General features: G+C 38.3%; 1 protein-coding gene across 5 annotated transcripts; it reads left to right on the forward strand.

Annotated features, from left to right (window-relative positions):
- The first annotated feature begins 14,952 nt into the window (after nt 1–14,952).
- LOC149823129 (pre-mRNA-processing protein 40A-like) lies at nt 14,953–56,851 on the forward strand. Of its 5 annotated transcripts, XM_090018663.1 has the most exons (31): nt 14,953–15,152; nt 15,240–15,305; nt 16,177–16,234; nt 16,702–16,786; nt 16,876–16,944; nt 17,035–17,373; nt 17,494–17,691; nt 17,844–17,920; nt 18,289–18,358; nt 31,213–31,265; nt 31,369–31,426; nt 32,366–32,754; nt 32,862–32,931; nt 34,050–34,151; nt 34,245–34,313; nt 34,394–34,471; nt 34,644–34,730; nt 34,857–34,891; nt 35,307–35,412; nt 37,126–37,206; nt 37,303–37,395; nt 37,537–37,590; nt 38,362–38,478; nt 38,816–38,914; nt 43,753–43,800; nt 43,873–43,965; nt 55,117–55,224; nt 55,379–55,443; nt 55,527–55,629; nt 56,100–56,390; nt 56,464–56,851. In XM_090018663.1, exons 4-31 carry the CDS (start codon nt 16,754–16,756, stop codon nt 56,599–56,601), a joined length of 3,123 nt encoding a protein of 1,040 aa, XP_089874789.1. In that variant the 5' UTR covers nt 14,953–15,152; nt 15,240–15,305; nt 16,177–16,234; nt 16,702–16,753; the 3' UTR covers nt 56,602–56,851. The 5 variants fall into 5 exon arrangements, with proteins under 5 accessions (XP_089874789.1, XP_089874788.1, XP_089874785.1 ...); XM_090018662.1 differs by lacking the exon at nt 16,177–16,234 and having other exon boundaries at nt 14,983–15,105; XM_090018659.1 differs by lacking the exon at nt 16,177–16,234 and having other exon boundaries at nt 14,995–15,152; nt 16,716–16,786.
- The last annotated feature ends 15,238 nt before the right edge of the window (nt 56,852–72,089 follow it).

Below are 72,089 nucleotides of genomic sequence, written 5' to 3' on the forward strand. Positions count from 1 at the left end.
CGTTTCTGGCACGACAGGGGGTTAAACCCCCTGCCTTTCCAGCAGGGGGTCGACCCCCCATGCGGGAAAGGCAGGGGGTTTAACCTCTGCTAGAAACGCAGGGGTTAAACCCCCTGCCGAAAACGATGAACGACGGGCGAACCTGTCTCCGGGCCGGGGAATGCGTCTGTCGGCGGGGCGACGACTCGGGCGGAACGCGGGGCGACAGGCGGCGAAGGAAGGCGTCGGGCTGCGTAGGGAGGGCGGGAGAGAGGAAACGGGAAAAGAGGGAAAAGGGCTTCTGATCAGATTTACGCAAAAATTAGCGACAGATTGGGCGACGGAATAATTTTGTCGCTAAGCCGGCGTAAATATATACAACTCCTTAGCGACGGAATATGTCCGTCGCTAACGGCGTTGCTACGTAGCGACGGAAAAATGTCGTCGCCCAATCCGTCGCTAACCGCAGCGTGTTGTTGCGACAAAAATGGTCCGTCGCTAAGCCGTCGCAACGTAGCGACAGCTTAGCGTCGAAATATTTTCCATCGCTACATCTGTGAACATCACGAAACTTCGCGACGGATTTGTGACGCTCGCTAAGCCGTCGCTAATTGGCGACGGAAAAATGTCGTCGCTACTATCCGTCGCTAATTGACATTTTTTTTGTGGTGCCCCAACCCGAATAAAACAATGAGGCAGGGGGGTCGCCCGCCCTGCCGAAAAAAACAAACGAGGCAAGGGGGGCGACCCCCTGCCGGAAAAAATAAAAGGGGCAGGCGCCGCCCCTGCCAGAAAAAAAAGAAGAGGGATTTACCTGAGAGACGTCGGGCGTCGGGCGGCGGGCGGCGGACCGGTGGGGCGACGGGCCGGGCGGCAGACCGGGGAGCGTCGGGCGGTGGGGAGTGCGTCGGGGGGGCAAAGGAGTGCATCGGGTGAGAGGGAGAGACGAAATAGGAAAGAGAAAAAAGGGCTCTGATTAGGGATTTACGGGAAAATTAGCGACGGATTTGGCAACGACCTCATTCCATCACAACGTCATCATAAATTTACATGACTAGTTAGTGACAAAATATTTTCGTCACTAACGTTATCGCTACGTAGCGACGAAAAAACTTTCATCGCCAAATCCGTTGTGTGTATTGTGACTTAGCGACAGATTAGTTTCTCTCGCTAATCCGTCGCAACGTTGCGACAGAAAAGATTTGTTCCCAATATCCGTCGCTAATTGTCAATTTTCTTGTTGTGAATGTTGAGCTGCCAAGAGACATCATATTCAAAAAATGAGTGTAGCTGAGATGCGTATGCTTAGATGGATATGTGGAAATACAATAAAAGATAAGATTCAGAACGAGGAGATACGTAAGAAGGTAGGCGTTGCACCCATTGGAAATAAGATGAGAGAGAATCATTTACGGTGGTTTGGACATATTCGGCGAAGGCCTAATGATGCTCCAGTTAGAAGGATGGAGAAATGGGAAAATATATTAGTTAAAAGAGGTCGGGGTAGGCCTAGGAAGGTTTTGATGAAGATGATAGGAAAGGATATGAATGCTTTGAACCTCACCGAGGACATGGCATTGGATAGAAGTGATTGGAGGAAAAGGATTCATGTGGAAGACCCAGAATGATTTTCTTTGTTGGTTCATATCGCTGACCCCAATTGTTTTATGATGAAGGCGTAGTTGTTATTGTTGTAGGGTGAGTTGAAAGTTTATGCTTCAATAAGTGATTGCTATGTCCACAAGTAGCAGCTTCAGAAGCAACAAAAAAGGACCTATGGCTTAAGAGGTTGGCCAATGAACTTGAAATTGAGCAAATTTACTTGCAAAAAAAATCTGATAAGTCATCACAGGTAGAAGGGCATTGATGTGAAGTATCATAGGATTCGAAAGATGATAAAAGATGAGGAGTCACACAAAGGAACGAGAATCTAGTTCTGCAGTGGGTGCTTTTAGAGGATACTTTGCTCCCTAGATCAACATCTGAATCAGTGTCAACTGTAAGTGCAGTGACATGCGAGTAAGGGGGTTGCGATCTGCAATGAAAGGTAGATCCACAATAATAACAACAAACGGGGCCATCATAGATGACCTCTTGAGAAAATTTAAGCCCCCGACTCAATCAACACTTCAATGAAAGGCCCGGGGCAAAGTTTAGAGGAACCTGTAGTCAAATTCTCGCAAAGGATATGGGTTGCATGGTGCCAGTGTAAATATCCACATCACAAAGAGGTTCATCGAGGTAATTCACAACTCCAAAAAATTCAGAATTCCAATGTTCAGGAGACAAACCTCAGAGTCTTATCCAAAGTGGAATGGTGTTTGTTAGGTCCAGCTTAATTAGCTCCATTCGGGGAAACCAACTATTCGCTAAAAGAGTTTTACCAGTGACAGACCATGCCCCACACTTCATGACCAGCTGCATGTCTTCTTCCTTAGACAATTTGATGAGGAAAAGCCCATTATTGTAGAAGGATATGCACAGGTCTTTGATAGAGGGCCAAATGGAACTAAGCCTTTCAAAGATGAAGTCAAAATCTAAGCTTCTACCATCGAATCCCCCGGTAAACCCAGCCAGTAGTGTCCATTGGTAAGAAGAAAGCATTCTGTCATAGTTGGACGCAAGTATAACTAGTGGCATATCACCAGCCTTATCGATACGTATAGGAGAAACTTCAGATGCCTATATCAGCCCATGAATGAGTGGCTGATCAATAGCGCTTCCGGCAAAGATTAACCCACTTCAATACCCCATCTTAGCACAAATTATGACTATTACAACCTATAACTGATATTATCCTCTTGATGGAACATTTCACCTCAATGTTGTCACAAGTGTTGAGGCGAGCCCCCATGGCACCCATGATGCTTGGAGGTGGTGAAGCGTAAATACTCACAAACAAATATTTAAATTAATATCTAGGGAAATAAGACTACAAAGACAATAACACATTATGTATGAATGTCGCAATGAAAGAAAACGAAATTTGTGAGCTGTCAAGGTACAGCAAAATCATATTTCTCGTCACTAGCATTAAGAACATACAGGTACTTTTAAGATCTTGACAAGCTATCCAACCCTTTGCTGCATTACTTTAAGTTGATCTTAGAGAGAGAGAGAATCACTCACCAAGTGCCCTCTTTGCCCTGCTGTTTACCAAAGACATTAGGGGCTTATAAGAGAGTTAATTGATGATTGGTTCTCTCTACAAAAAACAAAAGAATTAATGATTGGTTCAAGCAGTCACAGGAGCCCCATGACACGAGCCAAGGGACACGGTTACTGACACATGCAACCAATATTTTAATATTATTTTAATGTACTACAAGAAATAAGAGTTTTACTTGGGTGGTAGCGCCATTGTAAAACGTCTATTACTGGCGTAGAAAAGAGTTTCGCCAGAAAAAAAGTTTCTCTGGTACAGTTCTTCTCTGTGCCAGAAAAAAGGTTTTCTCTGGGCCGCTATTCTCTGCGCCAGAAAAACTATATGTTTTTTTTTTGTGTAGATCCTACTTGCGTCAGTAAAGGTTTTAATGACGTAAAACTTTCCATGGGTAGGATTTGCCTTTTGGTTCCCTCCCGAACGAAAACTCATTTTCCTTTTCCCTCCACTCCCATCTCTCTCTCTCTCTCTCTCTCTGCATATGTTCGCTGCTCGCCAATGCTGCCCCTTGTCGGAGATACCCAACCTATCACCCTCGTTTCTATCTATGCCCTGCCAGAGGTACTCTTGTTGCTCGCTGCCTTTTGTCTACGAAACCGATTTTAGTATTAGGGTTTGCAAATAATCGATTTTTTTCCCTTAGATTTTTAGGGTTTTGTTTTTTTATCCATGTTTTTTCAATTTATTGCTAAATCCTTGTTTTTGCTTTAGATTTTAGAGGTTTTATATTTTAATCCCAATTTGTTGGATGAATGTATGTTAAAATCCTTTTTTCCTTTTGCAAGCATGTTTACACTTTAGGGGTTTTGCATTTGAATGCCTATTTGTACAATGAGATGGATGCATGCTAAATCCAATTTTTCAAAGCTATTGTTTATGCTAAATCCAATTTTTGAGATGGATGCATGCTTAGACTTTAGGGGTTTCAACTTGATGGTTTCTACCAATTGGGTGTGGCTATAAAAGATACTGTTTATGGCTAGGGCATGCCACTTCAAGCTTTAGAGAGGAAAGATTGGAAATGCAGAAGTTTGATTGGAGAAAAACTAGTAATTTCAAAATTATGTATTACTGTTAAAATTATCATTAATTTTATTATTATTTACAACACCTGTATATAGTGTTCAACAGAGAGATCCGGCGGAGCCTTTCCCATATCACCGAATGCTATAAATATAAGATCATCATTGGAACCTCCAGCAGGTGGAGTATGGAACTCTGCCTGTGTGCTCCACCCAGAAGTCACTGATATTTCATGTGAAATAAAAATGGTTAGTACAAAAAACACTTATTGAAACACAAACAAGTTTTCACTTATTGGTGGTATAAAAAAAATGTAAAAAAGGAAAATAAATGAAGGATTATATTTTAAAACATGAGCACACCAAATAATATGATAATTTCTGCCTTAAAATGATGGATTATGTGGGAACTTGCAACTTGTGGACTGTAATTGCGCTATATGTTTTTTCTGCTATATTCTTTATATTAGAATCACATGAAGGTAGCTATAAGCATATTTTATGAGTAGGAAAATTTACATCCTACAAATCGGACATGGCTCAATGATGACAATGCTAAGAGAGATTAGGAGCAAAAATGAAATATGCTAGCTACTTAATCAAGACAATATTGACAACACCATCATCATCGTTATGGCAATAGTAGTAGTAACAGTGACAAATGAAAGTCATTACCTCAGAGTTATAAGGATAATGTGTGGCATTTGGTGCTGGTAAGTTTTCTACATTTTCTTAGATTTTGTACAATATTTAAACATGAACGTAATATCGATTTAATTATTTCACTTCATCTGCAGTAAAAGCATGATATTCCTTACTTCACGAGAGATTAGGTAATGATGGAATATTCACAGAGTATTAGAAATTATAGATGTGAGATGAGAAAAATCTATAAAAATTACAACACACTTGATGAGCGATTGAACAACCGTCCTGCAAATATTCTTGAATCCCAATGGTCTGCCCTTATGAAACATTTTGATTCTCGTCTGTCAAAGGTATGGTTGTTAAATCTCCACAAAAAACAAGTTAAAGATTGTAATTGATGTATTTATAGTTATTTATGTTAACTTATTTTGCAATGGAAGGCACAAAGTACAATGAATAGTGCCAATTGTGCTCAGCAAATTTTTTCGCATACTACTGGTACCAAAAGCTTTGCACGATATCGATAAGAAAACATAATCATAATGCCTGTAAGGGTTTTGTGTCATTGTTCATGCCAATAGTACCATATAATAACCTCAACTTCAAGATGAGCTACCGTACATCCTAGTCTACTTTCCATTAATATAGATTGGGTTGCAAAATATTGCTTGGCTTTGTAACTCTTTTTTGAGAAAATAGCAAACAAAAATCTTGAATGGGTGCAGAAGAGAAACAATAGAAGCATTGTGCATCCTCGATCCATCTCATTGATATTTCGGGTGTCACCCAAGAATCCAACCTTGTACTTCATCCTCCCCCCATTCGTCATGATCTTTCTCATGTGCTCCAACACCTTCGTCAGCGAACTGGAACTGATGGGTTTACGTGCTCGCTTAAAGTTGTTGCAGTGGTGTAGTAATGGTTTGGAGGTTGGTTTTGAAACCATCCATACACGGTTCAACACCGCCTAGAGTTGCATGAGTGTCTTCAACGAACTTTTGAATGAAGTCAGGGTTTATCACTGGTAGATTTTATGTACTCTTCTTAAGAGGCATGAGAACTGACAAGGGTTTGCTTTTATACCAAGTTGTTACATTCCTAATGGGCCCACAGTAAGTCTGGGTTTGATTGGGTAGGTCAAATAGGGTCAAGTTTTGAGAGAAAAATGTTTTCTCTCAAATGGTTAAACAAAAATCAATGATTTTTTAGGACCGACTTCTATACACCTGGGGAAAGGTTGTAACACCCCGAATTTCCAAAACAAAGTTAAGTTGAAAATCTCATGATTTTTTTTCTCTTTACAACAGAACTTAGAAAAAGTTTTAGCAGTGGAAATGGACGATAATAAGTTATCGGTTTTAGAAAACTATGGGCAAGTCACAGGTATGTGGCCAAGCACTCATTGACCACAAATGTATTTCATTTATCAAAACAACTTGTTAATTACAAATATCACTGCTTGAAAAAACAATATTTAGTTTTATAAAGGAAGCAATACAACACTGTCTGGAGAAACCCTAGAACTCGATGTTGCCTTGCTTCACATATTTCATCGCAGGTTCAACACCTGTAATCCCCATTAAACAGAGTCAGAATCACTATTGGTATGGTAAGCAAGCTGTAAGACCCGCAATTTTTCAGTATCTTTCTGAAGAAATTCATGAGGCATTTCCAAGTAAAAATAGCATCTGAACCTGAAATACGAATCAAATCGATTTGTACGAACTAAATATCTTTAGGATATTCGTCGCTTCATGAATATATGCTCAAACACACTGGAAGTCATAACTTTCCACCTGAACGAAATCAAGAGATTTCCTCGAGCCAACTTTCTTAGTTACGTCAATACGAAGGGAATGGCGTACTCAAAATTTTTTAGAAAAAAATTATCGAAAACCTAAGATTTTTGCAGGACCCACAAAAATATTTCTCAGAAAATATTCGGTGGGACCCACAAAATATCCCATGCAAATATCTAGTGGGGCTCACTGGATAAGATCAATGACTCATCTGGATAAGATCAGTGACTCATCTGGATAAGATCAACATAGAATTTTTGAAAAAGCTAAGGACTAAAAAGGAAATTTTGAAACTTGGGGCTCAAGTTTCAGAATCTATAAATAGAGAAGCCCCCTCCTTTGAAAAATTGTCTAGCCCTCTCTCTCTCCTCCTTTTCCAAACCTCCTCTACCTAGCCTCGCCCATTTGAGCCTGCCTGACCTAGTCTAGCCTGCCTGACTTGGACTTAGCTCACCTGACCTGGTCTGAACCCACTTGACCTGGTCTAAACCTAGTTGACTTTACTTGAACCTAGTTGGGTTTGAAGTCAAAGTCAAGGTCTTTTTTGGTCCCAGATTCTGGTTTAGATTTTTCTAAACCCAAACCTAATCTGACCTCTCAACGAAAGGATCGAACCTCGTTCGAAGCGTTGAAAAGTTCGAGAGTCATTTCTTCTGTAATTTGAAGTAAGTTTGCTTCATTGATCCATCTCTCTCAAGTATTTGCTTGTTTGTATATAGCATATACTTTCTGAAGTAGTATCTGATCTTAGTTCTGGTTTGAGCCTTTTGGGACACTTCGGTGTTCAACCGCTTGCCTCGTAATTATCATCGGATATATATGTAGAATACGCAGTATATGCGTTCTTAAAAATGGTATCTCACCCTAGTTCATGGTTGAGCTCTTTAGAACACTTCGGTGTTCACTCGCTCACCTCGTAACTATTGTTGGATACAGATCTTAGTGTATATCATCTGAAAATGGGTCATCGTGTCTTATATCGCCAAGGTCGTGTACTTTGTTATTCATCGTCGCGTCGTACGATGCCAAGGCTCCCTACTTTCTGTAATTTTCGATTAATGCACTTCCGATTATGCATTTATATTATGCCATCGTGTTGAAAGACGCCAAGGCTTCTGCTTTCTGCAAATATATATGTAGAATATTTCGTTCAGTTACATACCCTGAACAATTTGTATATGCAATTCTTTTACGCCGCCGCTGTATAAAGCACAGGTTCTGCTTATACTAAATATATGGTGCGTAAGTGAGCATTCCAAATAGAGATCAACTCCAAATCGCCAATGAGATCCTCTTACCGCTCCTTGTTTGAGATTCTGCTTGACGAATGAAGCCCCTATTGGAAAGGCTTCACTTTTCGGCAAAATGCACTTTTCGTAAATACTAAGTCATTTACGTATGACCTGATTATGACCCAAGGTTCCAAACAACCTTGATGGATGTAAGGTACGCACAAAAGTGCACATTCATTTCTCGAGTTAAGTGTAGTGATTTTCCGCCAAAGAGGAAAGATGTCGCTGAAATGGATAAAAGAAACACACGCTTTTTTATCAAAAAGAGGAAGTGCTACTGAAATTTCTGATGAAGTTAAGAATAGCTCAAAAAGAACGTAGCAGGATACTCTGTCATATAGCGGAGTGCTACCCAGTTTATGGAATACTTTCTACAACATAGAAAGGATCGTCACATCACTGCTGATAGAGCAGGGGAGGTGCTGACAAAATGGTTGACAGAAGAGCTGCCAGAACCGGTTAAACGACATAATGATGTCCGTTGTTGGAACGATGTCAGAATGGCTCATCTCCCAAATACCTGTGAGGGTACCTTGCTCATAAGGGCCGCTGAGCCAGAGTAGAGGTTGCGCCTTAACAAGGTTTGGACTCATTGCGTAAAAATACGCCGAGCAGCTGATCTATTTAGATGGAGTCATATGCATGCTCGTTGAGAACGGTTACACAACCAGACTCGTAAGGGCCGCAGAGCCAGAGTGTGTTGTTTACACCTGAAAGAGGTGTGATATTCGTGATAGCCGCAGTGCCGAGAGCGGTATTCAGCATGCATATGAATAAGACTTAAGATCACATATAACCCGCGGTTGAAAATCATATTAGAAGTATCCCCCTCAGTTAATGACTGTGTTGGAACATACTAAATGGGGTCGGGTATATACTCCCGTAGTGCTGAGGCACGGGCTGCCTAAATGGCATGCAATATCTGACCAAGTAATCGTAAGACTGGCAGACCCCTTCAGGAATTATACTCACTGTGGAATGACAGTGATGATACAACTTTGAGTGACACATATTTTACTTTGGACCTGATAGAGTCCACGATGGCCTCAGTCACTCATGGGTTTTGGGGTCGTGGTTATCCTTAAGATCTAAGGATTGAACTCAACTACTGCAAGTAGAGGATGCATCCGAATATGTCCCTAGTAGAATTCTCCTGGTTGAAACACACCTCCCTACTATGGACAGGGTCAACAGGCCTCTGGGGTATCTAAAATACATAGAATAATCAACCCCGAGAATATCGAGTTGATGCTCGGACAATGCTTCTGCCGCGTACCAAGGGTGAAAGAGGTTAAATATTGAAACAATGCTTTAGCTTAGGTTCAAGGATGCTTGAATGTATAAGTGGATGGACGTTATTGAGTCAGTCATGCATAACCTTTGTAAAGGTGTCATGATCGGTATATGACTGAACCGACTGGGCAAAGACCTCTGTTGTATCCGCACAACTAAGTGAAGCTCAAGGAGTTGTCCCTAGATGCGTGGAATACGGATGTGCCAAGTATGAAGACTTGAGTATAATATTTCTACCCAGAAGAGGTCAATGCTAAGTTATGAAGGCTTGAGCAGTTATTTAAAACACAACCCTGAAGAGGCTTGTGCTAAGTCATTAAGACTTGTGCAGATGTTCAACTTATAACCCTGAGGAGGCTCTTGCGATGTATTCTAAGTCTTGGAGGCTTGAGCATCGTTATTGCGAACTGTGACCCTGAGTGGTCAACGCATTGCTTGAGTTAAATGTATGTGTGATTGCTTGCTTACCAGACCATCAGTGGTTCTGACCCCATTTCATGGGGATTTCAGGTGTTAAACCTGCGTTGCGATATGCGGAGCAAGGCGGCATCGAGTTCCAGGGTTTCTCTAGACAGCGTTGTACTGCTTCCTTTTATTGAACCTACACTGCTTTTCCAAGCAGTATTGTTGTAATAAACATATGGTTTTCGATAAAATGAAACACTTTGATGATCAATGAGTTGCTTGGCCACATACTTGTAATGTGCTCAGAGTTTTTTAAAACTGACGACTCATTATCGTCTGATTCTGCTGCTAAAAGCTTTTTAAAGTTTCGCTGCAAAGAAAAAAAAAAGAAATTCATGAAAAATTTAACTTAGCTTTGTTTTGAAAATTCGGGGTGTTACACAAGCATTCATTCACATATTCAATCAAGTATCAACTCATAGAAATACACAGACAACTCAGGATCACAATTCACAACAATGATGCTCAAGTCTCCATGACTTAACGTATATCGTGATAGCCTCCTCAGGGCTACGAGTTGAACATTTTGCTTAAGTTTTCATGACTTAGCGTGCACCTCTTCAAGGCCTCAATTAAACTCTTTCGGGTCTCAATTGGAACATTAAGCTCAAGTCTCCAAGACTTAGCGTAGACCTCTTCAAGGCCTCATTTAGGATGTCAAACTCAAGTCTTCAAGACTTGGTACATCCATATCTCACATATTTAAGCGTGAGCTCATCGAGCTTAACTTACTCGTGCGGATACAACATGGTTCTTTACTGTATCGGTTAAGTAGTATATCGATCATGACACATTTCTCAAGGTTATGCAGGACTTGATAGAACAATGTTCATTCACTCATATATTTGTACATCGTTGAACCTAAATCTAATCCATTATTTCGATATTAACCGTTCACCCCCTGATACACGGGAGAAGCTAAAACTTCAGCATCAACGCGACGATCTGGGGGTTGGTTATTGTATGTATTTTAGATACCTCAGAAGCTTGTTGACCTTATTTATGATAGGACGGTATAACTCATATCGGGATAACTCTAACAGGCTGGTTCAGATGCATCATCTACTACAGTAGTTGGGTTTAATCCTTAGATATTTAAGGATAATCATGACCTCCAAACCACTTGAGTGATAGAAGGTCTCTTGAACTCTTTGGTTCATGATCAAATATATGTCACTCACGGTTGTACCATCACCGTCTATTACAATGAGCAATAGTCCTGAAGGGTCCAACGGTCTAACCATTACTTATCGAATATTTGAATGCCATTCAGGCAAGGCAGTGCACCACGCACTGAGAAAATATATACTCGATCCCATTTAGTATTCCTCAATATGGTCAAACTGTGGGGTTTCTGCGACATTAAGTTTTATTCATATGCATGCTTGACTCTACTCTCAGCATCTATGGCCATCACAAGCACCTCACCTCTTTCGGGTAAACATAAAACTCTGGCTCTTCGGCATTTATGAGTCTAGTTATGCAACAATATTTCCATGAGCATGCGTATAACACAATCTCAATTGATCGACTGCTAGATTGCCTAACGTATATCACCGCGATGAGCAATTAGCCTAGTCAAGGCACAAAAACTACTTTGGCTCTTCAGCCCTTACAAGTAAAGTACCCTTACAAGTGAACATGAAAATGAGTCATTCTGGCAACATTCTGACAACAGGAAACCCTTGTGCCATTTAACCGGTTCAGACAATTCTTTTGCCAACCATTTCGATAACACTTTTCCTACTTTGACAACATAAGTGTGATGACCCATTCTACTTTGTAGAAAGTACTTGGTAGAATTTTGGCAACACTTTCTCTGTATGACGGAGTAACATGTTATGTTCTTTTTGAGCTTTATTGAGCTTCTTCAAAAAATTTGTCAGCAGTTTCCCTCTTTGATGAAAAAAGCGTGTGTTTCTTTTAAGCTTAGTGATCATCTTTTAAAAAAATTCAGTAGTATTTCTCTTTTTTGATGGAGAAATCACTACACTTAACTTGTAAATGAATGTGCACTGTTGTACGTGCTTCACATTCACCGAGGTTCATTGGAACCTTAGGCCTTAGCTATACCATGTGCAAGTGACTTAGGTTTTTATGAAAAAACGATTTTGTGCAGAAATAAAGTCTTTCTAATAGAGGCTTCTTTCGTCAAACAAAATCTTGATTGAGGAGTGCCAATGGAATTGTATTGGTGATTTGTAGTTGATCTCCGTTTCAATGCTTATTTATGTGCAACTATATATAATATAAGCAGAAGTCTGTGCTTTATAGTGCGACAACGTAAATAAAGACATATTTAATGTTTGGTGGGAGAAATCGAACTAAATAACTTGTAGAAAGCAAATACATATATATTTATAGAAAGCATAAGCCTTGGCATCGTTTGACGCGATGACAATCTTAAAAAGTATAAGCAAATTTGCAGAAAGCAAGAGCATTGACATCGTTCGACACGATGACAAACTTAAATGCATAATTTAAATTATAGAAAGCAAGAGCCTTAGCATCGTTCAATGCAACAATAGTCTTAAAAGTATAAGAAAATACATATATATGTAATATGTAGAAAGCAAGAACCTTGACATCGTTCGACGCGACAATAATCTCAAATACATATATACTACCTTAAGCATGAACTTTTATCATAAAATATCCAATGATAGTCACAAAAAGATGCGCGTGAACACCAAAGTATTATAAAGGACGTAAACTAATGACTAAGGTCACATACTACTTCAAAACATATATAATATATATCACAATACAAATCATTAAATACTTGAGAGAGAGAGTGATCAATGAATAAAACTTACTTTTTGATCGGCGAGGAACCGCTTATGCTGCTTAACTTGCTTTAAAATGGATTCGAACCTCCTTTCAAAATGCTAAACTAGGTCATATGAGTTCGACCTAGTTAAGAAAGAGTAAGAGTAGGTCAAGCTGCTAAACCTAAGTGGTTTGAACCAAACTGGTTCAGTCAAAGTCAACTGGGTCAAGTGAGTTCATACTTGGTCCAAGTAGGCTAGGTATAGGGCAAATAAATCAAACCTGAGTTTAAGATCAAAAGGGACTTTGACTTTGATTAGACCCAACTGAGCTCAAGCCAAGTCAAGTGAGTTTAGACTAGGTCAGGTAGGTTTAGACCAAGTTAGGCAAGGTAATACCAGGTTAGGCAGACTCAGACTAAGTATGATAGGTAAGAGAGGTTTTAGAGAGAAAAGGAGAGCAAGAGAGAGAGAGGGGGGATAAAAAATATGAGAAGAGAGAGAGAGGGGAGGGCTATTTATAGCTCAATCCCATATTCTTTCTAGAAAAAATCAGAAAATTCTTTTCAAAAAAGCCCCTTGGCTTTCTAGATAATGATTGGCGGTTCCTTTGATGTGGGGCTCACATGGAATATTCTCTAAAATATTTTGTGGGTCCCACAAGATATTTTTTAAAATTATTTTTGTGGGTTCCACAAACATTTTTGTGGGTTCCACAAAATTTTTGGGTTTTTGATGATTTTTTTTTCAAAAGATTTTGAGTACGCCATTCTCTTCCTATCGACGAAACTAAGAAAGATAACTTGTACAAACCTCTTAATTTTACTCAAGGAAGAAGTTATGTCTCCTTGACTGTTTGAGCATATATTTGCGAAGATACAAATATCCTAAGTATAACTGGTTCATTAAAACCGATTTGATTCACATTTCGGGTTTATATGTTATTTTTACATAAAAATGCCTCATGAATTTATTCAGAACTTTTGCTAAAAAAATGTGGGTCTTACAAAGGTCCTGTTAAAATCTCAAAGCCTAACTCCATTAGGTTCGAGAGTTATGAGCTCGGGAACATGCTGCAAAGTACTAGGTTCAAACTTGGACTGGATTGGGTTTTGGGTCAGGTAGGGTTTGTTAGAAAACATGATTCTTTCTACTAGGGTATGTTCTGAGGTTGTTTTTTTCAGGGTTGAATGGGGACATGTGGGAGCTCCTATGGTTGAAATTTGGGGCTTAGATAAGGTCGAGTTAGGGAGACTTGACTCAGGAAAATTAAGTAAAATTCTGTAATTCACATGCATAATAAGTTAGGATTTTTGGAACCAGTTTGAGTATAAGGAGTGCAAATGTTAGACTTAGGTTATGGATGGTTTGACTCGTTGAGACTGAGAGAAGACTCTTGAGAGGGTCTACTACTGGTCTGGGCACATAATGATGCACCAAGGGTTCAACCACCACCAAACTCGAGTCCACCGTTCAACTTAGCTTGGGCCAAGATACCAAGGGTCAGACCAAATAGGGTTGCAACGGCTTACAAGATGAGTGAAACATGAGAGAGAGAAGAGTAAGCAATAGTTAAATTCTAACAAGGATACATATAAGGATACATATAGAGGGTAGAGGGACAATAAAAAGTTTACAGAAGTTTCAAGTTTTCTCATAATTGAAATCTAAAAGTAGAAGAATAGGTAAGGTCTTTCCGCACCTAGGTATTACTTTGTTGACTTAACAAAAAATAGGGACACCAATTCCCAGCCCCCTTTTACTCTATCACTCTTCCATCTAGCAGCTCCCAAGGGTCGTTCTTGATCCGCTTCGTCCAATGCTACTATGGATCCGAGTCCTTTAGAGCATCTTCCAAACTTTGCCAATATGAGTCGGAAATGTTTGCCAATGTGGATGTAGGTTCAATTGGATCCGTATCATGGTCCATGGCAGCTGGAAGATATCATGATTGTTTTTGCGGATGTGTTCAATTTGGACTGCTTCCTTAATAATGAACTCAATGTTTGAAGTTTGAAGGATATAGTGAAGGCAATTAAGCTTCAATAAGATAAGAATGAGATCATAACCAAAAGTTTTCACACATGGATTCGATTCAGTACTTGGAGACCAACTGATGTTTACATGGCGTGAAATTGATTCAATACTTTTAGTTTACTTGAGACTAAGAAAATGAAAAGGTTTGAAGTTTAAGCATGGTTGGATTTCTAGGCGAGTCAACTCGTGTCTCCGACGAGTCAACTTGGGATCGGAACACATCGATTCAAAAAACCAGGTGACTCGGCATACACCGAAACTCGCCCGATTTAACCTTAAAAATCGTTTGACTCGTCCGAGTCACGAGTGATTGTGCGGAGTCATTCGCGACTCGTCAGAGTTATGATCATTTTGCACTATCGAGACTCGGCCGATTAGTGGGGTTTCAATTAGGGGATATCGCGGAGTCGCGATACTGATACGTATCGGCAGAGTCGAAACAAAAAGAAAAGCGACTTTTGTAACAAAAATCAATTATCATTTTTTGTTTTGTTTTGTCAAATTGAAACCCTAAGCCCTCGAGTAGTAACCAAGAAAAAAAAAATCTCGCCTCTCGCTGCTGCGAATCACGACCTCTCCTCCGGCGTTGGCGACTGACAATCACGGCGACTGTGGTCCGTCTGTCTCTCACTCTCTCAGGTTCTCGGCCATGAACCAGCTGGCCCTAAGCTCGCAGCTTCAGCCTGGTGGCCTGCTCTCTCTCTGGCTCTCTCTCATTGTGGGAAGAAATCGCTTCCTTTTATTATTTACCCAATGTTTTGTTTTTTTCTCAGATTTTTTGGGAATAACAACCCTAAGACCGAAGATTGCAGGGTTCCTTGCCCAATCGATCCTTCTCAGTACGTTCTTCCCTTTCTTTGTTGCTTGCCGTTTTTCTCATTCTCCTTATGCTACTTTTGCGATAGTGATGGACTCTTTTATTCTCTTAGTTTTTTTTGTTCCTTCAATTGGAGGCAGTTCTGCTGCTGCTTTTGTAATTTGTGTAATTAGCATTTCGCTTTACTTTGAAAGCAGTTTGCTTCTCGCCTTTTGTTTATGCATTTTTTTATGCCTTCAGAAAGTCCGTTTAGTGTCAACCTGTGGTAATCGTGTAGCGTTTATTGTGATCATATTCGGTTGTTTCATCGTTGTGATTAATGGTTGAAATTCAGAGAAATCAGCTGCCTGTTTTTTCTTTCTTTTTCCCCTTTACTTGTGTGCTTAGAAATTGTTGTTTCAGAATGTTTAAATTGTATAGTGTTAATGACTTTGAAAGTTAATAAATTTGTTATATTTTTTAATAAAAAAACCTTGACTCGTCCGAGTCACCGAGTCGACTCGTGATTCACTGATTTGCTATCTGGCTATCCAATACCGAGTTCCGAGAAAGCCATCCATGAGTTTAGCCTTTAAACTCTGTCAAGATTCAGTTGACTGAGGTCTAAACCTTTCTATTCTGAGCTGATCCAATTATTTGACAACTTTTTTTTTGAAGCGGTCAAAGAGAGACCTAATTGATATTTGTGGGTCATAATGAAATCTCATAGTTTCCATTGTCTTATGGGTCATTTGAGTTCAGTCCTTCGATTTGTGATTCTCTTTGAGTCATGAATTCGTGTAACCTTTCAGACATAGTATTGCTGTTATTAGCAGTTGCAATCGTAACCATTACAAATGGGATACAGAGAGATATAGTATATCTCTGATTTTGTTTAGTGTATTATTGTGCAGGTGCTCTTGCTCTCATTGAATTTTCGACTGCTGTTGCTGAATTTATCATATGATGCTGGTGAATCCCTTTGTTTATTAATTTTTTCCCTGAAATTTGTGATTGAGGTGTCTGGTTTTAGATCTGACAATGAAATCTCATGGATCCATCAAGTCTCATATGAGTCATCTAAATTTGTTAATTAAAGCTCCTTTGGAAGTTGGCACCCAGTTTCTTTTCGAGTCACTCAAATTAACATATAAATCTATTAGAGTGGTTCTAAGAATTGCAACCACGACTGCCCAAAATGGTTTAAACAGAGATATTTGATATTTGTTTGATGCTATAAGTGTAGTATTTATTTGATGCGCTTTCCTGAATTTCAAGGAAATATTGAAATTTCTTTTAATTAATTCATCATAAAATCATGATTCCCTCTTTTATACTTGTATTTACATATTTATTTGTATCTACATATATATACACATGCGAATGCATACATTCACTGAGTTTTGACTGAACTCACTTTTTGTGGATCTGATCCCCAGTGGGATTGCATTAGGGATAAATTTCATTGCGTATATTGTTGAGGAAGAGGAAATGGCCAATAACCCACAATTATCTGCGTCACAGGTATATTAAACTCGTGCCATTCTTGTGACTTGGTATTATCATCTTGACAAGGTTATGGTGCTTATCATGTTTGTTTGTGTTTGTGAAAGCCACCTAGGCCTTCCATGGTGGGATCAACAGGTCCACCTCAGAATTTTGGTTCACCAATGTCCTTGCAAGTAATAATTTTGATCAGAATTGTTTTGTACGCACACTATTCACTCTTTCCCTAGTCAATGTCGTTATTTGACATGAATGATATTTTGCAGTTTAGGCCAATCATTGCATCACAAACTCAACAGTTTATTCCATCAGCACCTCAGCAGTTTAGACCTGTAGGTCAAGGATTTCCAGCACCCAACAGTATGATGCCTTCTCCTGTACAAACACAGCAAAACCAGTATGCACAATCGATGCAGCAGTTCCTTCCTAGGCCGGGCCAACCAGGCCAAGTTGCACCTTCTTCACAAGGAGTTTCAGGGCCCTATGCTTCACACAGTATGCCTGTTGCAGCTGGATTGTCTCTGCCTCAGCAAACTCCTCAGGCTATGAGTAGTCATCCTGCCAGTTTTGGAGGCCCTGGAGTGCCGTTATCTTCATCTTATACTGTGAGACATGGCTTGCTGTTTCTTAGTGTTTTTTAGTTTCCTTTTCCCTCCTCATTCATACGACCAGTACAAGGATCCAAGGTAACAGGATTGTTTATATATGGCAAATTGTATTTGCAGTTTGCAACATCATCTTCTATTAGCCAGCCTCAAAGCAATATTAATATGCCCTCCCAATATCAGCAGCCTGTTTCACAAATACATACACCACCTATTTCAGGAGGACAACCATGGTTGCCATCAGGGGTCCAGAGTGGGCCACTTGTTACACCATCACTGCGAGCTAGCCAGCAGTCTGTAGCATCTTCCACTGTTACGGTAACATATGGATGCAACCTTTTCTCTTTTAGTTAATGCCATTGTTCTTTAGAAAATTTCTCTCTTGATTTTTTTCAATTGCAAACTTCTCTAATTGCTGCTTTTGTTTTGCTGACCTATGTGATTCTAATTTTCTCTCATTTGGAATTCAGGCAGCAACTACTCAAGCTAATTCTAATATTCAGTCTTCCTCAGATTGGCAAGAGCACTCTTCTGCTGATGGAAAGAGGTATTTTTGCTTACATTATGCTACTTGCAGTTGCTTGTTTCTGGTTCAGCCATCAACTGGTGGTAGATATAAAATATGGGTCAGATTTTGGTACATAAATGGCCAATGTCGTTGGATTTGGGTCCGAGAAGCACATATATGTGAACAAATTTATTTATTGTCATCAAATCTGGAATTAAATCCAGATCCTTGATTCCAATATGAGATATGAATTACCATAAGAACCTGATTTAAAAAAAAAATTCCAGTAGTGTGGTTCAAGCATGACTGGACCCATATCCAACTGTTTGCTTCCTGTCTGAGTTTTAGAAGGTGGTTTACTATTTAATTCATTCTTTGGGATCTCATATTTGTCTCATGGTGCATAGGTATTATTACAATAAAAAGACTAAGCAGTCCAGTTGGGAGAAACCTTTAGAGTTGATGACCCCTATTGAGGTGAGTAATCAGAAAAGTTTACGCGTTATGTTACTCTGGGAAAATTCTCCTTTATTGGTTGTATTATCACTGGATGAATTTGGTTTTAAGGCTGTGGAATTTGGTTACCTTTTGATGTTCTTTACAATTGATGTCTGTACTTAAAATCACAAAATTGTTTTATGCGGACTCTCTGTTTCTTTGCATGTCCTGCCACTGGTTTGTAGATATCTTTTGGAAAGTCAGGAGGAAAATACAACTGCTCTATATGCTTACTTATGAAGGAAGGGCTTCTCTTTTCTCAAGGAAGGCACTCATTGCTATTCACCTTTTCTTTTAACTTGAAGGGACAATATACAAATTGGTGGCTCTCTTCTTCCTAAAAAAAATTCTTATGTTGTGTTTTTGTGTGTTATATGTTCTAACATTTTTATCTTTTTTTCGGTCTGAATTCATCTTAAATATTTGACGAGTAATAGCTAGATCTGAGTCAGTCAAGAACTAGTGTTGTGAACTGATGTATATGATATTGCTAGCACATGCATGTGTGGAGCTTTGAAGTGGCTGCAAATTTTTTTGCTCACTGTAGAGTTAAGTATGATGATGCTATTTTTTCTTGATATTAGGTTCATGTTATGCTGGATATTATAGCATTCTGTATTTTTCTCCTCGAATTTTGCATTTTTTATCATTCCTTTCTATTATCATATGCCTCTTCCATTGCTCAGTGAGACTTTAAGCTTTCTATTTTAGATGTTACTCTCATAGCTTTCTTTCACACTGAGTTTATCCAATATGATCTGCTCGATTTTGATGGCTTCAAAAAGGGTTTTTTTGTGCATGATTTACTACTTCAATGAGAGGTATGAATTGGCATGAGTTCGTTTTTCATCTTGCAACAACCTGCTTGTACATTACTGAATTCGTGATGGTCATATTAAGTTTGCTGGGAGTTCTACTGAATGGTTTCCTAGCCACCTGCTTTTTGCTGTGTGAGGGAAGATATGCGGTTATTCTATTGGTCAAATTGTACACTTGCCTTATTTTGCTTGGTGTATGTTTTCACTGTTGTGTTTAAATATTAATACTTTTGGCTGATATTGCTTAGCTCACCTGCCTGGTTTCATAGTATCCAATCTAATTTTGGCTTAAAAAATTATGTATTTTGAGTTTAAATGCCAAAATTTATTTGCACTTTATTTCAACCACCGGCAACCCAAATAGGAAAATTAGTTTCATATGATTCTGTCACCTTATTGCAAGGCCAATTTTGGAAATTCAGCACCTTATTATTTCAAGTCAACTGCAGGTGGAATGCAGATTATTTCTTGTTCAGAACCATGACGGTTTTGTTTGCTTTTTTCTTTTTCCTTATTGGTTATGATTCCCAATATCTGCAAGCATATGGGTAAAAATATTATATGGGAATCATGCAGCTTGCATACAACAACAACAACAACAACTATGCCTTCATCCCAAAATATTATATGGGGTCAGCGATATGAACCAACAAAGAAAATCATTCTGGGTCTTCCACATGAATCCTTCTCCTCCAATCACTTCTATCCAATGCCATGTCCTCGGTGAGGTTCAAAGCATTCATATCCTTTCCTATCACCTCTATCCATGTCTTCCTAGGCCTACCCCAACCTCTTTTAACTAATATATTTTCCCATTTCTCCATTCTTCTAACTGGAGCATCATTAGGCCTTCGCCGAATATGTCCAAACCACCGTAAACGATTCTCTCTCATCTTATTTTCAATGGGTGCAACACCTACCTTCTGTATTATCTGGAGGACTAATATATCTTTCTACAATCTTTGGATGTCATGGAGTCATGGACAATTCATGAGCATATGCCTCAAGAGAGACACTTCTATCTTTCCATTTATTGATGACTTGTTTTACATTAAGCATTTCGTTTCCATCAAATTTGTAAATTTGATGTTGTGCATTTCGTTTCCATCAAATTTGTAAATTTGATGTTGTCTAACTTTCAAACTGTAGAGAAAGGTTAGTTTGCAGCCCAGATGAAAAATTTGTTATGTGGGGTATCTAGCCCACCACATTCGGCTTTGACCCGTAATATGATTTCGCTCACCTTAAAAAAGAAAAATCCTTGTGTTGAAAGAGAAGGAAGCCTTCCCTTCTCTATGTTGGCAGTTCTATAAACTTTAAAATGTCACTCTGCATGTTCTCTTGTGACTTACATTGTAAAGTTGCGTCTAGAGTTTGTTTTGCTTTCTGATGTAAGCTGCCCAGTTCAGGTTAATCAATACCCCGAATGGGCAACCCGTATACTTGAACTGTATGAGGCCTACAAGCTAAATTGTGAATGAATCAAATGCGTTGAGCTTTCTTTTGTTCACCCTCGTTGTGATTGCTTCTTATGATTCAATTCTTCTCCCTTTATTCTCTCTTGTTTTCTAATCACAAGTTTCCGTGACTGGCAAGCGAGCAATAAGTAGACTTACGGCGGTGAGGAAGGATCGTCGCGCCACGCTAGCCTATTGAAGGAAATAGGACCATGACAAGTGGTACCAAAGCACGTTCTCGTGCTGGAGAAGGGACTCTGGAGTCGGTGTCGACCGACGCGTCGACATGCTATGATTTGTGAGCAAGACATCGTGGTGCCCTATCAAAACTTGCGTAATACCAAAGGCAAGACAGTTGCCGAAGCTGAGGAGATGGGTTCACCTCGGGGCCAAGAGCAAATGGCTGCAACTATCAACAAGCTGGTGGAAGATGTGACTTCGCATGAAGAAGCAATTTTATGCGCAGTTGAATCATTCAACAGACTTAATGATATGGTGACGAGCCTGCAAGAGCAGGTGATCTTACTGGTGGAACATGTCACTTCGCTGACGACAACAGTGGCCGACTTATAGACCGAAGTAGGGTAGCTTCAGTTGAAGAACTGCATATTGCAGCGGACAGTAACCCTAAATGGGGGAAAGGGTGAGAGAACATCAAGGATTGATGTGCCAAGACTAGCAAAGTTCAATGGTTCTCGCGACAGCAAGGCCATTGAGAAGTTCTTGTTCCAAGTAGAAGACTACTCGGATATTCAGAATGTGATAGTTGAAGATCTCATGATTAAGGCTACATCAAACCTACTGGATGGAGATGCTATCGCTTGGTGGAGGCGGAAGCGCAGTGATATGGAGAGGGGTCAATGCGTGATAGATACCTTTGACGACTTCAAAATGGAACTGCGCAACTACTTCATTCTGAAGAATGCGCAAAGACCGACTTACATGATGATGACGGATCAACATACTGGTTCGTTGCAAGACTATGTTAGAACGTTTTAGAAGCTTATGCTTGAGGTGCCTAACATGACAGATGAGGACAAACTCAATTGATTCATTATGGGACTTCAGCCATGGGAAAAGTGGAAAGGAGCAACCCCAATATTTTGGAAGATGCATATGTAACAACCAAGCGTTTAGCTGACACTCAGCGCAAGCTCTTCACTCCATCAATCAAGGTCGAAAAGAAGCTTGACTACAAAGGCAAGAAGGATGAGCGACACGATAACAAAGGTGAGGCGTAGACATCCCACCAATTTGATAAGAACCAGAATTTCAAGAACTATAACAAGGGAACAATTGTTACTTGCTGGTTCTGTGGCGATAGGCATATCGCCAGGCGGTGTCCGAAACGTCTTGTAAAGGACGATGGGCAAGCCAATGCAGTGCAGGCATAATGTAGTGATACTGAGACCATGCAACCAAGATGGGGGCCATGCGATCGATTAACGCAGCTAGAAGTTGCGCGGCTGAAAACATGCATGTCAGTAAGGAACTCATGTACCTGAAAATCATTACGAATGGAAAGTTTACTTCAGCAATGGTAGACTCCAGGGCCACACACAATTTCGTCTCGCGGGAAGAGGCGGAGCGGTTAGGCATGAAGCCTTGGCCAAAACAGAGGACCATCAAAACGGTGAACTCTGAGGCCAAGACCATCTTTAGTGAAGCAAAGTATGTGGCTATCCAAATTGGGAGTTGCGCCGACAAAGTCAACTTCTCTGTGGTGCTCCCAGACGATTTTGGGTATGGAGTTTCTGCGCAACCAGAATGTGATGCTGCTGCCAAAATTTAACTTGTTGACGATTATGGGGTTAAACCTGTCACACACAATTCAATGCCTTATTCGGAAAGGCAAGACTTCAGTGTTATCGGCAATGTAATTGAAGAAGGGTGTCAAGCGTGTGAAGCAGATATTCTTAGTTGCCGTGCACCCAAAAGAAGGGAAGGTGCAAGCAGAAGTGCCTCAGACCCTAGCCCCATTGTTGGAGGAGTTTTGGGGGATCATGCATACGGAATTGTCGAAGCGTCTTCCACCAAGACGCGAGGTCGACCATAAGATTGAGTTGACTCTGGGAGCGAAGCCTCCCACAATGGTTCCATACCACATAGGGCCAGATGAGCTGAAAGAGCTGCGCAGGCAGCTGGACGAGATGTTTGATGCAAGCATCGTTCATCTATCGAAAGCACCATTTGGTGCCCCAGTCTTATTTCAGATGAAACATGACGGCTCCAAGTGGTTGTGTGTGGACTATCGTGTGCTAAACAAGGTCACGGTAAAGAACAAATACCCGTTGCCACCAATAGCAGATTTGTTCGATCAGTTGGACAATGCCCGAGTCTTTTCAAAGCTAGACTTGAGATTGAGTTACTGGCAGGTGATGAGCCGAATACAACCTGCGTCACCCGCTATGGTGCTTACGAATTCTTAGTAATGCCATTTGGGTTGACGAATGCTCCAGCCACGTTCACTGACACTAATGAATCAGATTTTCTACCCTTAGACAAGTTTGTGGTAGTTTACTTGGATGATATTGTGATCTATAGCAACAACATAGAGGAACATGTTGGGTACTTGCGAACAGTGTTTCAGGTGCTAAAGGTGAATGACCTTTGTGTTAAACGAGAGAAGTGTCTCTTCGGTTAGGAGGAGATCAACTTTCTCGACCACGTTGTGGGGCGTGGTGTGCTGCGCATGGATGGGAAAAAGATAAGAGCCATCAAGTTATGGGTTCCACCAAGCAAAGTCCCAGAGTTGCAGTCATTCCTTGGTTTAGCGAATTACTATCGACGATTCATTGAAAGTTACTCCCTCATTGTTGCGCCTCTCACTCACCTGTTAAAGAAGAAACAAGTATGGCTCTGGACAAGAGCATGCCAAGATGCCTTCGATTACTTGAAAGCCTTAGTGAGGGAGCCAGTGCTGCGACTTCCTGTTCACTCGAGACCCTTTGAGGTCTACACAGATGCCTCAAACTTTGCCATCGGCGAAGTTATTATGTAGGATGACCATCCGATCACATATGAGAGTCGTAAGCTAAAAGATGCAGGGAGGCGTTACACGGTGCATGAACGTGAGATGATAACCATCGTGTATTGTCTCAGGACTTGGCGACACTACTTTCAGGGTGCCCAGTTCGTCGTCAAGACGGACAATGTTGCCACGAGCTATTTTCAAACACAGAAGAAGTTGATGCCTAAGTAAGCTCAATGACAAATGTTTTTGGCTGAATTCGACTTTGCCTTAGAGTACAAGGTTGGGAAGACCAATGTAGTTGCGGATGCCTTGAGCCGTAGGGCTGAACTGACTGCTGCGCGTGCAGAGCCTTTCGAAGTGCATTTATAGGGCACTTTGCTGAGTCACATTCACGAATGTACGCAATAGGATCTGACGACGCAACACCTTGTTTATTTGGCGCAGGCAGAGAAGACTCTATGATTTTGGCTACAGGACGACCTCCTCGTGACAAAATGGGAACGCATCTTCGTGCCACGGTGGGAAAACCTCCGTCGAGAATTGCTTAAGGAGTGTCATGATACATTATGGGCCGACCATCCTGGTCAGGAGCGGACTTTAACACTCCTTGAGCGCGGCTACTATTGGCCGCATATGAGAGACGGTGTGGAGGGGTATGTGCGAACACGCCTCGTCTGCCAGCAAGACAAGAGAACCAACCAGAAGACAACCGTTCTCCTTGAGCCTCTACCGATTCCAGAACGTCCTTGGGAAAGTATCTCCATGGACTTCATTGTTAGCCTGCCGAAGGTAGATGACACCAGTTCCATCATTGTGGTGGTTGATCGTTTCTCAAAGTATGCCACCTTCATCTCAGTTTATAAGGAGTGCCCTGCAGAGTTGTTTGTAAAGCATGTGGTGAAGCACTGGGGCATACCAAAGAACATTGTGAGTAATCGCGATGCTCGCTTCATGGGCAAGTTCTGACGTGAAGTATTTTGGCTACTTGGTTATAATTTGCTGTTTTCAACAAACTTTCATCCGCAGACCGATGGGCAAACAGAGCGCATCAACAGGATACTTGAGGTACTTTGTTAGTGTCAGTCAGAAAAATTAAAGCTCCTTGACGTGGCACAATTCTGTTACAATTTACAGAAGAGTGAGTCTTCAGACCACAACTCGTTTGAAATAGCCACGGGGCAGTAGCCACTGACCCCACACACTCTTGCCGTGCAAGAAAAGGGAAGGCCATCCTTCGCTTATCAGTTTGTTCGAGACTGGCATGAGCAGAATGAGTTGGCGAAGGCCTTTCTATACAAGGCGGTAAAGAGAATGAAAAAGTGGGCGGACAAGCATCGTCGGCCCGCTGGGTTCTAAGTTGGGGATCAAGTGTTGGTGAAGCTTTATCCTGATCGCACATGCATCTTCCTCGGGCGTCACCACAGACTGATCAAAAAGTATAAATGACAATTCACCATCACAAAGAAGGTGGGCAAACTGGCATACAAGCTGGAGTTGCCCCTAGATTTCAAGGTGCACCTGGTGTTCCACGTGTGCAACCTCAAACCGTTTCATACAGATGACGGAGATCCGGAACATAGCGTGCCACAACGCGCTCCCATCATGCAGAGGGCCTCGGCAACACAACGGGCCGAGAAGTACCTCGGTCAGATCTTTCGCCACAAGGTCAACTACTTGGGTGAAGTGAAGAAATACTTAGTGCAGTGGGAGGAAACAACGGAACCTACGTGGGAGTCAGCTTTTCGGATGAACAGCCGTTACCCGGCTGAAGTCAGGCCTTACCATGAAACAGATGGCGCCGATGGCGCCGAGGACGATGCATGATTTGAAGGGGGGAGCATGTTCCCTTGTGACTTACATTGTAAAGTTGCGTCTAGAGTCTGTTTTGCTTTTGTTGAGTCTGTTGTAAGCTGCCCAGTTCAGGTTAATCAATACCCCGAAGGGGCAGCTTGTATACTTGAACTGCAAGAGGCGTACGTACGGGCTAAATTTTGAATGAATCAAATGTGTTGAACTTTCTTTTGTTCACCCTCGTGATTGCTTCTTGTGATTGCAATTCTTCTCTCTCTATTCTCTCTTGCTCTTTGATTACAAGCTTCCACGAATGACAAGTGAGCGATAAGTAGGCTTGCGGCGGTGAGGAAGGATCGTCGCGCCGCGCTGGCCTATTGAAGGAAATAGGCCCGTGAGACTGCATGAGACATGTTTTTGTTTAGCCTATGGTCTGGTTCACAATTAGGACAAGCCATGTTCTAATAAAAGGAGCTTTCCTTCTCTACATTGGCATTACCACTACATCTAAAATGTCATTATGAATGAAACAAACCTTTGTTTTTGCCTGGGGTCTGGTTCTCAATTAGGACAATGTGAACCGGACCATAGGAAGCAGCTCAAGCATTTACCGACCACCATCCATGAAGCTTTGCTGCAACTACTTGGGTTCTGCTTTGCAAGTCTTTGTCCTTCGTCTCTTCCTATTTAGAGTTACAACCTTAGTTTCCCTATAGTCTTAAACACCCTCCATCTGCCCAAGCTTTTATTGGTTTTCCTATTTTCCAAATGTCTTCTACTTGTGTCTTTTTAACCATCCTGACCAATATTGTTATTGTCATTTCTCTTTTTGTTGCTCAGTACAACCATCTTAACATATGCTTCTCTATCACATGGACTCTTTCTTCTTCCTGTATTGTAGTTACCCACTACTCAAAGTCAAGAATATCAACCTCTTATAGAAATGTTCTTTTAGACACTCAAGTATCAACTGAGCTGCTTCCTCTGATAGTCTAATATGTTCTCACACTGCATCCAGTTGGGTGAGTGATGCCATTTGACCTATTTTCTCTGTTGAAAGATCTCTTTTTATTCTAGAACAGGGCGAATTTGCATCAAAGGTGGACATGAGAGACTTGAAGTTCCAAGTTCTAACTCTCAGTGCCTATAACCAAGTCTTCATTCTGAACTGAATTAAGTCACAATCACTTGCTGCACAGCATGTTTCTGGTGCACATTTAATCTGCTGTACCTATGGCTATTATGATGAGGAAGTGTGTCATTGCTCATCTATCGCGAAGTAGAAACTGCATACCCTTGTGCAAACTTCCCTTTTCAATCCTTGTTTAGAAGTAAATAATTCTACTCATGTTATATAAAAGATCACAAATGTAACTTGCTGAGTTACTTTTATTGACCTATCAAATTACGTTTTTAGGTCTTAAGCATAAAATAAAAGTTGAATATAACTTTATAATCTTTCAAAAAATAAAAAATTTTCATTTTAAAATGAGTTATATTTAGAGAGTTCTGATAAAACCAAGAAAAGTTGTCCAAAACTACCATATTGGGGTTGTTTCGCCAAGGAAAATGTGTCTTAACCCAAACCAACTTACCTAAACCATGGCTTTTCGAGATTAGACCTTCTAAAACCCTAAATCAAATTCCTCTAGCTTTCTTTAAATCTATTTCTTAGCCCTTAAGCAATTTATTGGCTAGTAGGAGCTCGACACCTCATTATTCTGACCAATCAGATCCAAGGTTCTACGTGCACCCCTTGTCCATAAGCTGTAATCTACGTCTTCTTTTTTTTTATCAGATATGCATGTTGCACTTCTTATTTGAACATCAGCAACTCATCTGTGTCATTTCTTCATGAATCTGTACCTCTTCGAGCATTAGAAACTACTAGAATTTTGATTTATTTTGAGTTTAATATATTGTCCATAGTACCATTTTTCTGTCGTTATGTTCATAGCTTGTGTTTCACAGAGGCATTTGTCATGATGTTTACGCTCCCTGCAAGTACCAGAAATAAAGGAGTGATGGTTTTCTCTGCCCTTCATAACATTGAATGACATGATGGCTTTTCTTATATAGACAGTACTTAGAAAACCTATTTTTAAATAATTTACTATTTTAAATATTTTAACATTAAAAATAACTTTTCTATGAAAATAAATTTGAAAAGTAATAAAAATTATTAAAATAAAGACTAGTGTTTTCGCTCATGTCACTGGACATGCCACCAAAATGGCATGTCCCGGTGACATAGGCAAAGAGATATATGCATACATATAGACATGCATGCACATAAGCTTACATGCATGCATGTATGAAGACCGACATACTTTATTTTAGAGAGAGAGATTGTTGCACATTGTCATCTCATTTTACAAATATTACAAAAAAATGCACTTATAGATGGGTAAATTAAGATACTTTATGTTAATTAAATTATAGTAGCACAAAAATGCTTTCATAAAGTATAATATGAAACACAAAAGTGCCTGTGCAAAATACAAAATATTTTATATATTAATACTTTATTATTGTTATTATTATTATAATATCTATACACATGTTGCTGTATCCTTTAAATATTTTTACGAACTTATGTCCTGTCCATGAATCATGTACATCTAGGGTGCGTTTGAATGTGTGTCCTGCTCGTCGATGGGACTATGTCCCCGTCAAACAGAGGACGCGCTGTTCTGTGCGTCTACCCATCCCACAGGACAGGGACAGGTTTTTTTAAAAAATAAAAAAGCTCATGTCCTGGATATTGTTTCCTGAACAAGAACACTGTCCTGTCCAAGCCTGGACAAACAGTCAAATACCCCCCCCTATGTATCCGCATTTTTGAAACACAGATTTTCAATGGGGTTGCACATGTGGGGCCATCTTAGTTTGCATCATGCATGTTTAGGAAATATTAAAGCTGTTTAGTGTCTTTGCGAGGGATATTGCATAGATATCCTGAGGTCTGTGTCTATATGACCATGAGTTGATTGCTTAGACTTGTTTGTTTTGTTGTTGCTGTTCTGAATGCTTGATTCTAGGCTCATGGTCTTAATGCAGGTTATATATTCTTGACCAGAGTTACCAGAAGCTTCTTAGATAGGTAGAAAGCCCGCTTCCCAGAATCTCGCTTCGGAAGCGTGATACTCCTTGCTTCCGAAACTTGATGAGAATCTCGATTCTCCCACGCTTCTTTTATGTTTTCTACACACTTCATTTCTTCTTCTTATTATCTTCTCTTAGACTACTTTTCATGTTTTTTTATGTGTTTCCTCTCACGCTTCTCACTCACTTTCCTTTGCTTTCTCTAAATTGGCAGTCATCATTTTTAGATCTTGATAGTGTCTTGTAATTGTTATGGACTACCTCTGAAAAATTTAAAACGATTGGCTTGTAATTGTTATGAGCTAACTGAAAATTTTCAAACTATTAATTTATGGCTGAGAAAGAAGAAGATAAAATAAGTGGCTAAAATGCTTGGAAAGTGTAGAACAAGGTTGCCAGACTAGGAAGCGGAAGCGGGAAATTATACGAGAAGCGATGCATTTTAAAATGTATAGGAAGCGGGAAGCGAGAAATTAAAAAAAAAATAATATAAGAATTGAATGGGAATCAAAATGGAATGCAAATACAAACTAAAATCAAAGTGACTATTCTTAAATTTCATGATTTTTTAGTGTAAGAATTAAATTTTTAACAAAATTTAAAAAAGATGACTCAATTTAGATATAACACATGGAAGTGAGTGTGAAGTGAGAGAAAACACATAAAAAACATGAAAAGTAGAGTGGGAAAACATATAAGAGGAATAGATGAAGCATGTGGAAAGCATAGGAGAAGCGTGAGAAAATCGAGATTCCCATCAAGTTTTGGAAGCGAGGAGTGTTGCGCTTCCAAAGCAAGTTTCCGAGAAGCGGGTTTCCCTAGAACAAGTTTTGGTGTAGAATAAAATAACTCTAGAACAAGTTTTCTACAAAAGGGTCCGAGATTGAATGAACCTAACAATAAATAAGCTGTTTAGGATCATTTTGTTTCTTTTGAAACCCATGAATATACGTGGTTTTCTTTCTTATATTATAATGTCATTGGATATGAAACCTATTGTTTCTGCTCTTGGATATGAACAGGTGTAATGTTTGGGTTTGTCATCATTCCCCTTCAAGTGGTCATATATTTATACTCCTGCTCTTGTTTTATAATTTTTTTACACTCTTCTTTGGCAGGTTAAGTATTGAGTTGCCATAAAGAGGTGCACTCAGATTATTTGGAGCTATTTGTTAAATCTGAATTATTTTTTGCTTGTAGGCATGGACACAAAATGTCCTGTTTTCACATGTTCGCACCAGCACAAGCTGTTAATTTTTTAGTTATTTGAACTCATTTGGAAATCTGGCATGAGAACTTGAGTTTATTCATTCTATTTCCTCCACAATTAGTGCTTGGGTGTTCCTTATTATCATTTTATAATCTGGGTCCATGATTTCTTCTGTTCTTTTGGCGGGGTGATGATGTTGTATAAGTTTGACCTGTTCAACTATTATCATGTTGTATAACAGAAATGATATTGCTGAAGAAAATCAGTTTCAAGTATGTAGTTTGTCTTTGATAGTTATTTCCATTATTTGATGCCTACAATAGCATAACATGATTAATGTCTGTTATGTTACTTTGTAACTGGATGGATCCCAGCAAATTTGATACAAGTCCTCTGGTGGTTTCGAGTGTGCAAAGATGTTACATATGGGATTTAAACATTTAATTGTATATGAAAATAAACTAGCACATTTTTTTTAAATTTCCTTCTTTTTTCAAGTTGTTTCTTAGTGTGCTGCAACTTGAGCAGTGTGTGAATGCATCGAGTTCTCTTGTGGGTTCTGTTGTTGCTCTTCTACTAAGTCAGAGTCTTTGTTTGGAAGAATGTTTTATTACACGAGAGATGTTCTTTATCTTTTATACTGGCAAGTTCAGTAGCTTTTGCAAACATGGTGTGCCATCTTCTGTATTCCCCATGACAGAAGCCGTTGATGCTTTGACAACTATTGTAGCTGTCGTGATCTGGATAACTATGCCAGCAAGTTTAGTGTTGACCAGGGTTACCGGAAGCGCCATACCGTATGGGGAAGCACACTTCCCCAAAGCACGTTTCGGAAGCGCGAAACATGGCGCTTTCGAAACGTGCGGGGAAGCACCGACAAAATTAGGAAGTGCGCTTCCCATTTAGGGGAAGCTCGCTTGGGAAGCTCATTTCCCCCTCGCTTCCCCTTATTTTTTATTTTTATTTTTTGTGTTTTTTTATTTTTCTTACTTTTTTCGCTTTCCTCTCACTTCCCCCTCGCTTCCGGTTCGCTTCCGAGACAATTCTTGGTTCGTTTCTAAGTCGTCCCGTGCTTCCTGCTTCCTAAAATTTTGGAAGTGCCTCGCTTCCTGCTCCCGCTTCCCCGGTTGGCAACTCTGGGTTTGACTGAATAAAACACTAGATTCATTACATGATGATGTGACATCAATGGTTTGAAGCTATTGGAATGGTTAGGGGTTGGAATATTGATGTTGTTTCCTTATGTCTTAATATATTTTCCTGCTATCCTTGTCTTTCTATTTTCTTGCTGCTTTCTTATCATATCTGTTGCTTTTGCTGTAAATTTTTTGCAATTATTTTGATTCTAGTCAGGTCCATTTTTTTTGGGTGTTAATTACAGAAACATATATTTTCTTAGATCTATCCTCTTGCTGCCTTTTTTTTTCATTTTCTTGTTTCTTTCTTGTCAAATCCATTGATTTTGCTTTATATTGCAGAGGGCTGAAGCATCAACTGTCTGGAAAGAATTTACTACTCCAGAAGGAAGGAAGTGAGTGATTACTTTGGCTATTTTGGACTTTTGGTTCCTTCCGTCGTCTGTTTTATGGTTGTTTTTCATTTTCACTATTGATATTTGATGGCAAAATTTTCAGGTACTATTATAACAAGGTCACCAAGCAATCTAAATGGACAATACCAGATGAACTCAAGGTTCTTACATGGCACTTTCTCCTGGAGCTGAATTGTGTGTGTGTGTGCATGAGCGTGCATGCGTGCTTGTGTTGTGTTTTGCGAGGGGGTGGGTTCTATGAAAATGTCATCAAAGCTACTATGTGCACAAAAGCGCTAAGTTCTTGACATGTGATGTGTGCACAAAGGCACAAGATGAACACTTATAAAAGATTACAAATGCACAAAGGCATAAACAAAAAGGAATCTTTATTGAATGTTGAGAGAGCTTTTTCTAAAAGCTTAAATAATACAAAGGGGGTGAGACCCCTATATATACATTTGAGAACCCTTGGAGGGGCTCCACATATAGACTTTGGAGTCCCTCCAACAGTTGGAGGGGCCCAACGTCTATAAGTGTGGGCCCCTCAATGGCTAAAAAAAATAAAAAGAACAAAAAGAAAAATAAGAAAAGGAAAAATATAAAAAGAAAAGAAGCACATTCCAAATAGAATATGCGTGAAGGATAAAAAGACTATTTTACCCTTATCGGGTATTACAAAAATATATATATATATATATATCTTTTCTTTTTACATTTTTCCTTTTCTTATTTTTCTTATAGATGTAGATATATATGGATTACATTTTAACAGGTTCATCCGTCCATTTACGTTTGTGCGTATGTGCCAGGTGCTTGCAGAATTCTTGATTATTCTTTCTTTCTGGACGGCTTGTTAATAGCTCTAGGAGATATCTGATTATGCTAAACTCTTTTATTTCCTGCCAGTGTCCCCGCGCGTGTTGTGTTTTGAGAGGGGAAGGGTGGGTTGGTGGGTGTGGGTTCATCCATCCATTTTCGTTTTTGCGTGTGTGCTGGGCACATGCTTGCAGAATTCTTGATTATTCTTTCTTTCTGGATGACTTGTTAATAGCTCTAGTAGATATCTGATTACGCTAAACTCTTTTATTTCCTGCCAGTTTGCACGTGAACAGGCTGATAAGGTAGCTTCTCAGGCATTGAATCCAGAGGCACCAACTGTGAGTTCATCTGCTCCGGTTATGCCTGTTGTTTCTACCACAGAGATGCCAACTAATGTTGTTAGTTCTGCTGCACCATCCTCCATCGTTGCAACATCTGGAATTGCATCAAGTCCTGTCCTAGTTATGCCAACGATTAGTAACCCCTCAGTACTCTCATCCAATTCACCATCAATGCCTGCAGTATCTCCTGCTCTGGTATCTGCTTCTGTAGGGGTTTTGACTTCTCCTGGATTGCCAAGTTTCAGTTCTTCAGTTTTTGCTGTCACCCATGTTTCTGCTACCACTGGAACTGCAGCTTCCATGGACATATCTTCTGCAGTATCAGCGTATGTGTACTATTAGCTTTGTCTTTTCTCAATGTTATGCGTCTTTCCTTGAGTTTAAAGAATTTCACTTTTAAGATTGCCAATTTTTACTTTCCTTTTTGTTGTAGAAATAATTTTGCAAAATTACCAATTGATGTTGCACAAGCAAGTGATGGAACATTATCCCAGAATTTGGAGGTACTCTTTTTCATTCTTCCTTTTCTAGTCGATCCTGTCATTATCTGGGGCTAGTAGGAGCTATCGTTCCATGCCATTTATTTTCAATGTTTCTTTTTTCACTTTTGTTCCCTGAAGCATATTGAACTGCTCTCGAGTGTTCAGGTGTGATGCTGTCATTATATTTTGTCTGCTCAGGCTTGACTGGTTGCTTTTGAATTGCAACAAATTTACTGTCTGGCATTTTTTGCTCTATTTTAACTGCTGTTTACTGCATGTATTTTTTTATGCCAATTCATTTGACCAAACCATATTTTTTTATGTGGATACTGGAAGACACAATAGAGGTTAATCTTTCTTGTTTAATAATGTTTTTGATTCACTTATTCTATTTGTTTTAATAAATTTATAAAAGGATGTTAGCTAATTTATTTTGTTGGAAGGATGTTTTAACAAGGTTTTGTTGCCTTTTTTTCTGATATTGGATAATATCACAAGACATCGGTAAACATTTTTCTGTGGACTGAGAAGCTATGTCACACGGACTCTTCTAACAGGGCACCACACCCGCGTTGCACCCGCACCCAGGCGGGTGCGACACTTGGACACAACTTCCTTTGTGTTAGGTGAAGTCCACCACACTGAGGTCCATTTCTATCCAAAAGTAGATTCAGTTAACCCTAATCAAGTCCATTTTTATCTATATTATATATATAAATACATAAATGCACACACATACACGTAGTGTTAACTTAAAACTGTTAAAAATTATATATATACCCTCCCCGCAACCCTGCACCCAAGTTTTTTAAAGTGCTGTATCACCGCATCCGCACCTATGTGACGTAGCTGAGAATACCCCTATCTTTGTGCATTTTTTTCTTAATGAAGCTTTACAAATTTTGTGTCCTTTTCTTTGAGCAAAGGCCATAGTGAGTGCTTCTCTCTCTCTCTCTCTGTGACATTAAATCTTGTGCTTGTTTATTTAATTTTTTTGGCATGTGAGAGACAACTTAAACTTCCAAATAGAAATCAAGCATCCTCAAATCTGCCGAAAACAGAATTCGGCTGCTTTTTGTTTGAAGGATTTTGGCTTTAGATGGTTCATTGTGATTATGATGTTCACTTTGCTTGTCCAGGAAGCTAAAAGGGGAATGCCCTTTACTGGAAAGGTCAATGTGACACCTGTGCCGGAGGAGAAGGCTGTTGATGAAGAACCATTGGTTTATGCCACTAAGCAGGTATTTTTCTTATTTTCTTCTTGTTGCTTGGATTTCTAACCATTTAAAGTCAGAGCTTACATTTAGTTGCCCCCTTCCTTCCCCTTAAAACAGGAGGCAAAAAATGCATTTAAGGAGCTCTTGGAATCTGCACATGTTGAATCAGATTGGACCTGGGAGCAGGTAATGTCTTATTCAACATCTTTTTGGTTGTTTATTTCATTCGTGATAATTGGTTTAAAACTAAAAAGAACAAGCTTCAGGCCATGCGGGTAATTATAAATGACAAGAGGTATGGTGCTCTTAGAACACTTGGTGAGAGGAAGCAAGCATTTAATGAGGTATATCTGCTGATATTTATGGCAAAAAGATGCTTAGTTCATACTTGTTGTTTGAGCCTGCCATCTCAGTTCTCATGGTTTTTCTATTTATACAACACCAACACAACCATGTGGATCCTGTCAAGTTTTTATTATATTCTTCTCTGAGTATGTTGTGCTCTTGATGGTACAGTACCTGGGCCAAAGAAAAAAGCAGGAAGCTGAGGAAAAACGCATCAAGCAGAAAAAAGCCAAGGAGGATTTTGTAAAAATGCTAGAAGTGAGTTTATTTACTTTAGACTTCCATTGCCCTTTTCTTTTCTCTCTTTTCACCCATGCTGTCTGTATCTCATTTTCTATAGTTTCATATTTATGTTTCTTTCTCTGTCCTTTTTCTCTTATGCAGGAATACAAGGAGCTTACTTCAACCACTCGATGGAGGTTCTCCTTTTCCTTTGATCTTATAAATGTGTATCTACTTTTGGTTTTGTTTCTTTTTGGATAGGTTATTTTTGTCTAACTTTAGCGGGCAACTTGGTCATAATACTTTGTTCTTTGCAGCTGAGTCAAATTGTCGAAATCATGTTTCCTGTCTGTTGCATGCTTTCTTTTTAATTTTTTTTTAAATTCTTTTTCTTGTTTTTTACATGTGTAAATTGCTAAGTAAATTTAGTTTTAGTTACCTTCCTTGTTTGGATTGGGCTACTCCGTTAGGTGCATATTTGGATGATGTTGATTAGAGGATCATTTGCACTTATGCTTACAGCAAAATAGGTTTCAGTTAATGTGTTGCGAGAATTGTATATTTGCGGATCTTCTTTTGTGTTTAGGCTAATTTGGCATGTCTATGTATCAGTAAAGCTGTCACCATGTTTGAGGACGATGAAAGGTTTCATGCTGTTGAACGTGCTAGAGAGCGTGAAGATCTTTATGAGGGTTATATTATTGAACTCGCGAAGAAGGTTGAGCTCTTACACTATTTATATGTGAACCTTTTCTTTTTTGTGTCATGTCCATTTTGTATCCTAACTGTCGTATTTAACCAATGAACAGGCCTGAAGTTTACACTTTAATAACCACTCATTCAATTACCTGTGTTGGACAAGCTGCACTTGTTGATTCTTGAATGCATCTCTAGTGGTTTACTTATGTTTATATCACATGCACTTAGGTTATTATTTCTTTTCACGGTGAGTATGTGGTGTGCTCATCAACATAGATCCTACTGAACCGTGGCCTTGGGCTAATTAAGTTAGTGAATTGTGCATAGTTATTGGTGTTGTTATTTTTTACATTAATTGTGGTTAGAGGAACAGAAATTTCTGGGCTTTCAGATCCTAAACAAGTTTGTGCCTTGCAATGAAATGTTTTGCAGTGCATCATGGATGTTTTTATTTGTTCCATAACTTCTTCTGTTACACCCATTTGAGTCGGAACAGAACCGGAAGCCCAAACTCTCAGCATTTGTGAGGTTATTCTATTTACCATAACTCAGTTGTTGGTTGCATGTCTCTGGCTCATTGTCCATGCTTCCTTTCATTCTTATAATATTGAACCCTACATATTTCACATGAAATTCTTTATGGCCATAGGGCTTATTATCTGGCACTAAAATAGTGTTCCGAAGATAGATGGACCTATGATTTCGTTGAAGCAGGATCAGCTCCCTGATGTTAGTTGAGATATGGTTGCTTGGGAATTCTTGAGATTGTGTATAGGCGTGATTGAACTGTTTTGGGTCATCTACAGCTGTTTATAATTGCTAGCAAATCTTATCCCACATTGTTGCATCAACCCATATCACCAAAGTCATAATTCTCACAATTGCAAACATACTATAGAGTATAGACTCTAATGGTATGGTGGTGGCAAGCTGCTACATCCTTTGTGAGGCAAACCGTGTAATTCTTTTGGATTTTTTTGTCCTTTTGCTGCCCATACCACAATTTTTGGAGCATTATATGGCCATTTGCCACTTATTGAGGATTTCTGTGCGGTTCTATTGGCAAGACGAATTGCTCCTAAAGTACATAAATGGACATGCTTGCGAAACTGGTGGCTTAATTCTGCTTTGTGTTACATGTTGCTGGACGAAAATGCTTGAATTTTGAAGGAAAATCCTTTCTTAGCAATCTTAATCCAGCAAATTATAAATGATTTGTCCCTTGCAACTTCCTAATTGAGTCGTGTCTCTGTTCTGCTGATGTTTCTCGCTCTTTTTACATGTCTTCTGCTACATTATAATGTCAAGGAGGCCAGCTGTTCAACTAAATATGTCCAATTAACTTTTCAACTGGTGGGTGCCCTGATGTTTTTCTGATTAATCCTATTGGAGGGTATCTTTGTTGCTGACAACATGCATAAGGTGATTCTTAATATCAATGTAAATGAAGTTGTTGATTTGAAAGTCTGTACAAAATGATCCTAAAACTATGAGTGATCTATTTTTGTGATAGAAATCCTTTTTGTTCAAATTTTTTAAACTCTAGCTGCCTGATTTTTTTAATATATCCATTTTTACCAATTCAATGAGCATTTATGAATGTCAATCATGGGTTCACAAAATATTGTTTTCTTTGCTAAAATAGTTAAAGTTGCTTAGTGGCTCTTAAATATCAAAGAAAAAACAGTTCTCGTTGTTTGTTGTGGTTCATTAATTTTCTTTCTGGAAGCAGGAACGTGCTAAGGCTCTTGAGGAGCATAGGAGGAACATCATGGAATACAGAACATTTTTAGAATCTTGTGACTTTATAAAGGTAATGAAAACTCCTCCATATTGTCATGAAAGAACTTCCATTGATAACTTTTAGTATTTGGGATTGCTGATTGATGATTATATATCACCTGTAAAGGCAAATAGCCAATGGCGAAAAGTTCAAGATCGTCTTGAAGATGATGAGAGATGTTCACGTCTTGAAAAAATTGACCGCCTGGAAGTTTTTCAGGTAATGTCGTCTTATATTTGTTTTAATTTAATGCAAAATGTCGGGAAAGAATGATGGACTAAAAGTTTTTTCCGGTGGTATTAGTTTGTATTAGTTAATTGTCTGTTTTCTTAATTAAGTTTGGCTTCCATCTTGCTGCAGGAGTATAAAAGGGACTTGGAAAAAGAAGAAGAAGAGCAGAGGAAATTACAAAAGGTGTCGATGCTGATGTTGTTTTCAATTATGTAATTATGATATGTTTGAGTGCCACTTTTTCACAAGTGCGGGTATATATATATATATGTATATATATATATATATATATATATATATATATATATATATATATATATCATGTGTGTGTGTGTGTGTGGGGCGGGGGGGGGGGAGGGTAAGGGTGTCAACGGATCGGGTTTACCCAGATCCGACCCGTACCAAACCCTATAGGATCTGGGTATGGTGATAAATAAGAAAACCCAATTAAGACCCGGGATCCAGACCCGAAGGTCCGATTAATACATGGAGCCGGGTCTAGTTTGTGAAATTTTATACTAGACCCTGGCCCGACCTGAGTTTCGATTATGACCTGCAAATTTTCAATGTAAAAATGATAAAAAATATTATTTTACCAGGTATGGCCTGGGTCTGGTTCATGTAGTTCTTATCGGGTCCGGATATGATTTCTCTTATGGTGGGGGTCCTAACCCGATCTGTTGACACCCCTATGTGTGGGTACACTTATAGGTATTTATGTATATATTATAGATAAAACTGGGCTTGGTTAGGGTTATAACTTTCCAGTTTTGGATAGAAATGGACCCTGGTCTGGTTGACCACACCTGACACTGCAGGAGCCGTGTCCAAGTGTTGCACCCGCATGAACGCGGGTACTTGCGTTAACCTTTTAGAAGAGTCTGTGTTGCATAGGTCCCATTTGTGGCCCATCTTTTCAGGGATCATTTTGACAAGTCCTTGTGAATGCCACAGGAGCAAGTCAGACGAACGGAGCGCAAGAATCGTGATGAATTCCGTAAGTTAATGGAAGAACATGTATCTGTTGGAATATTAAATGTCAAAACTCATTGGCGGGACTATTGTATGCAGGTACATTATTCATGATTTCATGTGCTTATGCCAGTAACTATGTCACAGGGACTCGGCCAACTGGGTGCTGCACCTACGTCGACGAGATGTGACGCGGGTGCGGCACCCGGTGCGGTCAACCTGACCCTGGGTGCGTTGACCACACTCAGGGTCATTTATGTCCAACTTTTGGACTTTATATATATATATATTTTTTTGCCGCACTCCCGCACCCAAGTTTTTTGAAAGTGCCGCACCCCCGCACCCATGTGACATAGGCCAGTGATATGCTATATGTTTCTCTCTCTGGCTTTCTTAATGTATTAATTGTGCTGCTTACCTAGTCTTGGTTTTGCAGGTTAAAGATTTACCTGCATACTTGGCAGTTGCGTCAAATACCTCAGGATCAACACCAAAGGATTTATTTGAAGATGTTGCAGAGGATCTTGAAAAACAGGTGAACATAGAATGCATATTTGTCTTTGTAAGAGAAAAATCCAACTCAGCTGCTGCTTTATTAGAAGTATTTTGGTGGCAATTAGGAATATACTGTACTTTAACATTAAAAATGCCTTAGTTCAGCTGTGTGTAATACCCCTTTTATTTTCTTTTTGTATCATTTTGTACATATTATTCTAGTATAGGGGTATTACTGTAAACTAGCATATACCCCACTACTTTACTTTTGTAATTTGTCTTGTAGTGGGCTCTATGGGAGTCGACACCCCCTTTTCATTGTTGTAACCCTCATTTTATTCTAACTTAATGAAGTAGGGTTTCATTGTGCCTTACTTTGTTCTCTCTCTCTCTCTCTCCATCTTCTCTCTTGATCCTCTTGTGCCATTAACAGGATTGATGCCTCTAATCCCAAATACACTGGCATATATTGCATGAGAAATTGATTTAGAAAATCTTTCTGTTGGCAGCAATGGTGTCTTTTTTCTTTACCCTTTTCTCTGTCTCTGTGTTGTCATCTATCATGCATGCAATTCAGGTCTACTGTTACTTATATTATTTTCATGCCCCATCTTGTCAACACGGCTTGTGTAATGGAGCTGCTATTGCTTGACCTAGCTTTTTATGGGTACAATCTAGATGCTGAAAAGGTGATTGTGTTGCGACCCTTTACTCCAAGCATGCCTTCCATTGTAGATGTTGTTTTTTGGTTGTGGTTATAGGCCATTGATTGGGTAATTGGGATGTTTTGGACTCAAAATTTTGACCTATTAGCAGCCACTCTTGAAAAACGTCAGAAAGAAAGTGTTTGGAAGCCTTACGGATGGTGGGATGGGAAAAATCCATTTTTGAGAAGTCAGAGAACACCAGACACGTATTCTATTTGCATTCATTTCTTTTGGGGTGTTTTTAACTTTTCATTTGAAGATCTCATTCCAGATAGTATTGTCGGATCATGTAGTGATGGTAGAGTTTCTAATTATTTACTACCTGAATCTTTTAAGAACAATTTAAAATTTTTGGAATATCTTCCTAGTTCTCTGTTTTTATCAGTAAGGGAAAAAATAGAGAAACATGAAACTTGTTTTCTGGTGCTGCAAGTTTGAAGGTTGATGTAGAAATGAGTAAAATTTGATTATGTGGAGGACTAAGTTAAACATTTGTAATAATAGAAGCAAGGGTAGAATGTCCTATAATGTTGCTATGGGCAGTGGTCTCATGAGTCCAGTTGATATTTTGTGATGGATGTTAGAAGACTTACTAATGATTATTGCAAAGGGTGAGATGATATTTTGGATGTGATGTGATGATAATGATGATGAGAGTTGGCCTTGGTCTACAAAATGCAGATGGTTGTACTGGTAGGCCTAATGCTCATGCAAAATGACATGATTGACAGCGGCAGTCAATATATATCAATTCCATTTAATGCAGAAAAGGCAAATTTTAGCACATGAAAAAGGCAAGAAAAGATAGAACAGTAGGGAAAACAATAGGCAAAGGCAAGATAATCTGTCAAGCAAAATATTACATGAACAAGTTTGAGGTACATACTGTGAGTATTTTAAATTTTGGTTTCTCAATCAAGTAGTCCATTTGATGATGTATTATTTTGCAATTTAAGGTTGCAATGTTTTGGTTGGTTGGTAGATGAAAACCAGAGTTACCGGAAACACGCATGTACTAGGGGAAGCACACTTCTCCAAGATGCGCTTCGGAAGCGCGAAACACACACTTCCGAAACGCGTGGGGAAGCGCATGAAAAATATAGGAAGCGCGTCCCCCTTTAAAGGGGTACGCGTCCCCCTTTAAAGGGGTACGCATCCCCCTATAAAGGGGTACACGTCCCCTTTTAAAGGGAAGCGCGTCCCCCGTTAAAGGGGTACGCGTACTCCTTTAAAGGGGGACACATTTTTTAAAATGTCAAGTTTGCCCCTTTTTAAAAAAAAATTAACACGTGAAAAATAAAAAATTAAAGAAAATCGTTTTTGAATAATGGCAAAATGGACATTTTCAAAAAATCGTAAAGATAAAAAAAGAAACTTAGGGTTTTTGTTTTTTTCATCCGATTCTCTCTCTCTCGTTTTCGGCCACCGGCGACCTCCTCCTCCATTGACATCCGACGATCGATGACCTCCTCCATTGACGGCGGACGACCTCCTCCGCTATTCACGTCCGACGACCTCCTCCACCGACGTCCGACGACCGACGACCTCCGCCACCGACGATGTCTCTGTTCAGGTACGCTCTCTTTTCTCGATTCTCTCTCCTCTGTCATTTCTCGTCCCTCTGTTGTTGCTGTTTGATTTGCTACAGAGTCTCGATCGAGCTCGATGCGTGTTTGGTTGGAAATGAATGGAAAGAAACCGATGGGTTTGATTGGGTTTCAGCCGACACGTTGGCGATGCTGTCACTGTGCGTTAGATACAAGATTTTTTAAGATGTCTTGGTGACATCGATTGATTCTTATCAGCGAAGCAGAATTTCTGTGTCGATCGTTCACAGGGAGTCACTTTGCTCGCCGCGACGCTTGGTTAATAGCAAAGTCATAAATCTCGTTATTGGTATTTTCTCGACGGTGAACGAAAATATTGCAATAAGTTGAAGATTTTTTTTTTTTGGGGGATCTATGTACATTTAAAACTTGAAAATGTATGAGAAAACACAATAAAAACATTAAAATATAAAAATGTAGATATCATGTTAATGATATTGCAACAAAAACCATGATATGTTCAAAATGTCTCGTTTTTTGTGGGGGGATTGTATTTGTTTCTGGAGACCTTGCGCTAAAATAGCGTGACTTAAAAAATCCCGAGATATTTTTGTGAGTATGGTTAATAGATATGAAGTGCATTGGGGATTTGGGGGGTTACTAGTTAATTGGGCGACCCCACACTATTGTGTGTACTCAGTTGAGCTAAGATTGGGCTTGCTTAGGTGCAGTGTTTTTTCCACTCTTCATTATCTTGTTGAGTCTGCAGTGTCACTTGCAATCTTGTTTTAATCAATTAACCAAGAGAAATGTCTAACTATGGAATAATGTAGCCTAGGGAATTTGGATCATGTTGGTTGTGTTAATGTCTTCGTTACCCCCATTCCTTTAGTCTAAAATATCCTAGTATGTGGGTGGAGGTTTGTCAACAAAATATACGTGCATAAATTATAAGGAGTTTTGTCTTTTTTCCTAATGAATTACTTTTGGATGTTGGCATGCATTTTGGTGTTAGGAAGATATATAGAAGAGCTGCTGTACACAATTAATTGCATTAACACAAGTTCCTTCTTCAGACCTGCGGCTTAATGAAAATATGCATGCTTCCCTTTCACTTCTCATTCGAATCCTATGTCGCTTTCTTCTTCGCTTCTTAGGTCGCTTCCGAGGTCGCTTCTGATACGCTTCCCGGTTCGCTCCTAAGTCGTCCCACGATTCCCGCTTCCTAAAATTTTAGAAGTGCCTTGCTTCCTGCTTCCCGTATCGCTTCCCGCTCCCGCTTCCTCGACTGACAACTCTGATGAAAACCCACTATGAGTTGAGGCAGCTTCTTGTGCAACAAGAAATAAAGAGGTCTAAGAATTGCTGGCAAGTACGAGGAATTATAAAATAGGTGTACACGATATGTGACGGCTAGATGCAGGGTAAGAAGGGATTTCTATAAAATATCATTTATTGCTAAGAGAGCTTTTTCATAATTTGTTTTCATCCGCAAGTGTTTCATTATTTGGATGGAGGCATATTAGAAGTGTGGGGACCATGGCCTGGTTGAATCACAACATGCTAATGATGGCCAGAATGTTAGAATTTGGATGCTGTGTCCCTTTCATTTCTTTAGCTTATTACTTGTAGGCATGAAGGAAAATCAAAATTATGTGGGGTAGTTGCAGAAGCATGAAAATTGATTTGTTTTACATGCATTTATTTGTTTTAGCATGAAAAGAACTTTTACATTGAAAAATGGACTGGTTGAGCAGGTTACACATTGAAACTATGTAAAGGTATTTAAAGGCAGGATATTTTTGTTGGATGATGTGGAACACAGAGGTCAGTGTAGTTCATAACGCAAACTATCTCGGCCCTCTTTCCCTTCCTCTTTTTTTTCTTCTTTTCTTCCTTCTCTTCCCCTTTCTTTTCTTACTTCCCTTCTCTTATTTCTTTCTTTCTTCCCCTGTCGCAGGGCAGCCACGGAGTCACACCTCCCTTTCCTTTTCTTTCCTACTTTCTTTTCTTTCTTCCCTTCTTCTTTCCTCTTTCCTTCCTTCCTTCTCTTCCCCTTTCTTTTCTTACTTCCCTTCTCTTACTTCTTTCTTCCCCTGTCGCAGGGCAGCCACGGAGTCACACCTCCCTTTCCTTATTTTCTTTCTTTCCTTCCTTCCCTTCTCTCTTTCTCTTCTTTCTTTCCCTGTTGACGCAGCCTGTCAAGAACTCAAGAATATCCAGGGTCAAGGTCAAAAGATCCCCTTACGTTTCTTAAAAGTTTTAAAAGGTAACCTTAAACCAAAAAGTTATACATTTTATTACCAAAACTAACCTAGTAAAAAATCAGTAAAGACATATGTATCCCCTTTTTTAAAAAAATCCACAAATGCCCCTACACTAACAGTTTTAGAAAACCAACTGCTGCTGGGTTGCAATAGCTATAATATCGCGATATATAAATTTATGATATTTTGAAAATGTCGCGATATTTTACCTTTAATATCGTTTTCCCATTTTACAGCTTTAATATTGCAATATTTTCAAAATATCGGCGATATCTGTGACTATGGTATGATCTATCAAATGCTGCAGCGTCCTGTTATTTTGTTTTATCATTGAAGTGTGTCTTTATTTTACTGCAGTATCATGAAGACAAGATGCGGTTCAAAGATGCATTGAAGACGGGAAAGGTGAGTCATCTTATTATTTTCAGTGATAATATTCTGTTAATAATATCATTTTCTAACTGCGTTTCTCAACAGTTTACCATGACATCAACTTGGACATTTGAAAGCTTCAAGGCTGCTATTTTGCAAGATGGAAAACTTTCACCAATATCAGAGACAAACTTAAAGGTGAATGTAGTTTACATTTATAGAAGTATATTTATTATCGGCTTTCTGTTTCAGGATTCATGTAGATATTCATGTGGCTTGGATAAGAGGGTTGTCTAGCAATTTTTGTGTTTTTAACAAATTTTTGTAAGCATGTCAGAAAATGAACACTAAGACACTATGTCACCTGAGTGCGGGTATGGGTACGAGTTCAGAGGGTACGACACAACAATTCCAAAAAAATGTGTCCTTGTCCACGCTGTGCAAATCAATACATGCATATACACATCAAATTAATAATTTAAACAAAAACACCCCCTAAATCTAAGCATGATTGAGTCGAAATTACCAAACCCTAACCCCAAAAGGGTCGGCCAACACAAAATCTGCACACATCCCCAAAATCAACACAATACTTCTGCAATACAAAGAAAATTCATCAAACTATATTTTTTTAGATGGAATCCCTAATTCAAGGGTCAGCCTACATGGAAAAAACTCTGTTTCCAGTAGAGTGAGAGAGAGAGAGAGACGACTTGAACTCGTTTGGGAGAGAGAATGGGGCAAGAATGAGAGAGAAAGACAGAAATGGGAAGAATAGAGGTGGAGAAAAAGCATACTTTCTCTGGAGCTTGCCACCGGAGGGTGGATTTCTCGCTAGAATGGTTGGTTGCTGGGGAATGCAGGAGGAAGAAGCGGTGGGGGGGGGGGTCCTGACTTACAGGTCGCTTGAGTCTTAAACTCTCTTTCATAATTTGAATTTGCTATCCTCTCTCCTTGATTTCTACATTCGTCACCCCTGGTACATTGTGGAACCTTCTGCTTTCTAGACTGGTCATCATCATCCCCATGGCAACAGCAAACTACTTCAACTTGGAGAGGAAGGAAGGTCAAGTTTGTTGAGATGTAGTATGTGTTTTACCCTTTTTGTTGTGCTACCCTTATGTATTTATATATATGATTATTTATAGGGGTATTCTTGTACTCTTACTTTAGTTGAGTCAAATCTTTTTGTCTTTTAGTGTAATAGAGGCACACCCCTCATATATAACGTTGTAACCTCTCATTTTAGAATCAACGAAGGTCTTTCTTTGACTGCTTCTCATCCTTGTCTCTCTTGTGCTTCTTTAATGGCTGATATGGTATCAGACCCATATCTCCCTTCCAAAGAGGATTGAGGACGTAGTCTGGAATTAGAGAAAGCTTCATTCAGGTGCGCGTTGGAAGATGCATCGTTGCTCTTGAAAGTGCTGACATCAGCAAGGTCAATTTAGTTGATGAGATTTGGGTTAATTTGTGTGGGGGTTTAACAGTTCTTGATTTCTGTGAATCAAGAATCGGGTTGATTGGAGCAGTTTCTGATTTGTTATGAATTTTCTTAAAATTTCTGGAAATAGTGGTAAAGTGTGACCAGTTTTGTTTCTTTCATTCAATCTGATTCGATAGATAGGTTTTGATGTCTGCAAATTAATGTGTGGAGGTTGTTTTTATATAAGAATGTTATGCAAGTGTCTGGTGAGAGTTTTTGATATATTTGGTAAGATTTGTGGCATCGACGGTAAGGTAAATATTGCCTATTAGTGGCATCGACTTCCTTATTTTTGTGTGGTTTTGGTCAGATTGTTCTCTGGTTGATATTGGGTGTGAACGACAGTGTTTTCCTTTATCTGATTGCTCACTGGTTTGTGCTGGGTGTGAACAATAAACTCACTCTCTTGATTTTAAACATATGGTAGCAACTGGCTGCGTATGCTGTAGTAGTTCTTGAGGCATTGCTGACTCTGTTACATGTCTATGCACAGCATATCTGATTGATATAGCAGCTGTTCTTCATCTTCTTGATATCGATGCATTGATGGTGTGTTTCTTGGAGTGTTCTGAAGTGTAGTGTAGTGTGCTGAAGCATATTATTGCTGAGTTGCACTTTCTTGTGTTCTAAAGTGGAAGTGGTGTTCTTGTTTTGCTGCTGTTAATTTTGTACAGGGCATCTTAATATTGTAGTAGGGGCTTGTGGAGAGTACGGAGAAGAAAGACTATTCATATTATTAGATGGGACTAATTACTCATATTGAGCAGAATATGTGAGAACAGTGGTGAAAGGGCTTGGATATGGTGGATACTTGGATGGGTCTAAAAGAAAACTAGAGCGATGACGTGGGTTATCAAACTGCATTTGAAAAATGGGATAAGGTAAAATCGTGGTTGTTGAGCTTAGTAGAACAAAATGTTGCTCTAAATATAGTGAAATTTGAGGGAGCAAGATGTTGAGAATACTTGAAGCAGGTATATGAACAATCTAATTGGTCATATGAACAAGCAGGTATCAATTGTCTCAAGATCTCAAATCCTTGAGACAAAAGGGTGAATCAATTCAGAACTTTGCAAAATTTCAGCAACTTTGGGATGCTCTCACTCCCATGCTTCCTAATGTGAAGTCTGCAAAATGCTAGAAATTTGTGAAATGTAAAAAGCTTGAAGCTGAAGCTAAAGAGCAGCATCAGGTCATAGATCTATTGATGGCTCTACGTACTGAGTAGACTCTAGGTGAGTTGATGGTAGAGGAAACCAAGAACAAGTCTCTTGGTATTCGACTCGCTGAGGAGACTGCTCTAGCCATTGTTAGGCAGCAAGGTCACAGGGTAGGAGGTAGAAGTGGTATCTGGTCTGGATGTTGGAGAGGAGATATGCGCTCAATCAGATGTCACTACTTCAAGGAGCGTGGTTAGTTCTCAAGAAGAAGAAAGCAAGAGATTTTGTAGCCTCCTCCAATAAAGAGGATGTGAAACCCAAGGGAGTTTAGGCAGTTGGTAGTGCTCAGTCACCTTCTATCGTGAGTGGCATCTCTCAGACCTTGTCAGGTGGACAACACAGGCTCTTAAGCATATTTAGCAGGAGATCCAGCAGACCTTATCTCAATCAGTTGTTGTATTCACTCCTCTGCTCCTTATTCTTCTGGTATTACCTTTGTAGTTAACTTTGATAGTTCTTTTACTTGGCTAATAGATTCAGGGGCATCATGCCATATGATTGCTCATGAATATATTCTGGTCAATTGTCTTCCCTACAGTGGTTCTATTATCATCTCATATGGTTCTTCTAGACCCATTTTAAAGATAGGGTATGTTGCTCCAGTTTCTTGTCCAGGAAGTAATTTGTATCTCTCTCAAGTTCGTCATGTCATCCCTTGCTATGAATCCCATTTCTGTTTTCCAATTGAACAAACAAAATTGTAGGAGAATATATTACTCATATGTTTGAAAACTTCTTGCATAAAAGGGGTATTGCTCATCAAAAGTCATGTCCTTATGCACTCGAGAAAAATGGCGTTGCAAAAATGAAGAATAGACACATACTGGAAACAACTAGCATATGTTTGAAAACTTCTTGCAGGAAAGAGGTATTGCTCATCAAAAGTCATGTCCTTACACATCTAAGCAAAATGGTGTTCCAAAAAGGATGAATAGACATATACTTGAAACCACTAGGACTCTTTGTTTGCAAGTCATGTGCCAAAAGTTCATTGGTTGGATGCTACTTGTATGGCAATTTATCATATTAATTGTATTATGCCATAAGGAGTGTTAAAAGGTATATCTCCTTATCAAAAGTTATATGGTGTAACACCCACTTATAACATGTTGAAGATTTTCTGTTGTACATGTTTTGTATTGTTGCCTGAGAAGTATAGAGATAAGCTCTCTCCTTACTTTGTGAAATGCTGTTTTTTGAGATTTTCTAATGGACAAAAGGGATATAAATCTTATGATCCTGTTTGTCTGAAAATTTAGACTTCCAATCCTGTCGAGTTCTTAGAGAATATTTCATAATTTGAGCATAATGGTGGTGAAAGAGAAAGTGAGAAATGTATATCTCTTTTGATGTCTTACCGTGAGACAAGAAAAAGCAAGGTTACTAATATTCAGTGGTAATCAAGTGCCATTTGATAGATTTGAACAAACTTATGAAAGGAGGCAAGGAGTTGTGACTATACCCGTTTTTGAAAGAATTGAGCAGTAAGAGATTAAACCCTTAGAGGCCAATTTTGTTTTCCTTCCTTCTGGATGAGCTTACGAGATCAATTCAAGAAAATGTGCCGTGGTGTATGTTGTTTGTTGATGATATTGTTTTGATTGATGAGTCTAGAGCTGGGGTTAATGCTAAGTTAGAATTATGGAGTCAGACATTGGAAGCAAGAGGTTTTAAGTTGAGTAAGAGTAAGACAGAATATATGGAATGTCGATTTAGTAAGCAACAAAGTAGTGACAGGAGTGTAGTGAAGCTTGGTGAGCAAGAAATACCGGTGGATGACTGTTTCAAATATTTGGGATCTATCATTCAAAAGGATGGAGAAATTGATGGAGATGTAAATCATAGGATAAAGGTTGGGTGGATGAAATGGAAAAGTGCAACTGGAGTGTTGTGCGATCGTAGAATGCCATTGCAGTTGAAGGAAAAGTTTTATAGGACGACAATTAGGCCCGCTTTACTATATGGTACGGAATGTTAGGCTGCCAAGAGACATCATATTCAAAAAATGAGTGTAGCTGAGATGCGTATGCTTCGATGGATGTGTGAAAATACAATAAAAGATAAGTTTCGAAACGAGGAGATACGTAAGAAGGTAGGCGTTGCATCCATTGAAAATAAGATGAGAAAGAATCGTTTACGGTGGTTTGGACATATTCGCCGAAGGCCTAATGATGCTCCAGTTAGAAGGATGGAAAAATGGTAAAATATATTAGTTAAAAGAGGTTGGGGTAGGCCTAAGAAGACTTGGATGGAAATGATAGGAAAGGATATGAATGCTTTGAACCTCACCGACGACGTGACTTTGGATAGAAATGATTGGAGGAAAAGGATTCATGTGGAAGACCCAGAATGATTTTCTTATTTGGTTCATATCGCCGACCCCAATTATTTTGGGATGAAGGCGTAGTTGTTGTTGTTGTTGTTCAAGCTACCCTTTATTCTCCTTGGTTTTTCATAACTCGTGCTTTTGTTCCTCCCACTCGATTTGTATCATATCAGTCATTCTCTCTAAATCCTTATGCATTTTTTGCCTCAATCCATTTCTATGTTGAGCTTAATTCTTATGTAGAGAGGCAGTTTGAAGAATGACAAAAGGCAATGGCTGAAGAGTTAAGTGTCTTTGAAAGAACACAAACTTGGAAGCTTGTGAAATTACCACTGGAGAAGAATGTAGTAGGGTGCAAATGGGTCTACAAATTCAAGACTAAGGCAAATGGTACAATTCCAAGATACACAATCAAATTGGTAGTCAAGGGTTATAGTCAACAATATGGGATAGACTATGCTGAAACATTTGCTCCTGTGGCACATATTCATTAGAACTTTTCTTACTGTGGCGGCTTTAACTCTTGGAGTTTGTAGCAGTTGAACATGAAAAATTCTCTTGAATAGAGATTTAGATGAAGAAGTTTGCATGGTGCTTTCGCAAGGTTATTCCGATCCTTAAGGAAGAGTATGTAAATTGAAGAGAGCATTATACAGCTTCATACGAGCTTCAAGTGCATGGTTTGAGAAGTTCAGTTCAACAGTCAAGTCACTGGGTCATGAGCAGAGTTATCATGATCTGACCTTGTTTATGTCGTCATCAAGTCAAGGAAAATGTATACTCCTTTTTGTATGTGGATGAAATGATTATTACATGTGATAAGGATTTGGAGACTCTAATGCACTTCTTGGGTCTTGAGGTAGCATAGTCAAGAAGAGGAATTTATCTAGCCCAACATAAATATGCCAGTGAATTAGTGACAAAATCGAGGCTTGTTGATGCAGTTAATCAATTTATTAGCTCACCATGATCAATACCTCCTGCTACAATGCTCAAAATAATCAGGTATATCAGAGAAACTATGCAGTATGGGATGTTTTTCTCTTCATCCACTTCATGTAAAGTAGGGCCTCACTCACGATAGGCTATATACGTCTGGGTTCTGTGTGTTTCTTGGAAGCTTACTGATTTCATGGAAGAGCAAGAAACAACAAAGAGTGGCTCTGTCGACAGCCAAGGCAGAATACAAAGCTATGACTCAAGTCACAACAGAACTTATATGGATTAGATGGTCTTAGATTTGTGGTATCGTTGTAGTTGTTCCCAAAGATTAATCGAACGAGATAAAGAAAGATGAAGGGGAATATTTGGGGCTGAAAATAGGACGATACCCATTATGGGTCGTCCCCTCAGATTCCCATTATGGGTCGTCCCCTCAGATTCTCACTATTTATATGAAAACACAAGAAAGATTACAATATTACCCCTCATGGTAATAAGGGGTTACAAACAATATAAATAATTACAAAAGTACCTCTGTTCACTTCTCAGAAAAGTGTAAAGAATTTAGCTATTCAAACAACCTCCCTCAAGTTGTATATGGTTTATGACCATGGACAACTTGGATTTTAAGAACTAGTATCATTGCTTGGCGAGACCTTTAGTTAAAATATCAGCAACTTGGTCTTCGGTCCCAACAAACCTCGCCTCCGGTTCAAAATCCTCTAGTTTTTGTCTATTTCAATGTGCTTCACCCCTTCCATTCTATATTGGATTCAATGAAAACTTGATTGCACTTTGGTTATCACAGTATAAAACTGGTCTCAAAATTCTTTCTTTGATTTCACTCAACCAATGATAAATTCATGTCACTTCTGATATAGCTGCATAGATCTATATTCAACTTCTATGCTAGATCTAACTACAACCTTTTGTTTTATGTTGCTCTAGGATACTATACTTCTGCCAACATTTACACAATGACCTAAATCTGATCTTCTCATCAGGATCCTCTGCCCAATCTGCATAAAAAAATGCCATAACAAAAAGCACATCTTCATTTTGAGACCTTTGTATATATACCAACCCATCTCCAATCATTCCTTTCAAATACATGATGTTCATGCATAAATTGGGTGACCTGATTTACTACATAAAGTATAATAGGATGGGTAAAAGTGAGATATTGAAGCATGCCTACTACACTCCGTTACCTGGTAGGATCCTCATAAATTTCCCTATTTTGGAAATCACGTTCCCTTATATTGGGAAACACGATTCATTCCCTATGGGTTTAGTTTTTCTATTTTTGTCCTTGTTAAATTTTCACTTTTACAAAAACAAAGGAAAAGAGCTAAAGTTAGAACATTTTTTAAAGGACAAAAGGGTTTTTTGTTATAAAATTATAATCCGGTAAAAAACCAAGGGGGCGTTGTCTCTTTCGATTTGAGAGGAATTGGGTGAGACTAGAGAGCCACCCTAGGGTTTATGCGAAACTCCATTTTCCAGCATCATTTCGGCAACATTTGTGTATGGATTTTCTCACAAGTCTCTCTCTCTCTCTCTCTTGCGCTGCTGTCACAGCACTTCTTTTCTTCCCTGCCTTGCACATCTTCTTATTCTTTTCTTCCCTGCCCTGCACTTTTTCTTCTTCTTCCTCTCCCTGCACTTCTTCTTCTTCTGCTCCGCACTTCTTTCTGTTTTTCAGTTCTGCTTTTTCTGCCTTAATGTCTTGCTTTGCTTTGCTTTACTTTTCTTTTATGTTTTACTGCTTTTGCATTTTGTTTTCTGCTGGTCTAATTTTCTGCAGGAAAGGAACAAATAATAGGAAAATGTGCTTAGGATTAATTACTTAATTGTTTGTAAACAAAAAAGAAAGAAAACATACAAACAATGCCATTTTTTAGGTATTTTAAATTGCGAACCAAACTGACATGTGTTAATTTAAAAATGTATCTGTTTTTAATATTTCCGACCATTTTTTCTGTTTTGTTTTGCTCTCTGTTTCTCTCTTTGTTTCATTTTCTGTTGTAAACAGAAAAGAAAACAGGCAAAAAAAGGAAAGAGTTTAATTATAATGCAGTTAGAAAAAAAAGATAACAGATAAAATGCAAAGTCTCCTAGGTCTCAGTTGCCTCCTGATCCTGTTTCACCTTCAAAAAAGCAATTCAAGTTACATCAATATGAACATTAGGATGGTAACCAAAATCATTTGTTTACAGAGTAGGCCAACATGATACACAAGTATTGGTGATATTTTGAAAATATCCTGATTTTATCATGATTTTTACAAAATCAGATATAATCCACATAAAAATACTACAGCTTCAAATATCTAATTTTAGAATATTGCATTTTAATGTGACAAAAATACTTTCATATGTTATCTTTTTATTTTTATTCATGTTTATGTGTTTATATTTTAATTGATAATACATGCCAAAATTTTCCCAAAATTTTCAGAGAACAAATTTTTTAAATTTTATCACCAGATTTTCCCTTGCTGAGATTTTCCAGAGAACAAGCTTTGTAATATTGGTCAAATTAAATGATTATGACCCCATGAAAGCCACCAATTGCTATATGCCACCAAGGGAACAATGCTTCATGACCATTTAGACATGTGTTCATTACAACACGCGATAAAATCAAGAAGCGTGCCTGTTTTGGTTGGCCATTTTCACCACCTGTACTCATTCTAATGATATGACCTGCCTCGATGCCGAGACAATCGACTTTTGAGTTTTGAGATTGATAGATTATAATGTTTGTTATTTTTCATGCTTTAATTTGTCAATGATAATATAAATTTTATATTTTGGTTAATTAGGAAAAATATAATTATATTTACATTTTTCCTTATACAAATCCCTATTTGCTTCCTTTTCGTTTTCCTTCGATTCCCTTTTCATTTTCGGTTCGATTCTCATGTCGCATTCGATACAATTCCTAGTTTGCTTGAAATTCGTTTCGTGTTTCACGCTTCATAAATTTTTAGGAGTGCCTTGCTTCATGCTTCTGCTTCCCATATCGATTCTCGCTCCCGCTTCTTAGACTGAAAATCTTGATTAAAACACAAGAAAAAAATATTACAATATTGTGCCTCATGATAATAAGGGGTTAGAATATAAATCATTACAAAATTACCTTTGTACACGTCTCATGAAATTGAATAAAGAATACAACTATCCTAACATGAGAGAGGCCCCTTTATGTTGTGATAATATGAGTGCAACTCACATTGCCAAGAATCTTGAGTTTCATGAGAGAAATAAGGATATTGAGATTGATTGTCACTTTACAAGGCATGCTTATGAAGATGAAATCATCTCTCTTATGCACTTGGGGTCTAAAGAGAAAATTGTTGATGTGTTCACAAAAAATCGTTCTCTATCATACTGTAGAACATTTCTCTCTAAACTTGGAATGATTCCCTTATCATCATCTCAAGTTGGAGGGTGAGTGTTGAGATGTAATCTATGTCACTTGGGTACGGGTGAGGGTACAGAGGGTACGACATGGAAATTCCAAAAAATGTGGGTACGCGGACATGGCTATATATATATATATCACATAAATGTAAAATAAATTCAAAGTAAACTGAATATAATCTAAATATATATGCTATATCTAAATTATATATTATATACTGAAAATATAAAGTTATAAACTCAAAATGTAATTATAAATTATAAGTTAAATACAAACTTGTATGTACGGAGGGTAAAATGGCATGTCCAGGTGTTGATACGTGTCGGCATGGGGATATGTGTGTCGACACGGGTACGGAGGGCAAATGGAGTCTTCGGGCACCATAGGATGTAATGTGTTTTCCCCTTTTGTTGTGCTACCCCTTTGTATTTGTATATATCATTATTTATAGGGATCTATGTCACATAGGTGCAGGTACAGGTGCGGATGCGGGACTTTAAAAAAACTTGGGTGTGGGGAGTATATATATATATATATATATATAAGATAAAAATAGACTTGATTAGGGTTAACTGAATCTACTTTTGGATAGAAATGGACCTAAGTGTGGTTGACTTCACCTAACACAAAGGAAGTTGTGTCCAAGTGTCGCACCCGCCTGGGTGCGGGTGCGACGCGGGTGCGGTGCCCTGTTAGAAGAGTCCGTGTGACATAGAGGGGTATTCTTTTACTCTTACTTTAGTTAGTTGTTGAGTCAAACTTTTTTTATTGTACTAGAGGGCTCGTCTCTCATATAGTGTTGTAACCTCTCGTTTTAGAATTACCGAAGTTTTCTCTTTGAGTGTCTCTCATCCTTTTCTCTGTTCTTCTTTAGTGACAAATAAAGTTTTGATTGAGAGAAAAAAGGTTTGATAAAATTTTGAAGGGCATAATTGAGAATTTGTGAATTTTGATGGTATCTAACCTTGTTTCTTAACCATTACAAATACTTAAGTGCATTTTCTAATTTTTCTGAAATATAGGTTCATTTTTAAATTATTGTACAGACTTGGCTGCTGATTGAAAATTACCATAAAAATAAAAAGTTGATAGTCACAGTTCCCTGTTGGTCTCAGTTTATCACTTTTGGATTTAACTGCAGTACGTCATCCTCATTTTGTACATTTTTCTAAACATCATTATCATCATACCATCTGTTTTGCAATTTTTTTTTAAAATTTCCATTAACTGTTGTCTCATCTATTTAGATACTTCAAGAAATTGACCAGTTAGGTGGGCTTCATCCTTTGGCCTGCCTTACCTCTTTTTCGTTTTAATTGTTCCCACATCTGTTGAGCTATGTGAGAGAGAAGTGCTTCACTTCATTGATCACATGAGCACAGAATTATCTGATGTTTTTTTATCAAAATACTAGTCGCTTTTAGCTCTTTGTCACTATATGTGCACAATAAAACTTTTTGATTATGGACTTGTCCTCTTTTTGTTTTTCTTTTCCCTGTATAGTCAGTGCTTTCCCAACTTTCATGAGTCCTCCCTCTGTGTAAGTTGAGCAACCCGTGTGCACAATAAAACCTTTTGATTATGGACGTGTCCTCTTTTTTGTTTATTTTTCCTGTATAATCTTGGGACGCAGGTTTCGTCTGATTGCTCAGCAGTGCTCTCCCAACTTTCACGAGTCCTTCTGTGCAAGTTGAGCAACCCGCTTTGCTTATTCAGAGTGTAGGCAAGTGCTTGACTGAACAGACACAAGACGTGTGTGTAAACAAGGTCATTATTTGTGCAGTATGATGAGGACCCTATTAATTTTTTGACATGATCCATGAATTTAAAATTTTCTGATATTTCAATCAGGTTCTGTACTTTTGTTTAGTGCGATGATTGTTGAATCCATTTCTGTGACTGGTTGTCAAGGACTTGGATTAAAATACTTTCTGTAATATTTACAGATTGTATTTGATGAGGTGATGGAAAGACTGAAGGAGAAAGATGAGAAAGAAGCCCAGAAGCGGCAAAAATTAGCTGATGACTTCACTGATCTACTGCATTCTGTTAAGGTAAAACAACTAAAAAGTGAATTTAAAAGTGGATGCAAATGTGTAACTAACCTAGAGGGTGTGTAGTGGTCAACCTATGGATATCTTTAGGCAATACGCTGGATATTTGGTGCTTGTGGTTTAATACATAGCTTGGTTGTTATCTCTTCAAAAGGAAATAACAGCATCATCTAACTGGGAGGAGTGTAAGTCGCTCTTGGAAGATAGCCAACAGTTCAGGTATTATAATTGTAAATATGAAAATTTCAGAACTTGTTATGTTTCTCTTTTTTGTATCAATTTTTGGGATTTCTTATGCGCAGGGCCATTAGTGATGATAGTTTCAGAAGGGAGATTTTTGAGGAATATGTAGCTCATTTGTTAGAAAAGGCTAAAGAGAAAGAGCGGAAACGAGAAGAAGAAAAGGTATCATTCTTTACTGTTCAACTATTCTTCCTCTTGGTGGAGACCAAACACAATATAAGACTGCTTAATGTGACTGAGGGCAATGGTCTTGTGTCGATCTGGTGGATATTTGATTGGCAGAAAATGAAGCATGATTTGGGGAAAATTTTAGATCAAAACTTGCAACTGACTTGATCTTAGTTGACCTGACCCAAAGTTAATTTTTTTCTGATTCTAGAAGTCTGTGTTGATTGGGTCTTCAGTTGTATCATTGACTACCCCGTATCACTACGACTGAGTTGGCTACCTGTTTTGAAATATTATGCTAGGATGTTTTGTTAGTTATTTGCCCATGTCAAATGAAGAAAGCGTTTGCCTAGTGGACACTGGCTGCGCCATTGAATGTAGAATTCCTATGTAAAGAATTTGCGTGTATGTGCATAGAATATCTCATCTTTTTGTTATCTGCATTCTATAAATTGTATATGCAGGTAAAGAAGAAAGAGAAGGAAGAGAAAGAGAAACAGAAGAGGAAGGAGAAGGATAGAAAAGAAAAAGAGAGAGAACGTGAAAAGGAGAAGGTAAAAGAACGACCTAGAAGAGATGAGATGGAAGATGAAAGTGCTGATATGACTAACTACAGTCTAAGAGAGGATAGGAAGGACAGGAGACACCGAAAGCGACACCAAAGTGCAACTGATGATGTGACTTCTGATAAGAAGGAAAATGAGGAATCCAGAAAATCCAGGAGGCATTCTGGTGATCGGAAGAAGTCAAGAAAGGTGCATACACTTCCTGATTGCTATTATTATGAACTCGTATGCTTCATTTGTCATGCTGATTGTTGCATTTTAGCAGCATATGTACGAAACAGACTCAGATAGTGAGAGCAGGCACAAGAGGCATAAGCGAGATCGAGATGGAACGCGTAGGAACAGTGCATATGAGGAGCTTGAGGATGGGGAACTTGGAGAAGATGGTGAAATTAATTGATCCCTATTCTTGAGAGAGCTACCTTTTGTTAATATGAACTGTTCATGTTCAGAACTCGTTCTATGATGCTTTTCTTCTTCACTAATTGTGATAAATTTCAAGCATTTGTTGCAATCTTTGGTTAACTTGGTAGCGTTATCATCTAATATAATGTCACAATTGATCATTGCCCCATGAACTAACAAAATGTTCTGGGTCATGTATGACTTGTTTTTTGTAATTATGATAAAATCACGAAAGTTGAATTCGTTATAGGTGTATCGCAGCCTCAGGTTTTAGAAGCACATTAGTTGGGGATAACCATGAGTTCATAATTGATGAATAATTTGATATCGTATACGTTAACTTTGTACTCATAAACCGACCTACATTTGGACGACTCTGTTTGATGTTTGTCTTGTTTTGATCAGCTCTAATGTCTCAAATTATAGAGATTTTGAAAATCCTAATATTTTGTGAGATTTTTGAATTAATCTTTTATGTTTTTTCAGTGTTTAGTATTTAACAAATTTTCATGTATTATTATTTTTCTTGATTATTTTAATTGTTTATGTGCCAAGATTTTCCACATGTTCTCAATAAAAACAAAAAAGCCTACAACTTATCAAGCAGGGTTTTCTCAGTTAGTCCGGAATCTTGCTGCGGGCATTTGTTCCATGTCTTTCTTAGAAAGGGGAAACAAACATGTCCATGGGAAATGTGTTGGGACCACATTAAATTCAAAGATCAGCTTTCCTGTCAAAATGGGTTCATACCAACCTCATGGGGAAACACTTTCCCTCCAAAGTGGCCTGTTTGAGAGAAAGGCTTCCTTTGGATGGAACTGTAACAGACGCCCCCTAAGATATTCTGTAGGTGTACTTGAGCTGCAGCAATTTGTTGTATTTTTGTCTCTTTTTTTCTTGAGGGATAAAGGAAAAGTAGTGCTATTTTCATTAAAACCACTTTTCAGCTGCAAGGATCCGTCATGGAGAAAGGAATCCGATATTGAATAAAGCGGGAGAGTAGAAGAAATAGCAGTTCAAGTCTTGCTCTTATATGGCTCTTGATGAACTATTGGAATTTCCTAGAAGGTTGACAAATCATTCAACCTGTTGTATAGTGTTTCTGACTATTGTGGCAGCGGTGGTGTTGCCTATTACGGCCATCGTTGTGGGCTTGTGGTGGAATTTGGGTGAAAGTTTGTTGTAAACCTTTCTTGGTATCGACTGGAAAAAGCTTCTTCAGGTGGCTTGGGATGTGGTAATGTGTTTGGCCCATGAGATGATGTTGGGAAGTTGATTTTTGATAGTTGATCCTGGTGATGGTATCAGATATGTTCAAAATAGGTGGCATACTCCAAGTAGGATTCGTCTTTAACTGGCAGCCTGGCCCGATCTCACTGGTGGCTAGATGCGCTTGTGAGCTGAGACGCCTCTCTCTCTCTCTCTCTCTCTCTCTCTCTCTCTCTCTCACACACACACACACACACACGGCTGCATCAACTAGGTGTACATTAGGAGAAACCTAAATATATAGTGTCAAGTACCTAACCACTATCAAAGTTGTTATTTCTGTATTTTTATTTTAAGATTTGAGATTTTGAAATCATACATGCAATCATCGCATAAATGAAAAGATTGCTTTCGTAAGGATTCTCATTCCAAAATATTACATGTACTCAAATGTAAAGATCAAGAAAGAACAAAATTTAATTGTTTACAAGTTTATAAAAGTCAAAAATGTTTGGATTCCCCAGTGATCTTAATATGTAAGAGTTAAGTCTTCAGTTGCGCAACAACTTGCACTTCACCTCAATCCTACGTGAGGGTATTTGTAATGTAATAGGGCATGAACCATATGCTCATAGGAAACCCAAAACTAAACTTGAAGAATACATATCAAGTTTGTAATGGTACAATTAAAGTGTGATTCTCATCATTTATAAAATACGGGTCAAGAAAATCCACATTTAATCATTTGCATAACATTCATTCACATTAATAATTGTTCATTCCATGACATTTATAATCGTATTAATTCACATAAATGGATAACGAAAGTGATTCACATATAATTACACAACTATAATTAGGTCAAATCTCATTTAACCATGTCCTCAGTGTGAAACACATGCGCATGCTTCTTAAACAATTCAGGTCATCAGAGTCTCTCACATACATAACATATGCTCATATGACAAACACGTCGAAGTCTCATTCAACCATCTCAGCATATTTGATACACACATACTTTTAAGTAAAATAAGATATAATAGTCTAAGAAAATGTAAGCATTCATATATTTTTTCTCAATAGAGCATGTACAACTCATGACTAAGATATGTATTCTTACAATTATCAAATTATTAGATCTATTCTTAGGACATCAATACACTTTTGCATTACAAGTCATATAGGAAACATGCCCTAACTCGACCTTTCTCATGCGTCTCACACAAATACCTCACGAGCCACAAACAAGTCTCTGACTTGCATAAACAAGTCAATTGCATAACTTTAAACATGTTTTTTTCATTTACATATAACAATTCATATGCAAACATTAGAAATCTCTACATGTTCACATTTATAAGTTTATGTATATGATAATAGTGATTCTAAAAATCTAATGCATTATTTCTCTTGATTATTTAGACACATCTAGTATAAAAGAGGGTATAACCACATATAAATAACCATAAGAGTATTTATTATTATATGCATTTCATTTGTAATCCTATAACTTAACTGGGTCTATCTCGAGCGATTCAATCCTGCAATGCAGCGGTTGAGAGAATGAACCCATGGTCCTAGGTTTCGGCTTATGCTAAACCAATATCGCTGGGCTAAAATCGAGCATGCATCTCTAACTCTGCAGAATTGTGGTACTACCACCTATGACTCATTTGTATACTTGTCCCTTAACTTTCGTGGGACGGGGACAGGAGGCGCTTTCAGCCTTCAAAAACTTAATATAACCCATGAGGCATGTGCCGTCCTTCCCTCTCTTAGGAGGACAAAGAGATTGGGACGGACCTAGCCATCTCATAAGATCAGGATGAACCCAACCATCTCTAAGAGCCCAACTTCACTGGCACCTCAAATGGACCATTGGTCTCAAGGTTATTATTATTATTAAATTATAGGTTATATTTAAGTGTCATAATCTCATAAGATAACTCACTCATGCCCTCATGAGTGATACAATAGTCCATGCCCACATGCATGACTAAACAATTCATGTTCATATGCATGACTCAATTATAACATGCTCTATTCATGGCTTATAATATGACATGCTCTATGCATGATTCATTAACACATGCCATCATACATGATTCAATTTCAACATGTTCTATGCAGGATTCATACACACATCCATATATGCATGAATTCAGCCATGCATGCTTTCATACGTGACACATCACATACATTTCAAAATATCGTGCCTGATACATGTCACATCATAAATATGCTTACAAATAAGGTACATGTTATAATCAAGGCATGCTCTTATGCATGATTCATTTATAACATTCATGGTGTGTTGCTCAAAAACATCATTTTGCATAAGCATATGATTTAGCTATTTCACCGCATCTATCATGCAATATCCATTTTACAAATAGGCTTCTTCAACATGTATATGCAGCAAACACACTCCATATTTCACTATCTAAAATCATGACAAGCATGATCTTCTAAACCATAATAAGAAAAGTACTTTCTATTATCATACATTCAAATCATGTTGAGCATGATCTCTGAACTACATTCACATCAGTCCTAGATATACATAACTAAATGGTGTGTGTGCGCATATATGTATTATATACAATAAAATAACCCTTTGTGTGATGCATTTGCATCACGTACACTTACCACTGGTGTTTATCTAGTTTGCATTTAATGCACATGAGTTTTTTAGCCGCAAGCAAAACTTAAAATTTAAGTATCATTTTATTTTCTTTTTATACCTGTAAATCAATTTACGCATTGCAATATATATATTTTTAAGCATTTATGTTATTACAACTAATTGGATAAGTACCTCTAAGCACTTTTCATTTGTGAACACAAGCTATGCATGTGCACGTGCGAAAACCACACTAGTGATGTGCGTATTAACATGATTAACTACATACATTTGCATACACTCATGTGCATGTTTATGACGCAAAACTACGTAATCAAGAGCATATTCATAAATTGTATGAAACCTATTTCAAAACGAAGTTTCAAATATGCATATTCGACTTTTGAAAATACTTTTGAAGCCTTATTCAAATCTAAAATTTAGTCTCACTTAGGCATTTTACCGAACACTTAGTGTGCGGCAAATTTTTCAATGCATAATACAAAATTTTAAAATTATAAAACATGCTTAACAATGTTAATAAGCTAATCTAATTATGCTAATAACATAATCAATATATTCACTAATTGATTTCATGCAAAATTATCAAATTAATCACACCTAAATCTAATTTACTAAACATGGCGTTATGCTACAATGCTTAAGTAACCATAATGCTAAAACACACTAGATTAGTACCAAACAACATGATTATATATACTGTAAATTTAGTTTAAGAATTTTACCTTAGCGATTCGATGAAAAAAGTAGCAGAACCCGAAAAACCAAGAGGTCCCGCGAAAACTGAAACGAATTGTTGCTTTGGCAATTCACCGACCACTTGGTGTGCAACACCAAGCAAACACAACAGTACCGCTTAGCTGGGCATCCTCTCACAGTAGGAGAGCACTATAGCACTACACATTATGCGAAACTTGTTAGAATACGAATCCACACTAAAAATAATGATAAATCACACAAATCGGTAAACCAATTTTTAACAACAACAAAAATACATATACCTAAATTCTAGAGCAGAGTTGGACTGTGCTGGGCGTCTGCTCTGCATGCTGTCCAATGCAAGTCCATGGTGGCTGTATAAATCTCGAGGTACTCTGAATTCAAAGGAAATATCAAATTCCCATGGGAATTCGTTTCGAAAGTGAGGAATTCGAATAAGAAGAAACTAAAGTAGATGAGATCCACATTGTCATAGGTTGATAAGGGCGACGTCAATTGCAAGGCATAATTCCCAATGTTGAGAATCAGACACACAAAATAAGAAAAGCAAAATCAATGACAATCAGCAAGAAAAACCCCAAAATAAAAAAAGAAACACTAGATTAGTAAGGAAAACAGACCTCACACGCTGATGAGGTGGAAATAGCCCAGATCTGATGGGCATACATCCTAATATAGAGGGAAATGCATAAAAATCAAAGAAAACCCTAACTAGGGTAAATTGACTAGAAAGAATCCCAATTAAAATAGAAAGTAAGATGGAAAAATGTCAGAAAAGGGTAGAATCATACCTATTATGATCGACGACACTGCAAGAGGGTCTAACCCGGTTGGGACACGATTCTCAAGGCTGGATTTTGCACAATAAACGAGAAAACCCTATTTTAGGGAGAACCAACTAATGCAATGACACTCAAAATCAATAAAATTAGAAGGAGGTGAAAGAGGGTGCTTGCCAAATCACGCCAAAAAATATGGAAGGAATGGGTAGGAAATCCACCAAAAAATATGGGTTGAAGATGTACACCACCAAAAGACTCTAAGAAGGGCATCAATTCCTCTACCAAGACACCAAAGAGGGGGATCAATTCCTCCTCAAAATTGCCCAAGAGGAGAATCAACTCCCTCAAATGGTGAGAGAGGACAAAGAGGTGTGAGAGAAGGGAGATGGGTGTGGCCGTCAACAGGTAGGGAGCAAGTAAAAGAGACAGAGATGAGATAGTAAGGAGAGAGGAGAGGGGAGGGTGGCATGAAATCAAAAGGGAAAAAGGGAGAAGAGGGTGTGTCTATCCCTATGGCGATGAAAAGAAGAAAATGAAGGTGGGTCGGTGCCCTAGTGGGCTCCACATGACTCCCCTCTGGGCACCAATACCAAATAGGTCCTATTTGGATCCGTTTTGGATTCAAATGGCCTAGAAACTATAAATCCGATTTCTAAAATATATAAAAACCTTTAAAATTTTTAATACCATGTAGTATATATATATTGTTTATATTTCAAAAATAGAATATTTCAAAAAATAGTTAGGGGACCTTTTTAGTTATTCTAAAATCCATAAAACCCTAATTTAGATCCAAACCCATATGTGACTCATGTCCATACGAAAATCCATATATATATATATATATATATATATATATATTCCAAAATAAATTCTTACTTCTTATTAATGCCAAATAGCTATACTAATACCAAATGGTTTACAGTTTTGATACTTTCATAAATCATAATTTATTTGATCAAAATATACTCATAATTTATTTTATGACCAAAATACCCCTTCATTAGATTTTTTTCTGAAAACCATCAAAATACATCTAGTTAGGTTTGACAACACCTAGGTGAGTTATGACACTTAAATAGATAGCTTTCATGATAAATTAAATATTTTAATAGTATTTTGCCTGAAGTAATTCCAAAAATGCCAATTTTGTCCCTATTGATCAGAAAAAATAGCTGGGTATGTAAAAATATAAACAATTGAAAATAAAAAAATAGAAACATATTTTTAACTCAATGATAAAGCTGAATTCTTTATTTATTAATTATCTTAAAAAATTATAACTCCGTCTGTGTATAACTGTTTAGTTATACACTGCCGGTCCCAAGCCCGGATAAAGGAGGAGGGTTGCGGTAGGCCTGTGACAGCCAGCATAAAAACTTAGTCATACCCTATGAATATGAACCAATATGAGAATTTCGTTGAGGCGTTCCCTACTGAGCGACACACTGTACTCTATAGGCCCAGAGGCAGTGATAAATGGGCAAGGGTTGCTAGGTCGTCGCCCGAAAGCGACGCGTCACACCGGTGCCCGGGTGTGGTGTCAAATAGGCAAGGGTTCCCTCACTTTGTTGGACGAGTGGGGGTAAAGAAGTTAGTCTATGACCATAAAATTAGGCTAGCCACTTGGGACATAGGATCTTTAACTGGTAAGTTGGTAGAGTTAGTAGATGTTATGTGTAGGAGAAAGATTGATATTTTATGTCTACAAGAGACCAAATGGGTAGGTGAGAAAGCAAAAGTGATAGAACCTTGGGGATATAAGATTTGGTATACAGGAATAAATAGGAATAAGAATAGGAATGGAGTGGGGATTGTTAAGAGTCGTGAGTTTATAGATAATGTAGTTGAGGTCTGTAGGAAGGGTGATAGGATTTTACTTATTAAATTAGTATTAGGTACGAATATTATTAATATTATTAATATTATTAGTGTTTATGCACCTCAAGTAGGTTTAGATGATTCCACTAAGCGTCAATTTTGAGAAGATTTAGATGGAGTAGTACAAGGGATATCTTATGGAGAAAGGCTTTTCATCGGCGGTGACCTTAATGGGCATGTAGGCATTAATAGGGATGGATTTGAGAGTATCCATGGAGGCTATGGTATAGGAGAAAGAAACAATAGTGGAGAAAGGATTTTAGATTTTGGTTTGTCCTATGATATGATCTTAGCAAACACTTGGTTTAGGAAGAGGGAGTCTCACCTAGTAACATTTAAAAGTGGGGTTAATACGAGTCAGATAGATTTTTTCCTACTTAGAAAGAGAGATAGGGGTCGTTACATCGATTGTAAGGTTATACCGGGATAAAGTGTAGCTACACAACATAGAGTCTTAATTTTAGATCTTAGAATTAGACAATGCCGCAAAAGGGATAGACATAAGATAGATACTAGAATTAAGTGGTGAGCACTAAAAGAAGCTAAACAAGGAATGTTTGTAGAGTGGGTAGTTAAGGAAGTTGATTGGTGTCTCGAGGAGGATTCAGAATCTATGTGGAATAAGATAGCGGGTGGCATGAGAAAGGTGGCTAAGGAGGTATTGGTGAGTCTAAAGGCGGTGCACTGCTAGGTAATGATACATCGTGGTGGAACAAGGATGTCAAATTACCTATTAAGGTTAAAAGAGAGTGTTATAGAAATCTAAGTAAAAATCGTGATAATGAGAATTTGGAGAAGTATATGATAGCAAAGAAGGAAACTAAAAAAGTAGTTCGGAACGCGAGGGATAAGGTATATAAGGAGGTTTATGACAAGTTGGATACCAAAGAGGGTGAGAAGGATATTTATAAGCTTGCAAAGATGAGAGATAGGAAATCGAGGGATCTGGGTATGGTTAGATGTATCGAAGATGAAACGCAAAGGGTTTTAGTCAAAGATGAGGAAATTAAGAAGAGATGGAAAGATTATTTTGATAAGCTATTTAATGAAAGTCATGGTCAGGATCTTGGAGACTTTTCAATTCCTTTTCATGAGATGAATTGTGACTTCATGCGCAAGATTCAAAAGAAAGAAATTGCAGAGGCTTTGAAGAAAATGAAATCAAGAAGGGCAGTTGGCTCAGATGGTATACCTATCGAGACTTGGAAATGCTTGGGAGAGAAAGGTTTAGAATGGTTGACAAATCTTTTTCACAAGATTTGGCGGACAAATAAGATGCCTAATGAGTGGAGGAAGAGTACTTTGGTGCCTCTATATAAGAATAAGGGTGATATACAAGATTGCACAAACTATCGTGGTATAAAACTTATGAGTCATACTATGAAACTTTGGGAGAGGGTGATTGAGTCTAGGTTGAGGAAGATTGTCATGATATCCGAGAATCAATTTGGTTTTATGCCTGGAAGATCAACTATGGAAGCTATACATCTTCTTAGACAACTTATTGAGAGAAATAGAGAGAGGAACAAAGACTTGCATATGGTTTTTATTGATTTGGAGAAGGCTTACGATAGAGTACCTAGGGACGTTCTCTGGTGGACAATGATGAAGAAAGGTATTTCTCTCAAGTACATTAGTATAATTAAAGATATGTATGAAGGAGTAGTAACCAATGTCCGCACTTGTGGAGGGGTGACAACCAATTTTCCTATAACGGTTGGGTTACATCAAGGATCTGTTTTAAGCCCTTTCTTATTTGCTATAGTGAGGGATGAGCTTACGAGATCAATTCAAGAAAATGTGCCGTGGTGTATGTTGTTTGCTGATGATATTGTTTTAATTGATGAGTCTAGAGCTGGGGTTAATGCTAAGTTAGAATTATGGAGACAGACATTGGAAGCAAGCAGTTTTAAGTTGAGTAAGAGTAAGACAGAATACATGGAATGTCGATTTAGTAAGCAACGAAGTAGTGATGGGAGTGTAGTGAAGCTTGGTGAGCACGAAATACCGGTGGATGATTCTTTCAAATATTTGGGATCTATCATTCAAAAGTATGAAAAAATTGATGGAGATGTAAATCATATGATAAAGGTTGGGTGGATGAAATGGAAGAGTGCAACTGGAGTGTTGTGCGATCGTAGAATGCCATTGCGGTTGAAGGGAAAGTTTTATAGGACGACTATTAGGCCCGCTTTACTATATAATACGAAATGTTGGGCTGCCAAGAGACATCATATTCAAAAAATAAGTGTAACTGAGATGCGTATGCTGAGATGGATATGTGGAAATACAATAAAAGATAAGATTCGGAACAAGGAGATACGTAAGAAGGTAGGCGTTGCACCCATTGAAAATAAGATGAGAGAGAATCGTTTACGGTGGTTTGGACATATTCGACGAAGGCCTAATGATGCTCCACTTAGAAGGATGGAGAAATGGGAAAATATATTAGTTAAAAGAGGTTGGGGTAGGCCTAGGAAGACATGGATGGAGGTGATAAGAAAGGATATGAATGCTTTGAACCTCACCGCGGACATGGCATTGGATAAAAATGAATGGAGGAGAAGGATTCATGTGGAAGACACATAATGATTTTCTTTGTTGGTTCATATCGCCGACCCCAATTGTTTTGGGATTAAGATGTAGTTGTTGTTGTTATCTTAAAAAATTATAGGTTTTACTTTGTATAGCTGAATATAGTGTGAAAAAGTTAAAAGGATACATGCTTTCTTCCTATTCAAGCAAGGGAGGATGATATGGGTCCCACTGAGAGTATACATGGTCTTCAAAGAAAGCTTCCCTCATTTTATGAGAACACTTCACACATAAGAGGATGAGAGAAAAAAAGAAGAAAAATGACTTAATTAGATGAGCCATAAAGTCAACAAAGTGGGGGGAACAGGGTGGGGCACCCCTTATGAAGGAGAAAGAAAAGAGGGGTGTGCCTTCTACTTTCAAAATTTGGGGGACATCATTACCTCACTCTCCTACTTTTCATTTTGTGAATTGGGTCCAACCAAGGCATGTTTTTATTTTATATTTTATTGCTTTTTGAAATTTAATTTATGTAATTAGGATATGGTTAAGATGAGACTCTGGTCAGGTTAGCCATGGATTGAAAACTCATCGGGTTAACCCGGTGACTCGGTTGGCTCAGCCTGGATCGCTTAGTCACCGGGTCACAAAACATGTTTAACTTATTTTTACCAAAACTTGGCCGAGTCATGGGTGACTCATATATATATATAATAAAATACAATATAAATATTATGTAATTATATAAAAAAATAATTATAAATGTATTAATAAAATTATATAGTATAAAAATATCATATATTATATATAATATATTCATAAAATACTATAAAATATAGATAATATATGCATATATTTATATATTTTATATAAATTGAGTCACCGAGTTGACCTCGCTGAGGTAAGAGTCACTGTGTTTTAAAACCGTAAGGTCAATTAAGTCGAGTCACGAGTCCTTCCTAGTGTAGTTTTGACTTTTTGGCAATTAAAACCATACTCAGACCAAGCTTTATGGGTTAGATTTGATTTTTTGGATTGGAGCTGGACCTATCATGAGGTTACTTTTTAAGTTAACGAAGATATAAGCTTCTCTCTCTTTCCTGGTCTTTTCTGATTCAGGACCAGGCCTCCCTAGGCTGACCGTTCATCTTCTCGGAAGAGCCCAAGCTCCTATGGTGCCCGAGCCGCGCGATCTTGCTTCTTGGCAAGTCATGTGGTGTTGCTGCATCAAACTTCTAAAGATCCCCGAGCCAAAACTGTGAGGAATCTGAGTTTGAAATTTGGTCTCAGGGTTCTTCAGTGTGTCTCCAACAAACCCTCCAAATCTCAGGATTTATTGAGTCCCCAGTACGGAGAACTCGATTTTATAGTCTAATCTGACGGTGCCCAAACCCAGCCTGTTCCTTAGCAATCTCAAAATTTTCCACTTCCGTAATCCGTAGCTCCCTGTTTCCGCGGCCTCTGACCCTGAAATTTTGATTGGTCCTTTCTTAAGGTGTATACATTCATCTCTCAAAATTTCATAAATTTCTGTTTCATCATTTCGAAGAACCAATTTTTCTCTCAGACCCAACTTCGTTTGGAATACCCGTCGGTTGCAAATCCGAATCTTCCAACCAGACCCTCTAGTTCCAACAGACGAATCGTGAAATTCCAGCGAGTTTAATAGGCGGTGGCAATGGTGGTGGTGAGTGGTGGTGGAGGGTGGAGGGTGGTCAGTGGTGGGTGGTGGTAGGTGGTCAGTGGTGGTGGGTGGTGGCAGTGGTGATGGGTGGTGAGTGGTGGGTGGTGGTAGGTGGTCAGTGGTGGTGGGTGGTGGCAGTGGTGATGGGTGGTGAGTGGTGGTCGTTGGTGGTGATCAATGAAAAAGGTTTTTATTCTTTTCTGAGCTTCTCGATCATACCATCATCATTCATAGTTTGGTTGATGTTTCATGAAATTCTCAGGCTGCTCATGCTGTGATGAAGAACAACTTGTCATTGATAATTTTCCCTGAGGGTACTCGTTCGCCAACAGGAAGGTTACTCCCATTCAAGGTCTTCATGCTCTACATTTTTTCCCACAATATTTTCTGAAATTGCTTCTTACGGTCCCCAATATAACTAGTTTGCAGAATCACGGTTTTAATTAATTTTTCGTTTTTTTACTCAGGGATTTGTTCATATGGCTCTGCAAACGAGGTTACCAATAGTCCCAATCATTCTGACAGGAACCCACCTTGCGTGGACAAAGAACAGTTTGCGTGTTAGACCAGCACCTCTTAACTGCAACATACCTTCCTCCAATAAAAACTGATGACTGAAGCAAAGTGAATATTGTTGAGCATGTTGACATGATACATGCGTTATATGAGAAGCACCTTCCAGAATCTCAAAAACCTCTTGTATGATAACAGGATTCCGTGGTTAAAGTTCTCTTGTATCAGAAAGAGGTTTGGTTGGGCGTCCACTATGAGAGTTTAGTGTACATGACGTTTTCTGTGAATGCTCTGGATAAGAATTGGTTTATCCGGTACTTTTAATTCATCTGTTTAAGAGGGGAGGGTGGTGTATGTTCTCCCCCGATGATGCACTGAATCCTACGGTGTAGAAAAATGTAAAGAAAGCAAAGACGGGACTGGTGTTCTGGAATTCCTTTCTAAGATTAGTTGGCAACAGGAAAAAACTATTGCAGCAAAGGGAGAGGATTGGGCATAGCAGATTACAACTTGTTTTGTTGCCTCATGGTGACTTCATGGCATTAGAAGAACTTCATTTTATTATTAAGTTTTATTAAATAATTTATTTAGTTTTGCATCCCATTGAATTGCAGAGCATCATGTGTATATTTTATTTTATTTTATCAAATGATGTAATTATAAAGGTATTACTGACTTATGCATTAATAATAACAATTCAGTAATAGACATATTTATTATTATTATTGATTAAATTCATGTCATATATTCTTGCATATCATACGAATGAGTGATATAATATAATCAAGTTTGTGACTTGCTGATTTATTATTGAAACAAAATATTTATCAACTTATTTAATTGTGATTACAAATTATTTTGTATTTATATTATGCACAAGTAAGATACTCGAAGATAGCATGCTTGATGACAATTATAGTTGGATTAGTACCAATGCACGGTAAATAAAAATGGATAATTTTTTAAATAAAATTTCTATTCTTTAATTGTGTTTTATATGTTATGATGTCTTATAAAGACACAAATCAATTATTTATTTAAATCTAACCTAATAATTGTTTGATTACTCATAGTTTTGTTTTTTCCTTTTCATTGTGTTAAAGGTTTTGATTTAAAACCTTATGTTATAAGTAACACTAGCAATTTACTCTAGAGAGAGTCCAGGATAACATATCATTTTTTCATACTTTATGAGAATAACTAATGAATTATTTGAATCGTGAACGCAGCGAAAAACAATGTTTTTGTTCTTGCTTTTGGGTTAAACAATTCTGGGTGAGTCACAAGTGTAAATCAAATCGAACAAATCAAAGCATTAACTTAATAAAAACCAAAACCATAATATTATTTATAAATCCTTCACAAAATGTACTGTTCAGTCAACACTTAGGATAACATATTATAAACAAAAATCTTAAGCTTGGCATTGGATATTGGAGAAGTGCTGGTCCTTGAAGCTGCTCCTGCCCTTCATCATTCACTGTGCACCATGCCCATTATCTGAAATCCCTTTATAGGTTTAGACTTGTGGCAACCTGCTAGGTACAACCAATTCCAAATAACTCAGAATATTAAACCATATTTTGACAACTCAAGTGCCGCAATTTAGATATATTTGTGCAACTCAAATGTCACAATTTATCAACAACTTTGTATAGAGTTATTCCACAGGAACAATAGATGCTTCAGAAATATCATATTGTTATATAAAAAAATATATTTAAATGTTTGCATTATCAGACAATATTTTCATGTCAATCTATGTGCGTAAAAAGGTTTTTGTTTTGATATCTGCCATCCACCCTGATATGTAGGGGACAACATTTGCTAACAACCGAAACATTTTGTAGGTATATTATTCTCAGGTATTTTACCTGAGTGCTTGACTCACACAATCTAAAGCGAGTGGTCCATGACTGGGAGAAGACACTCGCTAAGGCATACGTTCAAACGATAAGATGCATCCTAGACTAACTGCAGTAGTTGAAGATCTATCACCAAGAACATGCTGATAGACCTGACCTCCAAAAACCTATGAGTGATAAGAAACCCATAGGATGCCTTGCTCACAAAACATATTATGTGTCACTCGAGGTTGTGCCATCTACCTTTTTTAGGGCAGATGTCAGTTACCATCTACCTTTTTCAGGTCATATATCGGTCATGAATAAGTCTAAATGGTTATCTTTATTACAAGGATTATCATTTCATGTGCCTCACTCTCGTAGGCAAAACCAGGGTTCAAAAACCCAAGGCCCATTAAGGGTAACAACTACATTCATATATACCCAATCCATTCAGTGTTGCTCTGCATATATGAGCACTTTGTCTATGAAGGCGGACAACAACCTTAAGTGTGTGCTGGCATGTTTCATTCATCATATAGTGTTTGTTTCACACTCCATGGGTTCGAGTCACCCCAAGCTCGTATATGGGCCAAAAACCCAGTACAATCATATGACATACACACACCACTGTGCTCTAATGACACCAAAAGGATTCTCAAACCTTGGCCTCATTCGAGCCGTAAGTATTTTATTTCATGCATAACATAAATCATTGGCGTAATAATTCATCGAACTGAAGGGTTTCGTAAAATCCTAGCTCCATTATCGAGCTACAACAATCATTGCAAGTATTTATGCATGCTAACATGAATTAGTGTATGCAAACCTCAATTAGTGCATGTGCACATAAACAAATGCATGCACGTGTACATAAAATAACATATGTGAACTTAAATTAATGTATGCAAATAATATTTTCATAAAACATACATATAAATTAAATATAATTTTTTTACGTAAACCAATGCATTTAAATTATTTTATAGGCAAGGAGACACATGTGATATTTATTAAATATAATTTTACACATAAAATGAGGCATGTGAACAAAATATAATTTTATATGTAACGAGACACATGTGAAATATAGATTTGCACATAAAACGAGGTGTATGAATAAAATAGAATTTTATATATAATGAGACACATGAAATTATTTAAATATAAATTAATCAAAATTAACACATGCATCAAAAGAATGTATGTTTAATATTAAAGATTTATGAGCATTTGGTATAGACAACTACCTCGATGTTTGTGGCATGTTTACGAGGTGAGCAAGGAGTTGCGATCGTTAACGTATTGTAGTGTGGCAAAGGCATAGTTTGGTGGAGGCAGTGGTGGGGCTGAGTCTACCGCAGTTGGAAACTCAGAAAGTGAGAGAGAGAGGTTTGAGGCAGTGTGGTTGGTAACTGACCAGAGAGAGAGGGTCATCCATGTGAATTGAGCTGGGCTTGGTGGTGGTAGGTGCGGTGGTGAGGGGAGTGCATGATGCAGTAGTTTGGTAGCTCGAGTGGAGCTCCGGTCAACTCGAACTGGATGGCTTGGTGGTGAGGACAAAAGTGGTGGTGTCGGTGTCGGGTGCAGCAGGGGGACAAGTGAGATTCAACACCACCTTTTGGTGCTAGTGGTGTCAGGTTCAATGAGAAGAAAATGTGGCAGGTGGTG

The sequence above is a fragment of the Nuphar pumila genome, chromosome 10 (genome assembly GCF_984573655.1).
Source record: "Nuphar pumila chromosome 10, dmNupPumi1.hap1.1, whole genome shotgun sequence".
Classification (NCBI taxonomy): Eukaryota; Viridiplantae; Streptophyta; class Magnoliopsida; order Nymphaeales; family Nymphaeaceae; genus Nuphar; species Nuphar pumila.

Excerpts from the sequence above, each read along its gene's own strand:
- LOC149823129 (XM_090018659.1), top strand. The coding sequence starts at position 15,116 with ATGAACCAGCTGGCCCTAAGCTCGCAGCTTCAGCCTG. Across the intron at positions 43,801-43,872 it reads ATGCATTGAAGACGGGAAAG|TTTACCATGACATCAACTTG; the intron begins GTGAGTCATCTT and ends GTTTCTCAACAG. Across the intron at positions 55,630-56,099 it reads GGAAACGAGAAGAAGAAAAG|GTAAAGAAGAAAGAGAAGGA; the intron begins GTATCATTCTTT and ends TTGTATATGCAG.